This window comes from Symphodus melops (genome assembly GCF_947650265.1).
Source record: "Symphodus melops genome assembly, chromosome: 11".
Taxonomy (NCBI): domain Eukaryota; kingdom Metazoa; phylum Chordata; class Actinopteri; order Labriformes; family Labridae; genus Symphodus; species Symphodus melops.
Genome location: NC_136701.1, coordinates 4,619,504 through 4,691,592, shown reverse-complemented (window position 1 = coordinate 4,691,592; position 72,089 = coordinate 4,619,504). Strand labels below are relative to the sequence as shown.

The 72,089-nt window shown below is 40.5% G+C and overlaps 1 protein-coding gene and 1 long non-coding RNA gene across 3 annotated transcripts; both read left to right on the top strand.

Annotated features, from left to right (window-relative positions):
- The first annotated feature begins 36,143 nt into the window (after nt 1-36,143).
- Nucleotides 36,144-47,048, top strand: LOC306831946. Of its 2 annotated transcripts, XR_013780153.1 has the most exons (4): nt 36,144-36,219; nt 38,276-38,430; nt 46,330-46,479; nt 46,556-47,048. It is a non-coding gene; the product is annotated as an uncharacterized lncRNA (long non-coding RNA). The 2 variants fall into 2 exon arrangements; XR_013780154.1 differs by having other exon boundaries at nt 46,330-47,048.
- A 13,067-nt stretch (nt 47,049-60,115) lies between these two features.
- msantd2 (Myb/SANT DNA binding domain containing 2) lies at nt 60,116-65,345 on the top strand. The gene is made up of 4 exons (XM_079356255.1): nt 60,116-60,689; nt 62,017-62,272; nt 62,356-62,419; nt 63,542-65,345. Exons 1-4 carry the CDS (start codon nt 60,258-60,260, stop codon nt 64,437-64,439), a joined length of 1,650 nt encoding a protein of 549 aa, XP_079212381.1. The 5' UTR covers nt 60,116-60,257; the 3' UTR covers nt 64,440-65,345.
- Nucleotides 65,346-72,089: the final 6,744 nt, after the last annotated feature.

Sequence of the window (72,089 nt, the reverse complement as noted above, 5' to 3'; positions counted from 1 at the left end):
GAAGGCCTAGTTATTAAATGGATAAATCTTTGGGTCTGTGTTTGGGAATCTGAGCACTGCCTACGATGACATCGTCGCCCTTTCTCCACACTTCCAAAGAGGATTTTTAATTAGATGTTTTCCTCTTTTTGTGAAAACCTGATGATTTGCATGACAACAAAGGACCCAGGGTGAACACTGGAGCTGACCCAGCCTCCACACAGCCTCGCTCCACCAGGTGAGCTCTGTGTCTGCGTTCATCTGTTTGTGTCCGGTTTGCCATTCTGTTTCATGTTTGTTTTTTCAGTTCATTAAATATCAAACACCTTGGCAGTCACACATGAGCATTACTTTGTACATAACATAGTTTGTTTTTTTAATCTCTGCTCCAGTCTTACACACATACACACACTGCAGCAGAGGTAATGTTTATTTTAGGTTCATTTCTACTCAAAAGAGAACTATAACTAAGAATCTTTACACAAAATGAAACAAGCTTCCTTAACACCTGATCACTGGGAAAACTGTGGGCTAATTAATTCCAGGGTTTAATAAAAAGATCTAAATAATCCTTTATTTTTCCAATGTCTTTCCAGTGCTATTTATTTTGTTGCTTTGTTTTCATTGACTTCTTAAAAAGCAGCCTATTTCTGTTCAAGTGTAAATGGCTTTAAACAGTTTCATTATACTCAACTCAACTTTAACTTTATTTGTCCCCCGAAGGGCGATTTGTTGTGCGGCAAGACAGTACAAGAAAAACAATCAAGGACAAAAATACATAGCCAACACGGCGACAATGCAAGAGGCACCGAATACAGTATTCCCAGAGGAACAACCAGTCAAGATCATTGACTGAGGCTCACAGCGGCTCACAGCGAAATACAAGTTAATTCCACTTATAGGCTTTAAACAAATACATTTGCCCTGCCTTATGCAGATGTTTGACATCAACATCATACTGAAAATGTCAGGTTTTTTTAAAACAAGATAGATGATGCTAACCAAAGACTTTACCAATCCGCATCAGGAATCCCAGACTTTTCAAAAGCTGGAGATTGAGGATTTATTCTCGAACAAAGGTGACGCCACCTTAATGAGATGTGCCGTGACGACGCACTGACTCACATCTCTTCCCACCTGCAGTCTTTACAAACCTCCTTTGTTGTGAAGGTGAACACAGCTGTTGGAAGAAGGTCAGATGATGTGATACCGGGTGATGACATCACCACCTGTCAGGACGTCAGAGGACAAAACGGTGAAGTCAGCCGCACACGGCTGCTCGTCTTGTTCCAGTCTGTGATTTGAAACATGAGATCACAGACACAGTTTATCAAAGTGTACCATGAAGGAGACATATCTCAGCTGTTAAATTGGTTCAAATATTCAGCAGTGACTCTGCGGTGCAGGTACTGCATTTAGTTCATTTAACAATAATTATAATCAAAGTATACAATCTAAAGGCTTCATAATGAGAAAGAAAGGTTGGTATGGAAAAAAATCATCTAGATCATTGTATTTTACATTTTTTTATATTCAGTGTTTCTTTATGAAGTACGTTATCTGTAAAGCAGGGGTGTCAAACTCCAGTGCTGGAGGGCCGGGTTCCTCACACTGTTAGATGTCTCCCTGCCCCAATGCAGCTGAATCCAATGAGTGACTCGTTATCAGGCTCCTGCAGAGCTTGATGACAACACATTGGTTTAAAGCAGGTGTGTTGGAGCAGGGAGACATCTAAAAGTCTCAGGTATCTGGTCCTCCAGGACTGGAGTTTGACACCCCTGCGGTAAGGGCTCTGTTACTGCTGTGTGTTGGTCCCTGTGCTGATTGTCCCTTCTCCCATCCTTTTGTCTGCAGCTCTACCCAGGTGAAGCGTCTGATTACTTAACGGGCTGCACCTGGCCGCAGAGCTTAAAAGCTGCAGTTCACGAGGAGAGATGCTTTTAGAGTTGGGACTGATGTGTGTATCATTGTGGGTTTTTCTTTAAAACCAGTTTGAGTTTATCTTTCTGTCTTTGTTCAGTTGTTTCATGTCATTTTATTGGGTGAATTTGTGCGCTTTAAGGTCGGACATGACAGGCCAAACTAGAGACAAGAGGTGAAGAATATCAAATAAAATGAGCAATCAAACAAATGTGTGAATTGAAATTTCACCTGAAAATCAAAAGAACACATCACATAGGCAAAATAAATTATATTTATAATAAAGTAAAAAGCAATAACAAACAAAAACCTACAATCAAGTGGTATTTAAAAAAAGTCCAACAAAAGAAATGAAAAGGAAAGTTGTTTTAAGGCTCTTTGGTGAGTTGAATGGGTTGAAAAGGTTACGTTTTGCTCTTTTTTTTAAATCGTGATGGGAAGCCTCCAATACACCAGCAGCAGATGATCACAGGGTCCTTAAAGGCAAACAGTCAGCAAGGAGTCATGTTTGAAAAATGAAAAAAAGTGGTCTTACACCTTTTCCCTCCGCCCATTGATTTTAAAAGTGTGATCTCATTCAAACGTGTGTAAGTCATTGCTGAGTCGATCTGTAGGTCCTTGTTGTTTATTAGTCATTGGGACTGTAATGAGAACGATAGCAGGCCTCGTGGTCTGTGGGTGTACGTTCATTAATACTCACAAATGTCAAATATAAAGGGCTGAGGGTTGATGTTACTTTACATCACTTTTTATTCAGCAGTATTCCTTGTCAAATCTCTAACTGGGAGTGCTATTGGAGAAGTTAACATTAAATAAAGTGTTTGTGTCACAGAGCCTGTTTGTGTCGCTGGATCAGGCTGTACATCTGAACCAGTCCAAAAAAAAGAAAGTACAAACGTGCATTAAAGGTTTTTCACACTTCCAGACACACACATGCCGAGTTCAGACACGACAGCTGCTTCAGCAGCGCACTGAACAGACGGGCAGAAGAGCTATGATTATTATAAATAAGTTATGAGTCTAACAGCCCTCGACAGAGATGCAGAGAGAGATGTAAACAAAGTATCGTGCCTGTTAACCTCGCTCTCTTTGTGTGTGCCGGGTATTAAAGGGTCCATCATTGCTTTGGCCTCTGATTCCATGACCAACCTTTGCATGCACTACGATACTCCTTTTATAAATTTGGGAAAAAATCATCTGGGTCTGCTCTCTTGATGCACAAAAAAAGGTTAGACACAGTAGACTTCCTTATATTCAAATTTACCAAAAGAACAGAAAAATGCAAAACATACTCAAAGGTGAGTTGTTAAGCAGCTGGCGTTTTATCATTTTATCAACATTTGCGGTGAAACCAAAGAAAAAGCAGATAAATAGTTGACCACATCTACACATGGCTACATCTGTGCATAGATGGCAGAAAATGAGAGTAACATTCCTTTAATGAGGAAATCTATCAGCCTGTAATATAACCAAGTTTTCATGAGCAGCGGATGCTACAGGCGGCTTTTAAGTTAAAATGTGCCGACATGTGCCTACGCTGTTTTTTAAGTTTCTACATCATTGAATGAATGAAGGGAATAACGAAGCAGCAATCAGCGGACGACAGAGCAGGTAGTGTCATAGAGGTTATTACTTTTAATCCTCCCTCTCTGTGTGCACGTTTACTGTCCATGCTACTGCATACAGCAATTAGTTGGACTGTAATGGCTGCACTGGAGGGAGTGGATGCAGCAAAGAGCACACACACACACACACTGTGCTCTTTCTGTATTATGTGAGCAGTGTTACAGCCGCACTTAGAGGTGTCAGCGGCTCCTGCTGTGGGCAGCACTGAGACTCTGATTAGTGCTAATGAAGCGCCGCAGGAGGTGTTCATGTGTGTGAGGGGGTGGACACAGATTACCCTGAGCTTGTATGCATGTGAAACTGGTGCAATGAGACTAATTACATGTGAAATATGTGCAAGAAGAGTAAAACAGGGGTTTTTGAACGCTCTGACACTCACCTGAGAGACGACCGACTCCACCACTGATCCACAGTCGTCTTTCTTACAAGCTTTTACACCGGACGTTGCTCATCAATTTACTGTATCAGCTATATTTCCAACTTGCTAACTGGACTGCAGAGCTCAGCAGGTGCGAAACTGACACTTACATCTCGATCATCATATAGAAATAAAGGGCTACTAGCTGCCAGTGCATGAAGTCAAATGTAGGTAGTTTCGTAAAATAAGACATAACTGTACTCGCTGCAGGTAGATATATTTTTACTTTTTACAATAGTAAATTCAGGCCTAATGTTTTTCTTTTTATATCTTGAGATAGTGTGTTTGTCAGGGAAATGTGGCTTATATGTTAGGTGAACCGAGATGTTTTTGACCAAGCTGCTGTATTTGATGAGCTGGAGGTCGACCTGTTTGAATCACAGCATATTAAACTTTCATAGATACCGCCTTGTGCCTTCTTTTATTCTGAAAACTCCCCGTAGCAATTTAAGTCTGCACATCGGGATTGAAATTCATCGGTGACCTCTGACTCCACACTCTGCACCTCTGCATCTCTCCTCCACCTGTAAATGAACGTCCACTATTCCCATCACTCCCCCGCTACACCCGCCCAGTCTGTTTCCATGGCGACTTGCCCTTAACCTTCTGCCAGCCTCCCCTCCTGGTGTCGACCCCCTCGCTGCTCTCCCCGCTCCGTGTTCCTCTCAGCCTGGGAAATCAGCCTAATAAATAGCTTTATGTTAATCAGGCTGGTCGACCTGCCAATCTTAATACTGTTATTAAAGTGTGTGAAAATGTCAGAGAGCCGTGTTCGCCTGTGGACCCTCAGCACGCCCTCGCTGCAGGAAGTCATCTGCACTGCTCTGTCACCACCGTTCCTCCTGATTCTCCTCTGAGTTCACGTCTGCTGTGATGATTTGGACACTTAGTAAAAGTGTAAAAAGTGCCAGAGGTTTGCATTTCATTTCAGGATTAGGTTAACAAATATTTCAACTGCAGCTGCCGGTGATGACTCTGTCCAGCTGTTTGTTCAAACTGCTCAGCTACCGATGAGGTTCTTCTTAACCCGAGCCTTCTTCTGGGGCTCTTTGATCAATAACAACCAAATGTTCTGATTGCACTCTGATTCAATTTGGTCTCTCAGAAACTCTACCTCATTTATTCCTTATATCAGACTGTTGAGTGCTATCAGCTGTAATTTATTCATGTTCGGTTCATGTACACCAAGGTAAGCTCTCAGGTTTCAGGGTCTTGCTTCTCTTTTGGCGACCTTTGTGTCCGCTGATCTCTTGTTGTTGGCATGCGAATGTCATCATCTGAATGATGCTGGAACTGTTTTTGTTTCCTTTTTGTTTGTCTTGATTTCTTTTGCTAAGTCTTGGTAGGAAACTGTGGAACTGATCTGGGATAAATAAAGCCGTCTGAATCTGAATCTTACCTCCACTAAAAGTACTCCACTTTTTTTTCGTCTTCTGGTTTTGATTGATACAGAACTGTATTAAAACATAACAGGAAGGATCTTTCCTTAAAGATTAAGATATATATTTTAACCAGAAACAGCTGTTTCTATGCTCTTTCAGAAGCCATCAGACGTTAAAAAAAACATTTGTTTTAAGATGCAGTTGCTGATCTACTCCTCCCGTCTCTCGTCTCCAGCTGTGAGGCGCATTATGTGGAAGGGGTTGGAGGGAATCTCCAGAGCAGTCCTCCCATAATTATCTCGATATTATCTGGAGAGCGAATTTGAAAACAGCTTCAGTGCTATCCTAAAATATTCCAAAAAGAAGGCCAGAGGACACTGCAGCCTTTTTTATGTCATGTCTCAGTAAAGGCACTCTCATCAGTAAAGACTCAAATCAGCTGGCTGGTTTTGCCCTCACCTTTCTGCTCCCTCTGAACATATTACACTGTCACTTATTTTTGCAGTATACTCAAAATCAGTCTCTGGACTGGTCTCGATACCACTTTTTGAAGGTTTCGGTTTTGTCTCAGAATCAAAAGCCTTTTGACTCGGTCAAAAAACCTCCGACTAGACGGACTCTGGATTTTGTAATCAGGGCCGGTCAAGACCACCACTGATTGGTTATTTTTTCATGTCATTACTTTGATTTGAAGGAAAACGCCCCTTTCCCCAACAACACGTGACTTTAACTCATCCATAATTAGATTGTTATCTGCTGATTACGGCCGTAACCTTCCATCACTGTCTAAGTGAAACACCCGAAACAAGAGGAGGATTTTTGGTGACATTTATGGCCTTGGTCTTCTCTCAGACTGTCCCCGCCTTGGTCTTGGTCTTGACTTGGTCTCTAAATGTCTTGGTGTTGTATCAGTCTCGGAGCGCTCTGGTCATGGGTATGTCTTAGTCTTTGTTAGTGTGGTCTTGACTGCAACACTATTGTCCATTCTTCTGTGTTTTTTGTTGTATTTGTTCAGGACATTTACTTATGGGAATATGTAAAAAAGAGCGGCATGAATAAAGTCGATTATCATCAATATTCAGAAATCATTTTTAAAAAGCATTTGAATGAATTGAATGAAAGTCTGAGTGAATTGTTCATGTTGTTTTCACTAATGAGAATCCTCATTAGAGTTTGAATATCTAATGAATTCTGATAACATTTCAAGGACTTAAAAATCAACTTTTTTTAATCTTCCCAAAGTAATGTAAATAACATAAGAAACGTTATTGTGATGATCATGTCCGTGCATCATATTTTATTGTTAGCCATCTCAGTTTAAAAGATTTCATAAAGTATAAATGAACCGTATGACATGAAAAACAAAGTCTCCTTTTCTTTCCACAGCTGATTTTTAGATCCTCGAATCTACAAGAGAAAAATGTAATCGACAGCTTCGTGTGTTTGCTCTTTTGAAACGTCTTTTAGCATGGCCTGTGAGCCCCCGCAAAGAGTCCCACTGAACTACATTCTTCGGTTTCATTTTAAACAATCTTCAGTTCTTTCCTCAGAGAAATGAAATCTTACTGTTGAAATTGGAGTCATCATAGCTTGCGCTCTTTTAGAGAATTGGTTTTAGGTCCACAAAGAGACGGTGCAGCTGCTCCTCCACCTTTCTCTGTTTTCATATCCTCTGTTTGTATTCTGTGTTTGTTTACTGAACCTTTCTGTTACACATAACCTGCATCAATGTTCAAGAAAATTCCCCACTGTCATCATCCTGCATCATCTGCTTTGTGTTTGTCATTTCAGGCTTCACACGATTCCTAGATTGCCTCCCCACCATCACCTTATCTTATAGACTTTATGATTTCGGTGGGCAGCTGGCGGCCCCCCTCCTCACTTAATAAGGCCCGGGTGTCAATGTCAAGTATCAATTAATTGTAAAGAAAACAAGACAAATGCCATGATAGATTTCAACCTGAGTTGCTATACCATGAACAAAGCCAAAATATATTGAAAAATAGAAATACTTGTATTATAAACTTTGATTACTGGTTCATGGTTTTTTTAGATAAATCACAGAATACAATAGGCTGTACCGTAAATTCCGGACTATAAGCCGCTACTTTTTTCTCACACTTCGAGCACTGCGGCTTCTACTCCGGTGCGGCTAATGCATGGATTTTTTATGGGGGACAATGAGCTTCTGCCGCAAAAACATTTGACTTCGTCACGTCGGATCTTAATATCAGTCATTTTGCGCTTCATGCACGCACCCTCATCATGGCAAACACACAGAGAAATGCATATGATGCAGCTTTCAAGTTAAAGGCGATCGACCTGGCTGTCAAATAAGCTAACAGAGCTGCTGCACGTTAAGATGACACTGACAGCGACAACAGAGACTGAGGAAGTGAGTAATGAAGTCATTCTGAGGCAGTGAATGGATGGACTTTTTCTTGTGAAATATATTACGGTCATCTTTTTCATCAGCCGTGTTACAGACACCGTCGGCTAGGCTTCGTATTGTAACGGTTCATGTTGTAAAGTCAGTAGTTGATAATGTGTTCATAATTCCGATTATGTGGAGAGTCAGTGAATGCACCAGTGAGAACGTGTTGAGTGGCTGTATGAGAGAACGCTGGGGGAGAGAGTTGGATTGTTACGGCAAGTTATGTGTGTTGTTCTCTGCTGTAAACGGCGTGGTCACGGCCGACAGTGATCGGGTTATTAAAAGTTATTATTTGAACGCTCTCGTCGTCCTTTAACGTCCGTACGGACGCTACAGTATTTGCGGATGTTACCGGTAGCCTACGTCTGTGTAAATAGCTCTTGTTATAGCGTGGACACCTGCGGCTTATAATCAAGTGCGGCTTATATATGTACAAATACATTTATTTACTTATTTTTAGCCGGTGCGGCTTATATCCAGGTGCGCTCAATAGTACGGAATTTACGGTAATTGTTTCTGTAAATCTCTTTTATTGAGAATTATTGAATGCATTTAAACATAGAAATGTCAGATAAATATACTTTAAATGTTCTGTTCATTACTTTGTACAAATTGCAACACTTTGACTCTCTGGCTGTGAGGATAAAACTGATGTGGCTCTCTTGTTTTCTTTGGAGCCAGAAGCAGAAGAAGAAGAGACCATATTCGAATTAGAGGTTTGAGCCAAAAAGAAGCTAACTTGGTAAGCAAGGTGCACCAATAATTCAAGGTGAATTTATTATTATAAAAGATGCTTATTTTGGTTTATGTAAAAACTGGTTTGGACAAAATGTTCTTTGTGCGTTTCTTTCTAACTGATCAGACCTCTGCACAAGTACAACACTGTACAATAAAGTGAACAAGGTTGTCATGGTAATAACACAGTGGAAGCAACACAGTTATGCATATCCTACTTTATCTATTTATTTCTTTGAAAAAATAAATGCTGTTTAAAGAAGACTTGAATTCATAGCAATTAAATCCATAAACCCATCAAGAAAGACATGTATAAAATGTACCTTATTTTTTTTTCAACAAGTGGAGTCGTCCCCTGCTGGCCAAAAGAAAGAATACAGTTTAAGGCACTCCCACTCAACTAATAAAACAAAGAGGCTAGACCACTTCTTAAAAGAGTTTATGATTGTCCCCCATGCACCACACTGTAAACACGTTTGTTTCTTCCTTTTGTAGCAACCCATCTCAAAATAGTTTTAAACATTACATTTATTTATTATAGAATTGGGTCAGGTAGCAGCAGCCACAGTTTTACATGGAAAAAATAAGTGTAGGTCCGTCAGTGAGCACAACCTTCAGTATGTAAAGATATGTGAAGGGGGCATAAAGCGTCATTGTGTCATTAGTCTAAAGTAATCAGACAAGGGAAAGCAAAGAAATCCAACATTTAGAGTTGAATGTGTTTAAACTTGTTGATGGCTGACAAGGAACCCAAAGTACCATAAAGACAACTCATGGTGTTCTTTAGTATGCCAATTAAATGTCTTTATTTTTTCGTGCAGCTTAGTTAAATAAAATGTGATTATGATCTACACAGGCATTTTAATTAGACTTCCAAATTTGATTGACTGAACGTGACTTTAAGCGAAATGTCAGAATTTAAATACTCTGCAAACATCACCGTGAGAAACATAATCACATGTATATGACGGCAATTAAAAGTTAACCTCAGTGTGTGTTAGTGATTCAGGGACAGATCGAGGAGAAAGAAAACAGACAAAGAGAATCTTTTGTCAAGTTAATGCATGCACTGGCTTTTGTTAACTGTGTGTGCATATGGTGCATGAGTGTTGTGTGTGTGTGTGTGTGTGTGTCTGAGGGTGAAGGGATGTCTGCGTGGGTCACACACTGACTGTATTGATTAATTAGTGTTTACTCAGTAATTGCCTAGACTGTTACAGATACAGCCCATTGGTGGTATCCTCTTGACACTCACAAACACACACACACACACACACACACACACACACACTCTCACGTTTACAGTCTCTGCTAATGAATCAATATCGGAATGCAGCATGACAGAAACACTGAGGCGTAAATTGAGATCATGCATTTAATGATAATGAACAAATCAGAGCAGGGCGGGTTATTGCTGCTGCTGCCGCATACTGAGCATGTGTTTCTATATTTCTTTATGGATTCTCAGAACAGTACAACAACCATTATCAGAGCAGTCACTCTTCTGGATTGAATTCATTTAGACTTCATTTATTCAGGAAAGTCCCACTGAAATCAGAACTCTCATTTCCAATGTAGATTAAACTGAGAGTGTACAAGAGTCGAAGAGTTAACAATTAGAGGCAATGAGGAGAGAACTGAAGGGGGGGGGGTATAATAGAAAAAAGTCTAAGAATTTGAGAAAACAGTAATTTTATTAGGAGAATAAAGTCATGTTATTAAGAATATGAAATGCTATTTTTTCATCTTTCAAGAGATGTGGCATATGGAGAATAAAATGTTAATACCATCTATGTCTGAGTTGTTTTGAAGCTATATCACAAAGCATGTTGCATTGTTATAGTTCTATATCGGTGTCACACTTTAAGAAAGTACTTAGTGGAGCAGTTGTTAATGCATGTGTTCCTTTTACAGAGCCGATAGTCCTACAAGAGGGCGGCCTGGGTTCAGATCCGACATGTGCCTGATTTCTGACTCCACTCACACTAACTGCTTTTTCTGTTCAGTGGATCAATATGTGTTTGTTTTTACCTGCAGAGCTAAAAAAAAAAAATAAACTTAATCCAGACTGGAGTCCTTTTAAACTGAAACAGTTCTTCAAGAGGACATGTATGATTGTGCTCTGTCTCTTTATTTTTTATTTTTTTGTTGTGCTTGTTTGATTCTGTTTTATGTGGATCTGTTGTTGTGCCGTTTTTATTTTAAAGGGACAGACATTACAAATGAGCTTCAGCTGTCAATGCTGTAATGTGGGACAACAGTTTACTTGCTCCATACGTGTCACTTTACAAAGAAACATGAAATAATAAATAAATGGAGTGTTATTGCCTATTTGTACGCTGTCTATTTTAGACGTGTGTTAGGATTAAAGCTCAAAAGGTTAATTAAAGAACACAGAAGTAATCTGAATGAAAGGCTGGTTGACTGTATGTTTGTGACAAATATATCAACCACAGATGATTCAAAAACACGTTCAGGTGTTTAAAGTTTCTCACTAATGAAGTGGAAAGTGACTCCTTGGTCAATTTAGTTAAATTTGGATGCAAAACAACATGTTGGAAGAGATACACAGAATGTAATGCAGTTTGAAGTGCACTGTTGACTGTTAAGAGACACTTACTTTTGTGTCTAATAAATAATGTGGCTGTGTTTTGATTGGGTTAGTTAGTAGAAATGAGAAACATTTATGCATCTTTGCACTTTGCTAATTTTCTTTCAGTTGTGTAACTTCTTCGAAAGCTTTTTGTTTCTACATTTCTGAATTTTTAAAATGCTTTTTTAGTATCTTCCATTCAGTCTTACTTCAGCTGAAATCATTCATCCTAAAAGTGAGTTTTCAAAAATGTGTTTATGATTGTTCAACCCCATTTAGAAATAATTAGACTAAACACTTGCATGCACACACGTTAATATGCTAAAAAACATCCAAAGTAACAGAAGGAGAACATAATGCATTGTATGGCACAAAGCCCCCATGATTGCTCTTATGACAATGTTTTTATATCTTAGTATTCATAGACATGCATGACCAATCGTGTTGACACTGCAGGGTTGTCAGTGCACGTTTCTGCACCAACAGTGGATTCAGGAAATAATTGGCAGCGGGATTGGGATGTGAAATGGATTTTGGAGACAGCTATATATGACAGTGTGAGCGTTTGAGTAAAGGACAGGAAAACAGAGGAAGAGATTTGTCATGCTTACTCTGAGGCCTTGTGTGATTCCATCATTGTGCATATTTGTGTTTTGACATTGACATGTTGAGGTATTGCCATGCGAGTGTATTTTTGGAGTGTGTTTGTAAGGATTATATAACTGTCCTTCACTCTAGTGTTATTTGTGATGCACCGCAGCACAACAGCAGAGACACATCTGCAGCCCCCATTTAGTGCTAAAATTATAGACTACATAAGAATAGGATATAGCCTCCTTGAAAAAAACAAAACAAAAAGAGTGGTATGAACCTGACGTCCCTACAGCCAGCAGCAGGGGCGACTCCATTGTTTGGGAAATTGTAAAGCAGGCTATAAGAAACATTTCATTCATCACTTTTAATTTAAGACCCAAGTAAACATTTTGCAAATGAGTTTGAGGGATCAATCACTGGCTCAAAGTCTTCTTAAAAACAGCACGTTGTTCCTTTTGTAAGTTATGCTCTTGATAACAATTAAATGGACATTTAATTATAGGATGCTTCATGGTGTGATTACCTTTACAAAGTGAACACTGATCAGTATAAACACTTGAACATTACACTAAGGAGATGACTCTACACCTTTTCTGCAGTTACTGTTTGTTTAATATATGTATTAACTATATCTGATAACATACATAGTCAAAATGTATATATTTGTGGTTTATTTTGACTGGTGCAGACAAGCGTTTGTAGAAGCAGGTGTTAGCATTAGCAAATAGCTTATCCATTACTAACCGAATTTCCCCCTGGGATTAATGTAGTATTTCTGATTCTGACTAATCTCCTCCTCCTCTCTAACTCCACCTCCTTGCCATAATACAAGCAATTCTGCACAAAAAAAATGTGACAACTCAATGCCAAACTAAGCAACCTAAAACCTTAGAAAATGGACATCTTTCATACAGACTATGGTGGGATAGAACTTGTATCCATACCTCGCAATACAAATTGATTCAAATATGGACAATTTGAATTGTTGAGTCAAAAAAAAGTAATCATGTTTTAACTAGCGCTGTGTTCTTTTGGCTTTTCTCGTCTGACGTCAGTAGCTGAACAAGAGATTGAAATTATTGAAATAAGAATAAAGTAATTTATTCATATATTTACTTTGATTATATTTCTCTAAAATCTTTTGATACAATCGTGAGTTAAGCTCTTCCTTACATCCCTGGAACACTTTGAAACATCCAGTCCTGAGGTTTTAAATGAATCCTGCCATCTGATGAAACTCCATTTGTCTGAAACCAGCATAAAGGGATTCCTTGTTAGAGAATAATAACACGCATACAGATTTAGCTCATGGTCCATAATCATGATGCAACATCCGACTGCAGACAGGCAATGTTTTAGTGATGACACAAGCCTTTCATATCCACTACATCAGTGCTTTAACTGTCAGACTAAATGTTTGAATGAAAAGAAAGGGCACATCTACATTGAGTACAATAATATGCCTTGAAGTGGACATCGCTGTCACGTCCTCATAACTGATTGCACTGATTGTAATAACAATGGAGCAGGAGGCAGATGCAACGAGCAAAAGAAGTGTCTGCACAGAATGCTTTCTCACTGAGGATGTTGTAAGGGTTTGGGGGGGTTGCAGGTGGGTTAAGGGTTGTGACCTCGCCATGTGACCCCTGAGTCATCAGCACACTTAACCCCTCATTTTGATTGACCCCTGTTTGTACGTGAGCTCCCCTATGAATGCCGCCGCCGGCCTCTTTAATACACTGAAGCGGGAGTCAATGAGAATAGAGAGTGAGGATAATTTATGGAGGGACTGATTGAAGAAAAAAGCTCAATTCTTTTTGTCTAGTGTGTTTGCAGAATTCAGTCAAGCGTGGTGCTATGGTATTGATTCGATTGATGTTAACATTTGAGAGCCTTTAACACATTAAGACGTTTGTGTATCTGCTGCAAGCAAAAATCCTTTGCACAAATCCTCAGGATTTACGGTGGTCCTTTTAATAACGGTTAATATGGTGGTCCTTTTAATATTGTACCGATAAAGGCTTCCCGATCTCCACTGGGTACTAATGAGTCTTAATAAAGACTTTGATTTAAGTCTGAAATGAATTAATAGAAGGCCCCCCGTCCGACAGTCACACTTCACTGTCGGGCAGATCTTCAAATGTACTGTCGTGATAGTTTTTCCATTTCTGAAAGGGAAAAATCACTTTTCAGATACGTCAAAACTCTTTTTCTATGGCCAAGCCACAACAAAGTGTGGCCATATGCAAATAAGCTCACAAAGACACAAAACCCTCATGGGGCACAAACCCACACTCATACACAACTTTTTATCCCAGGAGTCTTTGGTTCAATAACAGTGTAAAATTAATATTCAACCTAACTGTCTTTGCACACACAGACAACGGAAGCTCTGATCAAGCTTTATTTCTAATTGTCATTGGCAAAGCTTATGTAATGTTCCTTTTTTTGACCTTGGAGTCCTGTGCATGAAAAACAAACTATTTCATTGAGAGACGACATATTCTACTATCTTCTCTCCCTTGGGGCACTGATTAAATCTCAATAAAGAACTCAGGAGATGCAAGTATTTCAGAGCACACCTGGTGGTGTAGCAGGAAAAATGTACATGAAAGAAAACTAAAATCAAAATGGTCATGTGACATGCTCCTTTGATTATCCCTCAGTCCGCTTCAAGATCATCTGAACTATAAAGGCACGATCTCCAACAAGTAAAAGATCATTCTCATTTATTCGAGTAACTCTGTCGAACGCATGCTCACCCAGCAGGACCAAAACTGCATTATCATAAGCTCGTCTCCGTGGATTATCACAACTCTTCCTCCAACAAACAGCCTGAAAATTGAACAACCTGATTTCTGTAATTCCATTATCTTCTCTCCTGTTTTCTTTCAGCAAACACGCGACTAATCCCTGCGCACATACTGCACCTGACGAGTAAATCTAACCACCGTCTTATATCTTCCTCACCATCCTATCTCTCAGCACCTGGAGAAATCCTCGCAGTGATGGAAGAAGTTGTCCAAGCAGCTATTAGCATACGCGGAACTGTCTTCTGCTTACAAAGTAGGATCTGTGCCCTTCTGTCTCTTTCCACCGTCCCCTTTAGAGCTCATCGTCGCCACAGATGCTGCCTAATTTCCATCCCTGCTCGGTTATGTACATAATTCTGCATATTATGTACGACACAGGGGGACTAGCAGGAAAGGGAAAAAATCAGGACAGGGCTGAACAGGTCTAAAGTGTAAATTATATTTTTTTGGTCTTAATACATTTATAGTCGTATATCTCGCTCTGCTTTTTGCAACAGTTTGGAGCATTCAGGAGGTTCATTTTATGAACTACAGTGGTGGGAATGATGAGCCTTGAAACTTAAAGTACAGCACAGTAAAAAAAACAATGGTGCCCCTCTATAAAACATCTGATGAGTTTTATTCAGTTAGTTCTAGTTTAATTTACTGGCTCTGTTTGTTTAAGAATGTCCAGGTTCAATTAGACTTCTGGGAAAAAAAGAAAAAAAACCTTGTGAAGGACACAGAATCTTAAAGAGTTTTAATCCCTTTCTGCTGTTTTTCATGGATGCTGAGTTCAGTTAGAAATCAAAACAAGTGTAGGACACTTAACAGACAAAGAGCAAAAGTGACTCTACATCTATTGTCTGATTATTTAAATTCTCGACTTTTAGTATTCTCATCTCTTGTTTTATCCAATTAGTGACTTCTGTCTGAATGATTGGTGAACATGGCACACCCAAACCTTCAAAAATGCTCTCATCCATTTTATTGGAAAATAACCTGTTGAAGCCTCACACCAAAACATACATTCTTCTTTATTGCCGATAGACAAGGGTAACAGAGGTCCCCGTGCTGGAGCCATGGATTGGAGGTTTTAAACGAAATTGGCTTTGATTATCTGATCGTGGATGCAGCAGGCCAATGTCAGACAAAACTGTGATGAGCAGGCTCAAGGTGATGGTGGCTGAAAATCACTTGGATATGATCTGAAGGTGATTGAGCTCCAAGATGGACCACTGAGTGCTGCCTGATGTTATTCATCCTCCTCCGGAAGGACTGGGGAGGTTTGTTAATGGGGGACATGACGACACAGATGGAGGGATGAGGTGAGGGAGCACAAGATGGGTGGAGATGGAAAAGACACGCAGTGACTCAGATCCTTCATTGTCAAGGTGCTGTCATACAAAAACACATATAAATTCATAAGGCATTCACTTGTTTTTTTTTTAAATATATATTTTCTTTGTATTCACAGAGGGTGGTGAAGCTGTTTATGCAACAGCCCTGCCGATAAATCAAGGAGAAATGAAACAAAATTGAAGTGAGGCAGATAGAGCGAGAGGGCAAATATTGAGTGAGATGCAGGGAGGATAAAGGAATACAAAGGAATAACAGAGAGGCAGGAGATTAAAACAGAGGAGAGGAGAAAGAGCAGCAGGCGGAGAGGAAGATCGCTGAAAGGATTGAATAGAAGCAATCCACCATCAGTTTGTGAAAAAGTCCCGAATACACAATCTGGAAAGGTGTGTATACGTCATAACTTCTTCCTTTCTTTGTGTTGGTATCATCCACGGGATCTATAATCATGTGTCTGCACAGCTTTGAGGGATTTACACCAGGAAGCTCTGATTTTTTTTTTTGCGTGAAGCCATCAATGATGATTTTTTTTCAGGCCAAACAAAATGTACGTTTTGTAACACATCGGAACAACTTGGTTTTGTTCAGAATATAAACCAGTTGTTATTTTTCGAAAACACAATACTTTATGTACAATGAATAGGGACTGTGTAAAGACGAAACGCTGCACACACTAAAAGCCTTGATTTTATACCGTGGAAGAAGAAAAAAGTGTGGTGTGACAGATACACTCGTTTTTAAGAGTAGTAGTCATGTATGCATAGCCATTTAAAGGTCACATATTTCACAAAATGTGCTTCTATAATACACCTCGCCTGTCTACAAACCCCCATTTATGAGAAAAGTCCATCCTCTCCGTCTTCAGCCTGCTCCACTTTTCAGAAAATGTGTGCTCCAACAGGCCGTTTGGAGATTTTCCCTTTATGACATCACAAAGGGCAGTAACCGCTCCCCCAGGTGGGTGACACTCCCACAGCGAGGTGTTTGTTCTGCCCTCTGAGTCTGCCTTCTCTCATTAAACAATAGGACATGGAGCGAGAAAGCCCGAGCCCTTCTAGAGAGGGGCGTGGTCAGACACAGCTCATGTACATTTAAAGCTACAGACACAGAAACAGCCTGTTCTGAGCAGAGCTGAAATAGAGGGGTTTATAGACATGATCAAATACAGGATCAGAGTGGATTTAGAAAGAGAAACTTCACAGACATTTTTTGGGGACCTCTGAGACTTATTTAAACTTTTTCAAAAGGAAGATTTATTTTTTTTACATGGGTGTCATCTTCATTTTATGGATACCATCAGCTGAACATTATTGTGTTTTTAGCTTAGCTGTAACATAAGAGAAAATCTATAGAAAAAAATCTAAAGTTTTTGGAATATGTTCGGACATAAATTGCATAATTTTGCATGTTTTCCTTTGTAACGTATTGATACATTTCATCAATGTGAGCTCCTCAGTGATCACCACCGTGGATTTTTATCAGTAAGTTGATCAAAAATGAAGCGACTGAAACACAGCAGATCCATTATACATCATAGAGAGAGAGAAAAGCATTACCAGGCTGAGTGTGTAAAGAGTCATGACCCTCCCTGAGCAGAGTGATGGGTTTGTTTTGGCTACACGCCCTCAGTGCAAGGGTTCACATCCCTCCACCTCCTGCTCTCCACCACAGTTTGTCTTTCCAGCCTCACTTGAGCGCTCCCCGGTCATCACACATTCTCTTTCTAGACCACAACAAAGTCCCAGCCGCAGACACACACACAGCCAGTTCCAGCTCCACGCTGAGAAAGGTCACATCTAATGATCTAGACGTCACGCTGGAGCTGGAACCAACTCTGACAGGAATTACAGTATCCAGAGGTGAAACACAGAGTCAGTCTGCATGTCTGGTGACTTTGAATTAGTGTATATCTCACAGCTCAACAGCTCCAGAATATGTGATATGTCAGATACTTAGAGAGCCTGCAGTCATGGTGGGTTTGTAGAGACGAGTCAACCTGAGGTTAAAAAACCTGAAGAACAGTCTGCTGGTTTCCAGCGATCTATAACCATTAAAATGTTTTTGGCTTTGCAAATGTTCCTTCCAAATCGATTAATAATTCATTTTTACAAGACAGCCAATCCCAATAAATGCTAAAGGATATGGCTACAAGGATGATGTTAAATGATCCCTCCGAGGGTCATCGAGACTTGGATTTATCAAAATCTCTGCCCTTTTTTAAGCTGAATGTTATTCTGTGTAACAATATCAGACCAGGAGATGAATAAAAACAGTCTTTAATTTTTGTTCACAAAATTGAACGGGAGCAGAAATCTCTGCAGTCGTCTCCCCTTATGAAATGCAAATAGTCCAGGTCACTGATGAGAAACAAACATGTTCAATTTCTGATAGTCTAACAATTCACTCACACACACAATGCTTATCACAATGCTACGATCATGATGTGAATTTATCACGATTGGTTCTGATGTTCTGAAAAATTTAATATATCAAGTAATTTTTTTTTTTTTTGTGGATTTGTGTTTTATAATGATTCTTAAAATAATGCACATTGTTTGTCTCTTAAAAAATGACACTAATATATTACAATATATCTTTAGGTCTGTAAAGTTTTTGTATAAGAACTTTTTTTTTTCTAAAAAAGGAGTATTGCAATTTATATTTGTGAAAAATAAATTTAAAAATGTCCAAATGATTTTCAATTGCATTGCGAAATATCCTTACTTACTTACTCAAAGGCAAGCTGTAACTAAGTTGTAGCTAAATGCAATTAACTAATAACTATCTCTTATTTGTTTAAATGACACTGATGTTCCTACAATATTTAAAAAAGGTGTTTTATGTACGACAGAGGTCGTACTAACTTACTGCTGAGACTCACAAACTGACATAAGAGTTTGATGCAAGGCTGACAGCAGTCAACTTTTCCCCTCTCTTCTCTCTCTCTCTCTCTCTCTCTCTCTCTCTCTCTCTCTCTCTCTCTCTCTCTCTCTCTCTCTGTTAAATGCCTCCCTTATTACAAGAGACCCATTTTAATTTATAGTGTTCATTGTGCAAATAAAACTGTTTTAATTGAATACAATTCTGGTTTGAAGTGACAAGGAGAGTGCATGCATCTCTGCTTCTGTGCAAATCAAATCAGTTTAGATGCGGTTGGGGGGGTTAAACTTTCATGGGATTTACATATTGAAATATTAAGAAGTAATTAACTTGAAAATATGCAAACACACACACACACACACACACATACACACACACACACTCAAAGACGTTAATGACTCCCTGGCAGATTTACGGTGAATAGAGCAAAGGGGAGCCTACTTGACCTCCATGAAGGGACAAATGGACGCATTAGCACCCATAAATTACAATACGTACACACAATTACACAGCAGAGCGGCAGTCTGCCAGCTCCAGCTGCCTCAATAGAAAGATGCTTCTGTGTGTGTATATGTCTGAACGTCTACAAGCACAACTTCACCGCTCTGACTTATAGCATCAGAACCAAAAGTGTAAGTTCTATTAAACGAAAGGATCACTTCAGTACTCTTTGAAATCATGAAAACAGACTGGATCTAAACTTTTATTGATTACCCAGAAGTCTAATGAGGGCCTTTGCATCTTTTTTTGCATCCATATGTCCATGCTTTTTTGTACAGTGCTTTAATCAGCATTTTTCATCATCCTCAAATCTCTGTTTGTGGGAGTGCACCTGTTCCCTAAGGAGCAGGTGTCTTAACACCTATTGATCCATGCGTTTGTGGTCGACCAGTGATTATGAATGTATCTTCACTGTCAGAAGTAGCATCCTGATCACAAATGAGTAGGCGAGAGGAGGATGTGTGGGTAGAACGCTAGAGAGCAGATAATTGGGCTCTCATTTCTACTGTAGGAGAATTCAAACTGCTTTTAAAACAGATGACACCTTCAAGTTTCACAGTTATTATATTTCTACAACCTTCGCTTTTCACACATTCCTTGAGTAAAAGTCTGTTTTTTTCTGTGAAGTAATGATGTCAATTAACTGAGGCACAGTCAGTGTCTATAAATAGGACAATTAGAGCTGCAAAGAGAGGCTGCTCGTCGTCGTGTTTAACAGATGCATTTTATTAATTTCTTCTCTTTTGAAGACTTTAAGAAATATTTTAAGACTCATTTTCTCTTCAGAAAAAAATTACATGGTTAAAGGACTGGAGCTTGTGGAGCACTATCAACCATCATTATTAGTTGATAGTGATTTTTTTTTTTTACCCAGGTCATACCTACCCATTCACACACTGGTGGCTGAGAATATCATACCCCACTGACAAAGCAGCAGGAGCAGCTTGGTGTTAATTGTGTTATCCAAGGACACATCCAAGAATTGAACCCCCAACCTTCCAGCTGAGAGATGACCAACTCTACCAATCAAGTGCCGAGTTAAATTTGCTAGTGATTACTTCCAAATGAAGATCTGGTTCTTGTCAGCTTCCAGACATCATTCTTAAAGCTGAAGTTCATAAAGAAAACGTAAATAGAGAACACAGGAAAGCTATGGCGAATATTGCAAAGTCTGCAGAGGTCACATTTTTTGTCAAAGCTGGCTTTATGATCTGGACAGTTACAAGCCGGTGCTGGAGCAGAATAACGTACAACAGAGCAGTGCAAAGACAATCTCACAGCTCATTAATATTAAACTCAGAGTAATGTGCAGGATATCGTTCATCTCACCTCAACGTATCCAGAAGATGTTCAAAGTTGTTTTAAGAAGGCCAAATCAATAACGTTCTGATATGAAGAGATTTTATCACAGCAAAACATCAATGTCCCCTTTTTCTCTGCACTGTTGAGAATGTTTTTTTGTTTTTTTTAAGTTATACTTCTGGGCCATTTTTGCCTGTGTTGGACAGGACAGGTGAAGAGGGACAGGAGATGTTGGGAGGAGAGAGTGGAGGACAACATGCAGCAAAGGGCCGAGGTTTGATTCACAGCCACTGCGACAAGGATTACATCCTCTGTACATGGGCTGTCCGTGACCCCTCTGTGTTAAGAGATCCACTGATTAGACATCCAGACTAGTCTTTAATGATGATAATGCTTCAACATGCAATTCTCCAAACACTTAAATCCTGAACTGATTAGTTAAGGATTTGGTTTTACAAGCTTTTTACCATTTGAAAAATAAAACCAGCCATCAAAATTGTCTGGCTAACAAATGGAGAGACATCCTCTGTCACCAGTTGAGCATATTAGGACATCTTGAAGTCAATCAGGATGACTTGATTAAAGCCTCTTGACACCTAGTGCAACATTGAGTGCAGTCCACGCACTACTGATATTATCCCACATTGTGACAATGGGAAGGAGGAGGAGATCATCACCATGACTTTGGACGGATTTCTGCTGAACACTCCCAGAGCTCGGAACAAAAGCTGAACCAATCTTTCATAAATAAAATGCCAAAAAAGGGTGCTCTTTGAGGAACATGCTGCCACACCCCTTTTTCAATAGTCATATCTAGTGAGTGTGTTACCAACACAAGAATCTGATCGTGGATAAAAAGCTGTGACACCAAGAGCTAAACTGGTGAGTAAATTAATTAAATGTAAGATTTCAGGTCTTGGTTAAAGAAATGCTGGGTTCATCGTTTGCCAGATTAGTAGCTATAGCTTCAGGAATTATTTATTACCTGCAGACTTTGAAGTTTTAGTTTTGACTTTGTGTTTTAACCTGTGTGATATAGAAGAACAAGATGAGCGAACCTCTTGTAGATCTGATCTGGAGAAACGTGTAAGTCGTCCCCTGTAGTCCACTACAGAGCTGTGTTTGAGTGAATTGTCCATTATTTACCAAATTGGTTATCGGGCAGCATTGATTTTCCCATTGAGTCTCCCTCTGAGCTCCTGGTCGACCCACACAATCTGTCCGCCCACTGCCCCGCTATTGAGCTTCTCGCCCGGATACCCACGGTTTGACCCCCCATGTGGTGATGAGTCAGCGCATAATAGCTCCACATATACATCTCAATTATGTCAGAAAATGTAATGAAAATATGTTAGGTATCAATCTGAATCTGTACAAAGATCCTGAAGGACCTTTTCTTTGGTTTAAAAAGAAGCATTGATTTCTGCAGCGGCTGGAAACAAAGATATAAGTGTTTGCTTTGATTCTCTCTATGTGTGCAATCCATTTCCTTCACAGCAGTATACAATAAAGAAAGCTCATAGCCTTTATCTCATTGATCACTCATTAGCAGAACTACTACATCTCCCCCAGTCTTCATTTATACTCCCCGAATGTATCGACATCCCCTACAGATAGTCAGGTGCAGGATCAGTGTCCCCCCAGGATCAAGAAGCTCTGGGGGAAAAAACTTACAGAATATGAGGGCAGATGTTGAGCGGTCACGTCTGTCTATCAGCAGATCGGTCTATGTATCTCTCCAGCAGACAGATTCTTCTCAATAGATTCATTGTACTGTCTCATCGGGCTGTGCCGTATAGATCGTGCGACTCAATCTGCACTCCATTAGAGGTGGCGAATGAGAGGATGGATGACAATAAGGGAGCGAAATAGAAGTGTGAGGGCAGTGGCAGAGAAGCTATAAAGTCAACGTTATCGACACCGTTTGAAGAAGGTTATCAAGGAGGGGGAGAAAAAAAATCTACCTTTCACGCCCATGTCCTCTCATCAAAAGGCAAACCTGACTCCCCTCTGTGACAAAATGCCCACCAATTACTGTACCTACACACACCCACACAATACAACACCAAGAGGGAACACCGCAACCCGACCGCACACTTTTAACCAGACGTCAATGGACAAAAGCAATGAAGCAGCTCGATTTGTGAAAAACAGACAAGAAAAGAAAGGTACATGAAACGAAGGAAAGACAAAAAGGAGAGACAAATGATAATACAGAAAGGGACTGACAGAAAGAAAGACATAAAGACAGATGGAGATTTGGAGAGATGATATAGAAAGACAGATTGGACAAAGAGTCGAAAAGATAAAAGGTAGGGAGGCAGTAGGACAATAAAGACAAAAGAACATCACGCTACAGAAAGACAGATAGAAAGACTGGAGGAAGGACAAAAAGACAGGCTGAAAAAATGAAGAGAATGCACAAAAGAAAGACAGCAAGAAAAGCGATGGCGGAAGTACAAGAAGGAAGACAGAATGGTAGGCATGAAGATGGACAGAGAAATATAAGATGTAAAGAAAGAAGGTAAAAAGACGGGCTAAAATAGGAAGTCAGAGGACGAAGGCAGAATGAAAGAAATAGAAAAGGGAAACAGACAGAATCATAGTGGAATACAGAGAAAGAGGGTAGGACAGACAGACAGCCAAAAAGTAAGGACAGCAGCACATGAAGAGACAAGACGAGAGAAAGTGTGAATCGAAGAACATGAAAAAGTTTTGAGGAATGAATACATTTGTCATCTTATACAAAGAAGTCCATGAACACATACATGTGCTGTCTGTGTGTTTGAGCATGTGTGTGAATGCAGTATTCATTGGTATGCACTGACATGGAGACAAAGCTAGAGTCCTCATTATAGCGAACATCAAGGTGATCTGCTGACTTAACTTTACCCTACTCACACCTACACACACACACACACACACACACACACACACACACACACACTCGTATGTATGTATATAGAGCCTTGTCGTCGGAGCAGAGCACAGCAGGGACATCTCATTACAGCATGTTAATAACCCTCTGCAGACACAGTAAAAAACTAAATTCCCTCCACAACCATAAAAACCAAACAGAGCAGAGAGCTCCATCCACGAAAAGGAGGAGGAATGAAAAGCCCAGTGGCAAAAGTTAAGGAGATGTGACAGCTTTGGTCTGTGAAGCCTGACAGCAGACAGCTTCATTTAACAAACAGAGCTGCAGAACAGAGCATGTGATTGGGCGATACTGTCTCTGTGACACTTTTTACACACAGACCACAAAACGCTCTGACAGCCTTCTCATCTCACTGGGCTGCACACGCACAGAATATTTTCTGACAGGAATCTTTAGATGGATTTAGACTGACAAGTGTTGATATAGGGATTTTCTCAAGGACACACATCCACGGGAAAAACACAATTAAGAAGTTTGAAATCAAAGGATAGTTCTGAACATTTCCTAAGCGTTCGAATCACTCTTTGTTTCTGTATTTCACTCTGAGGATTTGGGCGAATCAGGAACGTTCAGGATTTTCTACAACCCTTTGGCTTAATCCATAATCATTGTATTAACTATTCCCATCATGCATCTGGTCAAAGAGCGCCAGATGTAACATTTTAAATGACTGCCAGTTGTTACAGATATTGTTAGCTATAATATTATAATACTTGAGTTTTCAGATCTGCAGCTGCGTAATGCAAGTGCAACAAAAGATGGAACTGTACTTTTACTCTCAAAACTTTGGCTTGCACACTGTGCATACCATCCTAATGGTGCTGAAAATGTTGCTGTGTTTTAGATAATATTTCACAATGTTTTTAAAATGTCTTCACTGATGTAAAACAGTAGACAATAGCCCAGCAGCAGTCATATGACATCCATGTTGGAAGAAAATTGCAAATTAAAAAGAAACAATATAGAAAAAAAGGCTTAAGGCTAATACTTATGGAATTGGATAAGTGCATTGATTTTTATGCAAACTTTTGCTGATATAGAATTTAAGGTTTTCAAATACTAGTATCGATATCTGAACAACTCTTACAATAGATCTGTCTTCCAATTTAAATTGTCCAATCATCTCACATCAGATCGACTCACGCGACAATTCCTTCGACTTTCTCTTTCAAACCCCTTGCTCGGCTTGACTCAACATTTCCATCACAAAAGACCTCCGCTTGTAAGTGTTTGCAGTCTTTTTTTTCTTCTTTAAGAAATCCTCCCGCATCACACAGCAGGAAAAGAGAGCAACCCAGGATGGGCTTAAAGGGGGGGGGGGGGGGGGGGTTAAGGATGAGAGGATGCAGAGGCAGATTCCCTGCTCACTTACCGTTGAAGCCGGTGAAGTTCCCCCAGTCGAGCATGGAGCTGTTGAAGGCGGGCAGTGAGCCGTTGAAGAACAGATCGGTGCCGTTAGACGGGTTCCTGATGGTGTCTGTGAACAGGTTCATCTGCAGCAGGGTCTTGATCAGATAGCGCAGCATCTTGCCGCATAGAGAGACCCACACTCCTCTCTTAGAGGTCTCACTGTCACTCACTTTATCTTTCAATCTGTCCTTTCAAAGGCAGGATTCTCTCCAAGGATGTAACCTATCTCCTTTAGGTTTGTTGAGAAGACTTGAGGAAATGTCCCCAAGATCCCAAGTAGATCCAAAGATTTCAAAATATTTTGAGATAAAAGTTCAATGTGACAGAAAAAGTGATTCCAAAGAAATCAAAGTTGAAGTCTTGACTTGGTTGCAGGTGTCAGGCTGGTGTTGTGGGGGCCCCCTCGTTGTGATCCCCTCGCCACCTCCCCAGCATCGGATTGTTCCTTCCTCCTTGTTCCTTTTGTTCTGGGATCACATAACTTCACACGCCGTCTGCCACCACACAAAAACAGCCTCTCGGTGTAAAAGAATCCAGCAATGTGATGATGACCCCTTCGGATTTGCTGCTCTCCTCTCTCCCCTCCCCTCCCTCTGACTCCTCCTGTGTCCCTCCCTCGCTCTCCCCCTCCTCTCTCTCTCTCTCTCTGCCTTCCACTTTCTCTCTCTCGGTGTGATGGGGTCCCTGGGGTCCAGAGGAGAGAGAGAGAGAGCAGGTGCTGTTGGCAATAAATGTTTAATTATTTGATTAATAATCATCCCAGGAGGCTCTGAATTTAGGGGCAGGGGAGAATAGACTCACTGTCACTGTCCGATCCAGAAGCTGCAGATCGCTTCATATGCATAAACGTAAACATACAGTATGTGGAAGATAAACAAGCATGTGACAAGCAAAACTCCTGCTGTGTCATTGTGCAAGCATATAGTTAGTCAGTGCTTTCAGAGATGCTCCTTGTTCACGTTTGTTTTTCCTGCCACACAAGTTGGAGTTCACATTTGTCCATTTGTACAGTATGAATTGTTTGTACAAGTTAACATGGTTGTAGACTGAGTGATATAATAATAATAATAATATAACTGTGAATGGAAACATTTCTATTTCAAGAAAAGCTTGAACTGGTTTGAAGTGGTCAAAATAACTTATTATATGAAGTCATGATATTCATTGTTCTCTGCATTTGAGAAAGAGCAGAAAACAGATAAGTAGCACTATAAGAGGAACACTTTGTAGTTGACCTCTCAGTATGAGTGCCAGGTATCCAAAATAAATTTGAGGAGAGAGACATTTTGTTTTGATTGACTTTGACAAAAAAGTTGCTGTTTTAAAAAATAATAATAATAATCTGTAAGCTAGCTGGGTTTTTTTCTTTAAATTTTTACTTTCACTTTATTTTACACATTTGGAATTAATTCTCATAAGGAAAATACTTTTACAGAGAAAGTCTTTGTATACAACCAAATGATAACTTCAAAATGTAAGGAACAAAGTTGAAATGTAGAGGGTGCATTTTGCCATTTTACTGGGCACTATAGTATCTCTATTTTCTATGGGGGATGCAAACACATTATGAAATGATGGGTTATACCAGCCCGCCTTGACTGGTAAGCTGCTGTGTTATAATGTGTTTTAGTTATTTTGTCACCCCTCCGTTTAATAAGTGGATAACATTACTGTGTCCGTGCCTTTGTGTGCATGCATATGGATGAAACACATTTACTCACATGCCTTTAATCATGCTCAAGCATGTTATAGCCTTCATGCATCGTCCACATATCATCATTGACATGCATGTGCGATCGTAGCAGTATGGTCGCATGTGGTGCTGGGACGCCCCGCTGACAGCCGCAGTGTGACTCCTATTAACAAAGCCCGTCCCCCATCAGGACCCCGTCCTCCTGCTTCATCACCGAGACAAAGGGAGCCATCCCCACTACAAAGTTGCCGTGACGACCCCGTCCCGTGCCCTATTCCTGGGGCCTTTTCCGGTCCCTCCTCATTTCAGAGGGTCTTCCATTCATTGGGAATCTGTGCCAGCTACCGGCGCGAATGGGGAACAATATGGCGGAAGTATGGAAGAAGGATGAGTTTTATAACATTAATAAACAATGACAGACTAAATGTTTCAGTAACTTTTTAAAGATGTGAAACTGTGTATATCTCATATTGACAGACATTTGATCTCTTGTTAAAAACCGAAGGACTGAGGCACTGAAGATCATCTGTTCTTCTCTCACTTGTATGCACACTCACACTCAGTAATTCCTCATCGAACCCCAGAAGAGCAGCTTTCTACCTCCACAGTCGGGTCTCTCGCAGGGAGATTAACAGCCAGAGAGAAGAATCCACTGATCCACACTCCACATTAAAAGTCAGGAGAGTCTATAGAGGTAGACCAAACGTGGAATTCCCCTTCTCTTCTGTGATCAGCATTTCAATGTTTGAAAATCCCTCACCTTGCAACAACAAACTTTGAGCTAAATGTCACCACATGGCAAGTTCTACTCATCGATGTGAAAGTGCTGCAAATTCATATCCTTATGTCATACACTTAATGCTTTATGTGTTGTCTTTCAACTACTTTAAAGGTATTTCAATGCAAAGCTTAAAACTTGAGGAGAACTAGACCTATTGGTGACCAGCCAGAGAGAGGGAGAGGGAGTGAGCGAGGAAGAGACACTCAGTGTGTCAGGTCCCCACTTTACTACAGTCAAGGCCTATAGCAGCATAACTACAGTTTAAGCCTATAGCAGCATAACTATAGTCTAAGCCTATAGCAGCATAACTACAGTCTAAGCCTATAGCAGCATAACTACAGTTTAAGCCTATAGCAGCATAACTATAGTCTAAGCCTATAGCAGCATAACTACAGTCTAAGCCTATAGCAGCATAACTATAGTCTAAGCCTATAGCAGCATAACTAAAGTCTAAGCCTATAGCAGCATAACTATAGTCTAAGCCTATAGCAGCATAACTACAGTCTAAGCCTATAGCAGCATAACTACAGTCTAAGCCTATAGCAGCTGAACTAAAGTCTAAGCCTATAGCAGTATAACTATAGTCTAAGCCTATAGCAGCATAACTACAGTCTAAGCCTATAGCAGCATAACTATAGTCTAAGCCTATAGCAGCATAACTACAGTCTAAGCCTATAGGAGCATAACTACAGTCTAAGCCTATAGCAGCATAACTACAGTCTAAGCCTATAGGAGCATAACTACAGTCTAAGCCTATAGCAGCATAACTACAGTCTAAGCCTATAGCAGCATAACTACAGTCTAAGCCTATAGCAGCATAACTACAGTCTAAGCCTATAGCAGCATAACTATAGTCTAAGCCTATAGCAGCATAACTACAGTCTAAGCCTATAGCAGCATAACTACAGTCTAAGCCTATAGGAGCATAACTACAGTCTAATCCTATAGCAGCATAACTACAGTCTAAGCCTATAGGAGCATAACTACAGTCTAAGCCTATAGCAGCATAACTACAGTCTAAGCCTATAGCAGCATAACTACAGTCTAAGCCTATAGCAGCATACAGTAGCTAGGAGTTGGTTCATACCTGAGCCAGCCTTAAAGCTTTATCAAATTAAGTTTAAAGCCTACTCCTATAAGTATAGAAGGTTTCTGTCCCTCAGACTCTGACTGGTAGATAAATCCAAAAGATATGGGACCTGATGTTGGAAAGCTCTACCTCCCATACTACTCTTGGAGACTATACTTATCATAATTAGGTCAGCATTGTGTAAGCGCATTGTTCTGAAGGTGTTAGACACTTTGGTCAGTTTAAGAAATGGTGGTGTCTAAACGCTGAGAGCTTTCAAATTATTGTACAGATTACACTGGGTTCCAGTTCAAAGACGCTGATATACCTAGGTGCAATGTGATCTATGTTCCTAGTCAGTACTCATGCTGCAGCATTTTGTTACTGCTGAAGAGTCTTCGCAACACCAGTAACCATATTTTCCCAGAAAGAACAGATTATACACAGCACTGTTGTAACCTGATGACAATATGTTGGGAGACACTGAAGAGAAATCATAACTTGAACATGGTGATAATGTTGTTGCAATTATCCTCCACATTAAATTGCCTTTTGTTTTATTTCTGTCATAAACTAGCTATAATGAGGCGACACTGAAGTGCCACTACAGAAATATGTGTATGATTGCACGCTCTCTGGTTTCTCTCCCCAGCCACTCGTAACTCTCAGAAAAGACTCTCCTCCGCCTTGTTATCATGATGACCATGTTTTTTGTGAACACACTGTCAGCTCTGCTGTGTAAACATGGTGCATTTGGAAAATGTGTATGTCAGGGACAAAAAAAAATTACTTTCAATTTGTTTTCACAGAGGCTTTTTTGTAAAGGTCTGTTATGCCTGTGCATCACATTCATAACGATTTCAAAAGTACTAATAATATTTTTCTCTACATAGAAACAGCAATGGTTATGTTTTCATAAAAAGAACACTCGTTTTGAAGTTAAATTCAATTCCAGAAGTAATAATTAGAATGGGACCATATAAAAAGCAGTTGGCTGCATGGTGACCTTTAAGGAGCTTTGTCATAGGCATGGTGACCTCCACTTAAAGCATGAAACCAAATTTCATGCAAATCCATCTAACAGAGTGATGAATGGTGGCCCAATGAGTGTTTGGCGCTTGCATAGAAATGTAAATGCAGCGATGGATGCAGATGGGTCATTAAAGTCAACATCCTGTTGGATGGATGTCTTTGTCTCATCATGACAGTAATGAGTTGTTACCCAGTTTAAATTCCAATACAGGTCTTACAAAAGAAAAATGTTAAAAATGAATATACGGGTAACACCTTGGACAAGTAGCTGTAACTATTCTTGCCCCTGTAGTTTAGTTTATTTTATTTTATTTTTTTTATTTTTTTTTATCAAACCAGCACTTTGGTTTCAAATTATGATGAGACTAATGGATAACACATTTTAACGGTATAAGAATCACATTGACAAATAATGCAGTAGTTGTCTGTCAGTATTAGTGGTCAGTTTAGGTGCACTAGCGGATGCAAAATAAAATATATTACTATATACTATACTATATTATAGCAGTTTTGACTGTACACCATTAATTTAAGACCTGCGGGAAATTTAAATTTATAGATTCAACGACTGTGAATGAACTGGGAAGCTAACCAGCTAACAAATTAGCTTGACAGCTTTAGTAGATAAACAGCTTAACAAGTTTGTCAGTTTTGGTCCCGCTGCTTCGTCAGCAGCATATAAATGTGTGTGATACTTCTTCTTTAAAAAACAACCTCTGCCATCAGTTTGTGAATGGGTGTAAAAAGTGATTTGGGTTGTCAGAAGACAAGAAAAGCATAACACATCTCAAGTCCATTTACCATTTACTCTACTTCACAGACCACTTTTGGGGTTTGCGACCCTCCAGTTGAGAACCTCTGCTTTAGGCAACAATAATCTCTTCCATAATGGAGATATGGGAAACAGAGATTGAAAACTTTTAACAGAACCTTGAATGTTCAAAAGACACCACACAAAAGCATTAGAATGTATCATTTTGTGTGTAGGCTGTGATAACGGCAGATGTCTACTGTATGTTTCAGTGAAGCAGAGAAGGTCCACAACAAGGGGCCACTCCATGTTTCTTTACTTTCTAGATCTAGACCAGTACAGAGTTGACTGACACGAATTAATAAAGGCTAACATTGAGGCTGCCAAACAATTCAAATTTGGACATTCATGAACTTTAAAAGAAGCAATAAAACTGCTGATAAATGGAGACACATTTGATCATTAGTTCTGTGAAAGCACATTTCATTTAGGAAGCACACAGGGACATTAATATTACAGGGATAAAACAGCTTAAAATCTTTGAAACTGCATGTTTAATGAAGGAGCTGAATCACATCATGCAAAAGCTATGGCCGTTTTAGATTCATTAAATTTGAATCAGAGCCTCCCAGGCCATGCATGTTTCATGAATCTTACAGTTTTTTTGTTTTTTGCACATTTCATCAAGAACATTTCCTTTGCTAAAAACATTTTGACACATGACACACATTTTTCCTCTCAGTGTGAAAACAGAGGTGTAAGTTAATGCTGTTGACTGGGCATCTGTGCCTATATTTCCAGGGTAACAGTGTCCTGTTTGTGTCATCCAAAGAAAACGATGGGCTCATTGCAGCAGCTCATTGTCACATCAGCTGCTTTGCCTGTCATAGTAATGACAGGTCGGGGGTCCTATTCCCCCGGATGAGTGTCAGCCGAGCTGAAGTGTGGTTAATGTCTGACTCTTCCTGAGCAGCGAGACGAGATTCCTGCCAGCACCTGCACTCACACAGGCCTTGGAAAAGTAGTGATGGGCTACCAGACGCCACACGGCACCAGGGCGGAACATCTGTGCCTGGGTCTGCTCGTGTGCTCTTCTGGGGTCTGCTGCTGCAGTTTGCCCCCTTGGGAACCTCTGAGCTGGGGCAAAGACAGCCGGATACCTTCCCTGCCCCTCTCTCCCAGCTGGGTGTTGGAGACTTAATGGTGGGCAAACAGCCAGATCCAGCATCCTAACCAGGCTGCAGGTGTACCATACTCCCCCCTCAGTCGGAAACACTCACACACACTGCCATCAGGAGAGGAGCTGGCAGTAATTGGGGTGTGTTTTTTTGTTTTTTGGCAATAAACATCATGTGCCCCTGACCTGGATCGGCCAGCAGTTGGCAGGGTCCGTCATTAGCGCTGGGTGCTCACCACTGCCCATATGCCAAAGTGCCATAATTGGTGCCTCAGTCCTATGCATTTAGCGTGCCGGCCAGAAGGACAGGCTCCCCGAGCAAAATGGCCACTGTCTCCCTCAGGGGTGCTATGTCCAATCACGCCTCTCACAAAACTGGCTCTCCAGGAAACCCTGCAGACAATTTCCTCATTTCCTCCAATTGCCTCATAACTTCAAAGCTGACTTCAAAGCCTTTCGGACTGCCGCGCTATCATGGCTGAAACCTCGACAGCCGTGCCCCCTAGTAGAGCAAAGAGCAATCATAATGTGTTATGTATCTGTTTTTTTGTCATTTAGAGTCATAAAGCCACATTGTTTGATGAGCTTGAAAATAGTACACAAGCTGTCCAAAAAAAGTTTAAAAGAATTGAATGGTCTACAGTGGCATCTATGGCTAAACAACTGATTAAACCTTTAAAAGATTATGTCTCACATGTCACATGCTTTAATATGTTACTTTCAAAATAGAAACATTTTAAATGATATTCTTGCATTGTTGTTGTTTTTTTTTTATTTAAACTGCAATACGATATAGGATATAATAGCTCTGATCTTCTAAGAGGTCTTAAATCTGATTTTTGAAATCCATGGCTTCTGTCTTCACCCTTGTACCTGAAGAAATCCTGTTTTCCATGAAATAGCTGTTACTGAGAGAACTGTGATTATTTTGTCCAAATGTAGCAGCTATACTTCATACATCACCAACAAAAGTTGTTGTTGACCGACGAAGTTGGGGGATTGCAGAAATCATTACAGAAAGTTAAAGTCAATTTAAGCAGAGAGAAATGTGAAGTATATTTGTATGATTGGAGCCCCGGCTCTGTTCCAAAGGAAAATGCTTAGCTGTGATTGCAGGTGGCTCTGGGAGCTCACTGGCAGCAGTAGCCATGCTGGATATCCTGTCTAACCCTTTTAACTTTTAGTCAACCTAACGACCGGCGGAGAACTGCAGCTGAGGTGGGTTTTACGCTTCTTTTCAAACCGTTACATCGCATCTACTCAATAATGTCAGCTACGCGCCTAACTATGGATAACTAATAACTAATTAACTAATCGGACCTATTACATGTTTTCTACCAGGCTGTAAACATGCCGACTTCAGCTGTAAAAACACATTTCTTTAAATTGGTTTGTATGTGACTTCCAGTGTTCCTGCATTCAGCCTCAAGCAGACCCTCTACGAAATGTACGATTTTGCACTTTCGCACCGGCTACATTTTTCAACACTGGAGATTGCCGCTTGGATCACACATTTTTGAGTTCTTAACTGGAAGTGATGGAACCAATATGCTTCAGTCAGGGGATTATCCCATCTCCAGAGGCCTAGGTTACACACGGGGGCCACGAGGGGAGGAAGTTAAACAAAGCAAAGCCGCACCCCTCGGCCTGACTCTTTAAACCCTGTGCAAACTCTGGATAATTGCACAACAAAAGCCCAATTAGCCCCGATTCGACGGATATTAAATAGGCAAAGATGGACCTGTCATTTATCCCATCAGTTATTTACATCTCATGAATTCTACCCACATACCTTTTCATATCAATTTCATTCTGGTCTTATTTTCATATCATTTTATTTTCAGATGAATGCAGATACATGCAAAGCACTCATTTAAATATGCATTAAATATTACACACGGACCCACCTCCTCAAATAGAAGGTGGTAATTTGAGTAAGACCCAGACCACGTCCCTCCCTCGGGTTGCACTCCTTCAGTCCTGAGGCGGAGCGCTGCAGTCTTCAAGAGCTTCTCAGAGACTGACCCGGTGTGCCTCGCTGCAGCCAGACTCTGATGTGACCTGCCTTAAAAAGACCTCACTCCCTTCAATCAGATTGGCTCACGTTCTTATTATCAGTGTGTTTGGACCTTCGTAAGACGGGAGTTCATTCCAATCAGTGTCAGAGAGAGAAAATATCGCAGAGAAAGAGTGAAGAGGACGGCGTCATATTGATTGGAGTCACAAAAGATGAGTTATTTGTCAGCCTCAGAATTTGAAGCAGGAGAAAAACTTTTGAGCTTGATTGCTTTCCCACAGTGATGAGCGCAGCAGACGGCCATCTTCAAAGACACCACACATGCCCAGGAGAAAATCAATGGCAAGAGCCAGTCACAGCTTAATAAGAGCTTTAAGCAGCAGGACTCACCTGGAGGGACTGAGCCACCACTGCTTTCCTCCACTAGGTGTTATCTTCTGGATCTGAAATACAAAGAAGTTGAATTCAGTTGAATTCAAACAGCCACTAAAGTGCTCTCAGCAAAAGACAAAAATTCAAAATAAAAGCCCAAAATGTTTCTTTTAAAAGCAAAATAGTAGAATTTCGAACATGCAATTAAAAATATGATTAATAGTGATAATAGCACGCCCCCATGTACAGAGGATATCATTCTTGTCCCAGCGGTCATAGGTACGAGTCCAAACAGCCAGATTAACACGGTAAAACATGATCTTTTCTCAGTTAACTTGATTTAATCTTTTTTTTAAATCAAGTTAACTGAGAATAGAACTTGGTTACCACACTCAGGCAGCTGGGTTGTTATTTGCGTGAAGCCTTTAAACTGATATAAAACAAAAAAACATGTATCACATCAGATTTTAGGAAACATTTTAAGATTCTCATCTGAAGATTCTCTGTTTATAAAAATGAAAATATTTCAAACACTTGAAAATGAGTTCAGAAAACCTCCTGAGTCTACAGAGAACAGGTTTCCAGGTTCTTGTATTCAGAATCGTTTTGGATCAGTATATTGTAACTGCTCCTTCAGACAGATTTATTGAAAATTGTTTGTATAGGCACATGTTTTATTTCCAGTTTGAGCACTTTTCAGCTCTTTCTAACAAACAGTTCTTATATTGATTGCTTGTCCAGCCATTCTTAAGGGAGTGCCTAATAAGATAAACAAAATAAGCATGCTTTCTACTTCCACACTTATACCCACTGAGGTGTGTCTTTCCTAGAGTGCCCTCCAGGCTGCTAAAACAACTGCATCACGCTTCAGCAGCTCCACCCGCCTCTTCTCTAAGCGGGAGCCAGCTGGGGCCCCTGCCCCCGCCTGCCTCTGTGATGATCCGGACACTGTAACAGGTAGACTCCCCAGGTGCTGAGGCCTCCTCCCTGCTCGCTAAGCTATCACAGCTCGGCTCTACAAAGCTGAGCTTAATTAACCGAGGGGTGGGCTACTACTGGCCAATAACGAGCCACAGTGCGAGTAATGTCAGTGCATGAAAGGATATGAAAGTGGGGGTCTGAGGGCCTTTTTTTGGGAGGGGGGGTAAGTTATGGATTTTAACCATCTGGACGTGCAGGAGGGATGGGGAGAGGAAAATGATATGCCTGACGGATGACTTTAACAAAGATGTGGCGAGATAGAGAGAGAGAGAGGGGCGTGTCCGAGATCACAAGCTGAATTATAGCGAGCGTGACTGAGCCTTTGTGTGCTGTGATGGGCTGCTTATTCACAGCTGGGGCAGCCCAAATTGTTCTTTTATATTCTTTTATTCTGCTTTATTGGAGCCAGAGGGGTTTGGGGAAATGATTAACAGACAGAACAACAAGACAGAGCCATTGTCAACCTTTCCCTCTCAATTTAGTCCCCATCCATTTATATCACCACTGTCTCTGTGATGCAAATGCACACAGGCCTGCTTGGTTAACTGTGCCATCACTGGTGGTCAGAGCGCGGAAAATTGGCTGGAATAACAGTTAGTGTGTAATTATCAAGACGCTTGCTTCTGTTGTGATACAAAAACGTCCTCACGGAATAACTCTGCAGGAAACTTTTTGCGAGGAGTCATGACATCGCTGATTTGAATCAATACAGTAAAGGAAGTTGAACACATTTTTGAGGAGGTCAACATTTGGAAAATATCTGCACAATCACAGGAATCTATTCTGAAATATCTCAATAAAGGGATAAGATTGGACGCCAAAGAATCCTCAATCCCCATTTCTTGCCTTTGAATTACCAAAATGAATTTGATAAAGTTAGCATCTCTGATAAATCAAGTAAACATGTTTTCAATTCTCATGGATATACTGTATGTGTCATTTAGGGGGAATCATCAGATCATGACTAAAATCATGACTAAAAACAAGACAGGAAGTCTTGTTTTTAGTTCTCATTTTTCCTTGTGTGGAAGTGCTTTCTGATTTATATTATAGTCTTCAGTGTTTCCTGTGTTTCTTTGTATCTTTGTGTCCTTCTCTGTTGTCTGTAATATTGTGTCCTGTTTCACTTGTGTGAATGATTCCTGTTTAATTTTTAGTGTTTCCAGTTTTATTTTGTAATGTCTTCTCCCCGTGCTTCTGTGTTTTCTTTCTTCAGTGTTCAATGTTTTATTTTGTAGTTCTCAGTATTGTCTGGTTTCCTGCCTCTCTGTGTTTCCCTCCTGTCTTGATTACCCTGATTGTCCTCACCTGTCTTATTAGTCTCACCTGTATCTGATTACCCCATGTCTATTTAGTCTCTGTGGTCCTTCCCTGTGTTGTCAGTTCATTGTTTTTTTTTCTGTCTGTTGTTGGATGTTGCTGTTGTGTGTTCTCCTTGATTCTTTGTGGCTACCCGTTTTCTCTTCTATTGGATAAGTTTGGAGTAAGTGTGCGTTTTTGCCTTTTTGTTAAACTACATCATCTTTTTGTTAATCTGCAATTGGGTCCTCCTCCCTGTGTTCTACCTGAATATGTGACATTACCATAATATGTGAGTGTGGTATTTTGAAGGGAAAATTACAGATATGATGAACAAATGTAAGAATTAGCATAACATAAATAACCAACTGGATACTCTGTGCACAATCAACATACTTTTTTAGGATCAGGAACATGTAATGAAAAATTAAAAAAGAAAGACATGGCACCTTAAAAAGGGCTCAGATTTCTCTCTATCCTGAACTTCATGGAGATGTGACAGAACTGTAATCTCAAACACAATTTGACATTTCTGAATATGGGCTCCTTATGTACAGTTATAGCAATCAAATGCATTTTTCTGCAGGGTTTGGGAGGTCCTTCTTCTGACTTCTGTGTTAACAATCTTGTAATTAAAATGGGGAAACATGCACGCTGTAAATCAGAGGGTTTTTCCTATTGCATTGCAAAAAACGCCATATTGCAAATAAAACATGTGCAAAAGATATACGTACAAAACTTCAATTAAAAAGTTATAAAGGTTGATATGTGTTGTATGTGGTCAGCCATGTTGCTGCAGAATCATGACATCAGTGTCAGGTACCAGAGTTTCTCAAACTTTGTGATTGGAAATTTAATCAAATAATTGTCCAAACAACTTTTATGATAATTCTAACATGCAAACACAGATGTCCCAATCTTGAACATCCACAGTCGTCTCAGCATGTATTCAGACATATGCCCATACGACATAGATTTACTGCGCTCATTGCAGCCAGCCAAGTCTCCCACCATGTTCACCCTTCCTCCTCCTCCCTGTTATGCTTCTTCCATCTGCTGTCCATTTTGCAGCCCACCTCCTCTGGCCCTTAGGGGGGAGGTTTGAGGGGAAGCCGGGGCCAGCTTAACAAACCCTCTCACAGGGCACCAGTCCCTCCTGCCTCTCTATAAACCAGACTAGATGGAGTTTTCATGGCAATTAGGGTGGAGAGAAGGGTGGCTCTTATCCAGGCACCCAGTGGTCTTCCTCCTCTGCTTGTGCCGACACTCTAACATCTTTCACACTGAAACCATTAGCACGCTGGCCCGCTAGCAGCGACTAATTGTTGGCCTCTCAGGAAATGACAGTGGCTGGGATGGCCGTGGCGTCATTAAGAGGCGGCAGAGATGTGAGTGAGTCGCGTTACTCCAGGAGTTCACAACAGAGTAGACAAACTTTTTTTACAAGACAACTTTAAAATGTCACCGGATGTTTGTGCCTGTAACCTTGCTTTGATCTTCTTTTACTAGTTTAAATGACCAAGTTCTGGACAATAGTAGTACCATCATCATCGTGGAAGCAAATCTAGAGCTTAGTTTCATCTTTCACAGTTGACATTTTCTTCTGGTGCTGAGTCCTTTTTTACATGTTTTATAGGCACTCAACATTTTATTTTCTCTCTGTGAATTTGTACTAGTTAATGGCTGTGGCTCAATAATTGAGTGGGTCATCTCTGAACGGGAAGGTTTGGGTTTATCTCCTGCCGCCACAACTCTGTGTCCTTGAACGTTGCTCCTGTTGCTTTGTTGTCGAGTGTGTGAATGAGATGAGTTCATTCTGATGGTGCACTTTACGTAGCCATCAGTGTGTGAATGGGTAGGTCTGACTTGCAGTGTATAAGTACCTTGAGAAGACTATAAAAGCAATACAAGCTCAAGTCTTTTTTATCACTTACCTTTTAGACTAATTTGTACATCTCAATATGAATTATATATGATGAGAATATTTTTTTCATATCTCACAAATTTAGTTCTCATCTCAGTGTTGTAAACTGGAGGGTTTTTTTTTCATCTTTGCCCCAGTATTAGGTGTCTTAATCAAGCATTCAGATGCTCTACGCACGGGTCTGCTAACTTTTTTTTCTTTCTTTAAAGAAGCATCTCAGTGAAGTTTAAAAAAAATATATTAAATTTTGAAAACTTATTTTCTTGTGGTAAAAAAAAATGATATTACATGTTGTTCTCCCCCCCTGCTCTTCCAGGTTAGTGTTCTCTCTCCTCTCCACTGCAGCTGGAGATTGACTCACTTCATACCAATTTGCAATCAGGGTCTGCAGGATGAAGAGCTGAGAAGAGAGGAGACAGCAGGCCAGGGTCTCATGTGGGGATGTGGTGTGCAGGATCAAGCTTCAAAATGGTGGGTTTTCTCCCTTAGTGTTTGAGGTGCTTCTGGACTCTGCACCTTGTACTTTCTCTTGACAGACAGACAGACACTTGGAGGGAAATTGAAGGCATCCAGTAGCAGTGTACAAGACAAGCAGGACACAATACATTAGTTACAATAAACAACAGCTGTCCCCCCTCCTCCTGTATACTAAACCAGAAACAAGAGTTATAGCCCCCTATATGACTAAGAGTAAACATTACAAATTAAACCTGTGCAATTAAAGATGGACTCACTGGTATCAAGAAATGTACATAACCTGTGCAGGAAAGACAACACATGGTATTTAAAAGAGGCCTCTTAGGAACTTCAGAAACAACGTGCTGACCTTCCAGAAGTACAGTATATGTTTATTCATGTACAGTGGAGGTAGTGCCAGTGGTGTGAGAACAGGGGAAACTTTGTGTTCGAAAACTTTCAACTTTATCGAAGACGATATTTGGAGGTGGTCTTTGTCTGTTTAAAGAAACTGAGTTTGATGTTTTACTTGGCTTATATGAGAGTAATCACCTTCTGGCCTTAGTGCCTTTATTGTAGAGATAGAACAGGAAGTCAGAGAGAGAGAGAGAGAGGGAAATAACATCCAGGCCAATTGGAGAAGGTACAAAAGCTAAATAAATACACTAAACACTTCTTAGTACTTCACCTGAGAATTTTATTGTAATACCATCAGGTTTATTTTTGAGATTCTCACTAAAGAAATGTGCTACAACATGGATTAGAATACAAAGACATCCAGACACCCTGCACCCAATTAAAAAACAAATTAATTCACTGAGAATTTCACTGAGATCATTAGAGAGTCTTGTTAAGATTTGATGCTCGATCAGCTCTCAAGCTGCAGCCTGCAGAATCTCTTTATCTGCATGTTTCAGTTCAAATAGAAATAATGAAATTCTGCTCAAGTACTGACCATGTCTCCACGTAGGTTTGTAGGAAATGAAAAGGCCTTTCTCAACTTTTAAGTCCTAAAAAATTGGACAATTAATATTTTTCTGTTTCAGTTTTCATTGAGATAAGTCTTGGGCTGTTTACCAAACTGCCTAGTATAGACTGGTGGTCAGCTACATGCTACATAGATTGCTGTAGAAGTACATGCATCAAACTAGTGGTATTCAGTAGGAGCTTTCAAAAACAGCGTTGGTGTCTGTTCCCTCTAAAAACTCATCAAACACAGCATCTGTTTCCCAGAGTTTTAATATATGACTCTGTGGATACCCGTCTAGTTGAGGTGTCAACTGGCCAGGTTATAGTTTCATGCTATTGTCATGTTGTGAACGAAGGTTTGTTGCGAAATATATAAGGTGTAAGTTAAGTTTGTAAATTAACTACATGACTAAATATTGTTCCTTATTTGAATTTAAATCATTATTTTTCAAAACTTTGTATTATTGTAATTAGTTTACTACATGAATAAACGTAATCTACACAATAGCCAGCACCTTATTAACTCTTCACTTTTCTAATTAATTATATCTAACAGCTGTATAGGTCCAAAGTGCCATTTGAATGATGTCTAAGCTGAATCTAACCGCTAATAGCCGAGACTGTCACAGACCTGCTGGTCTTGCTCTACTGCCTGAATGGAGCGCCGCACGGTGGACGGATGCAGCTCAGAGGAGGGAAGCCGTTTGGCACTATGTTTATCACAAAATTGTAGTTCGTCAGCAGTGTCAGGTTAAACTGACATTTCGACGAAAGCAATGTGTAACCTCATTTAGCACAGGCATGTGGATGTTCAACCCGGTCTCACAGTCTGCATACAGTAGGGACGTTAACCTGTAAGAGGCTGGTAGTTCTAGCACTGCTAACGTTAGCCACGCTCAGCAAACTATTGTTAACCTGCTAGTTCTGTGATCCTGTGTAAGTGTGAATTCAATGCCTTGATCACAAACCTCACTGATTTTTTCAAAAGTCTATCTTAAATTTACATTTTGTTATATACCTTTCAGCATGGCTCTGCACGGGCAAGACAAACATCATTTAGCGGTATCAAGATTGCTTTATGTTAAAACATTTAGAAAATGGGAGTGAGAGCGTGTTAGAACTACACAGAAATCAAGGTTTTATGTCTTTTGGGACTTTGGAGTCAAGTAGCCCCCCTTTGTCTGCTTAACCTCCACCCACACACACGCACACAATTACTCTTTCTTGCACAATGCACCGGCCTTCTTATTAAGTCAGTGAGCATTTCATTGAGATCATTAGAGAGTCTTGTTAAGATTTGATGCTTGATCAGCTCACAAGCTGCAGCCTCAAACTGTGCACACTTAGGTCTGAACATGTGCAAGTGTCAGGGTTAATGGTGAAGATTGTTGAATCAATTTAAATGGCAAATCAGGTATTGTGGCTTTTATCACATCAGGTTTTCACTAAAGATTGTATTAAATACATTTTTTTTTTTTGTCTTTATGATCATTTTAATTCAGTCGGTCAAATTCTGAGTCTGCAGCAGCAACACAAACATCACTGTATGAGTGAAATGTATTTTATGCCTCCAATCACAGCCAGTCATGTCAAAAAGACAAAACACATACGTTTCAGTATGGGTCATCAACTCATGGGTGAGTATCCAGGCTGACAGGTGCAAGGTGAAGCTGGTTTTCAACATACAGCCGAAAAAAGGTTGATCACAAGGCTAAAAACCCGCCTCAGCTTTGGCTCTCAGTCTGTCGTTAGATTGTCTGAAGTTACTTAGCTTGTCTTAGACTGAGAAAGGATTTCCTGCTTGGACGATGATCCTCCGGTACCCACTGCTGTAACAGATGGGTGACGCCACTCAGGCTTTGTCCAATAACATTTACAGTCTATCGTCGAGACATACCACTTTGTCCAAAGGGGGCGCCAAAATCGACTTCTTTGTTGCAAAGTATTCACTTATTGCGTTCACTTGGCTTTAACACTGTCCCATCTCTTCTTAACAAAAGGGGAAAAATCCTCTAATCCGCTTCTCTTTATTTACGTGCTCTGCTGTGCACTTACATTTGATTTAATACAGTAAATGCAATTAATTAAGGATCAACCTGAATATAAAGGCCACTGTTTCAGTCGGTATCAAACGTACTTCACTTACTTCCCCTAAAATTGATCCCTGAGACAGATGTAGGTAAGAGTTTGATAACAGAAAACGGTTTTGGTTGAACAAGGTTCAAGAGCTTGTCCGCTCTGATATGACTGTGTGTATTATCACGTTAAAGTGGTAACACTACATGCAGCATCACAAAGAAAGCTCATGTGTTTGTCTACCCAGAGATGTGAGTGATTACTGTTCATTGGAAGGGGCAACCCTTTAATTAGTCAGGGGTCTCTGGGGAGCCATTACCAAGGGGGAATCTTGCCCCTCTTTATTAGCCCATTTTAATATTGACTAAGTAAAGAGATACACAGGGAGGGGTGATGTTGTGTCCTCAGATGGGACACCAGCTCATGTGAATATGCATGCTGGGATGTGGGCTGTAGAGGACTTGCGGGGGGGGGCGGTGCAGGGAGGTGTGACAAGGGTGATGGACGATCAGGGTCGGGCATCATCTGGAGTCCCTCACACCAGAACAAAGGGGCTGCAAGTTCCATTGGACTTCATAAAAGGACTGTGGAAATGTGGCCCCAGGATGTTGAGAGCTGAGGAACATTTCTATTTAAAAACAGTAGCTGAGAGGTTTCACGTCTTACATTTTTACCAATGAAATCAAATCATATTAGTTTTTTCGCTGTTGTGGCGTGATCATAAAACTCCTGCCCAAAGAAGCATTTTCTCATCTAAAAATTCCGATCCATGATCAGAAGTTTTAATTTAACATTGTCAGTAACCATTGAGGGGATCTCTTCAGCGATGAAAAGGATGAAACAGTCATTGAGTTGGTGGTCTCTTGCCGTTAGGACATAGAGCTGAACATGTGCTTGTGTCAGGTTGATGGGAACTTTAGGAGTTGGCTGAAAGTCCTAAAAAGTCAAACTGCATGTGACAACACGAAAAAGCTGAGTTTTTGACTCAAGACTTTTATCCGCAGTTTCTCCTGCCAGACTTAATATTCCGACTGCAGAAAGTCAGTGAGCCGACGTGAGAACGCAGCAGGATACTATCTTGTAAAATCACTTTGAGCCTGTGGGAGGGGTTGGTGACGTTTATAACCTGGGAACAGTTCACATTGCTTAGAGAGGGTATAAATGCGAGCGCTATAATCTCCATTCACTGAACTGCTGCATTGTTTTCTGTTCTCAAGTATGTTGTTCTTCACACGTATGCAGCTATTGTTGTTCCATCAAACTACATGTAGAATTGATATGAAGGCAAATATTCTTATATTATTGTTATCCCACCTTGGGGTGCATATGTCAACAGCCAGGTCACAAGAATATCTGGAGCAGTCCTCCAAAAATGATTGATGTTTTTAGGAGTGAGTAAAACAGACAGGCTGGGTGAAAAGATGGTCGATTCAAAAGTGATGCTAAAACATTTGCAAATCTCTGGTGTTACAGCAGCTCCAAAAACCAGTAAAACAGGTAATATAAACAGCATCAATAGCAAAAAAGTTCAAAAGTACAGCTATGAGCAAGTTCACATGTTTAGGTAGAGACACAGTCCATTTTTATAGACAATCAATGAAGGAGATGCTGCTTTAGCTGCCTGCTAGTTTGCGATACTAATCAGGCTGATATCTAGGTCTGAGGTCACGACATAAGACACTATTGCAGACGCTATCTCCATGTTTAACTGAGTGTGACACCACCATTGAATGCTCACTTGATTTGACATGTTTTTACAATAACCCAGCTAACAATATGGTGTCAATCCCTTTGGATAATGCAAACTGCTGTGCACACACAGAGCAGAAGCTTATTATTCTGCTCTAATGCTTCGTTTTTCTCATTGAATTTCCAACAGACGATTTTGGAAATAAGCTCAATTATCCAGAAGAAGGTTTGTACTGTAGATAGTGGCCATGCAACCTAATCTTTGTCAATCTTTTAATTTGTGACTAAAATGTAGAGGTGAGGGGATATTAACATTTTTTGATGTTTTTTAGGCTTTTTAAAGATTCCTGGTCTAGTAAGCAAAAAGCTCTGAAGAGAATTTAGCAAACACTCTTAATACAATGAATTTATTTACCGTAAATTCCGTACTATTGAGCGCACCTGGATATAAGCCGCACCAGCTAAAAATAAGTAAATAAATGTATTTGTACATATATAAGCCGCACTTGATTATAAGCCGCAGGTGTCCACGCTATAACAAGAGCTATTTACACAGACGTAGGCTACCGGTAACATCCGCAAATACTGTAGCGTCCGTACGGACGTTAAAGGACGACGAGAGCGTTCAAATAATAACTTTTAATAACCCGATCACTGTCGGCCGTGACCACGCCGTTTACAGCAGAGAGCAACACATAACTTGCCGTAACAATCCAACTCTCTCCCCCAGCGTTCTCTCATACAGCCACTCAACACGTTCTCGCTGGTGCATTCACTGACTCTCCACATAATCGGAATTATGAACACATTATCAACTACTGACTTTACAACATGAACCGTTACAATACGAAGCCTAGCCGACGGTGTCTGTAACACGGCTGATGAAAAAGATGACCGTAATATATTTCACAAGAAAAAGTCCATCCATTCACTGCCTCAGAATGACTTCATTACTCACTTCCTCAGTCTCTGTTGTCGCTGTCAGTGTCATCTTAACGTGCAGCAGCTCTGTTAGCTTCTTTGACAGCCAGCTCGATCGCCTTTAACTTGAAAGCTGCATCATATGTATTTCTCCGTGTGTTTTCCATCATGAGGGTGCGTGCATGAAGCGCAAAATGACTGATATTAAGATCCGACGTGACGAAGTCAAATGTTTTTGCGGCAGAAGCTCATTGTCCCCCATAAAAAATCCATGCATTAGCCGCACCGGAGTAGAAGCCGCAGTGCTCGAAGTGTGAGAAAAAAGTAGCGGCTTATAGTCCAGAATTTACGGTATTTATTTTTACAGGGACAGTGCATATTAACAAACATTTCTGTAAATATGCCAGAGTTAGCCAAAAGGCTAATTTTCATCTGTTGTCCCTGGCCAGATTTTATAAAGGGCTCCCTAAAAAAAAAAAAAAAAACACAATAAAATTCAAACATTGACTTGAATACGAATAGTTGTATAAAACCTCAGTTTCTTGCCAAAGAGCACCTATAGGTACTGCAAGCCTGAAAAGCCGAATAAGACGATTGAATCAGGGTGTCCTCGCTGAGGCAGGATCTCAGCATTCAGTGCACCACTTTTAATAAAAAATAAAAAACCTGACAAATACATTGGAAATACATTCAAAGAATTTCAAATGACTGTTTTAAATCTAGATGTGGTGGTAACCAAAATTCCTATCAAAGTCACTCTTTTTTTCTCATACCGAAGTCACAAACGTATGAGCCAAAGTGCAGACACTAATTCCTGCCAAGGGCAAAACTGATCTCTTCCAATTTCATCCCCACACCTCTTTGAAAGCTACTTTAATTAAAAGTCAGAGTAGAAAATGAACACATTTCCCTCCAAAACTCTCTGTCTCTCACCTTCTCTCTCACCTTCCCTCTGTCTGTCTGTCTCTCTCTCTCTTTCTTTGAGCACATTTTCACATGTCCTCCATTGTTTTTGGACTCAGCTGCTCATTTCAAATGATGTCAAATGAAGAGGAGCATCACAGGGCCTGACTAATTACCGGCCCTGATGCATGCATTTTAGCCGTGTTGTTTGGGAATAGAGAGATTACTGGATTGGGGGGCCATATGTTGTTAAGCAGCGACCTTGGAGAGACCTGAGACACATCTCTCACTGCTAAAGTGGCTTCAGTGGTGTATCAAGCCTTTCAGAAAGCTCCCGAATGCAATTACAGCGAGGGATTATGTCCCTTACTCTGCACTGGGATAAACTCAAATTGGCCACAGTGTGTGTTTAAGTGTATGTTGTTGTGCATGTGGAAGTGGAAAGGCTTGTTATTGGCAGCTGATCCTCCCTGAAGGCTTCTGATTCATCACGCAGGTCGGCCTTCTGTTTGGTTTCAGCAGACGAGGAAACAGAAACACAGACGTTATTCTGATTTGACTGATGACAGAGTGTTTCTACTGTTTATCACTTAAGTTATGTCTTCAGTGGTTCCAGAGCTGAGATGGAAGGAAGAGATGCCCCGCCCCCCCCGGCGCATTTGGGTGATTATGCATCCGTCATGTATGTGTGCTTTTGGAGAGAGAATATCTAAGATACTTGACTTAAAACAAAAACAGGTCCAGCCAAAGTTAAAGGACAAAGATATCTGATCAGTCAGTAAATATGTGCTCTTATAGTATGAGATGACAGTGTCTTTTATTAGATCATTTTAGCCATATAGCCCACAGTTAGACTTCAATGATGAATTTCCTGCCTTTCACTTCCCAGCTCGAGTTTAGAGAAGGACTTCATGTAAACATCGCTCAAGTGAGGTTCTGGCAGTCGACCATAAGCTGAAGGTTTTAAAGGCAGTAATTCAGATGTGCAGGAGTACTTCCTGAAACTTTCTAACAGATAAAGATTTGTAAAATCAGTTTTTGAGTAAGGTCAGTAAACTTATTATTTGAGTGTGTAAGGGTTGAGTTGTGGACAAGGAGCCTATTGTGATGAAGTCTTGGTCTACTTCTTGTGAATTTGATGTGAAAAGGGCACTGGGTCTTTCTTTATCTAAACAATGTATTCTGTGTTAATAGCATGTCAATTCTCCCGTGTTTCCTCTGTCTTTAAACCAAGGACTTCATTTTCTTGGGTGATGGCTCAGATACAGAGTCCTTGAATAACAACATGGTGTATAATATGATAGTCCTGAATATGCTATATATGTCTCTTATTATCTCTTTGTTGTTTGACAAAAGGTCTGTGACACACGCAGCTGATTTACCTGTGAGAAGAGAAACATCACACCACAACCTCTCTGCTCCCCTGACAAGTCCACGACTGCAGACATCCACACCCCCCAATTTACCCGTAATGACTCATACACAGGAATAATGAGGCAGAAAAAGGTGTGTGACTGTCAGTTTATATGAGAGTGTTCATGCATCTGTGTGTGAGTGATGAGCTGAGTGTGTGTGTTTGCAGCGTCCCTGCTGTGAGCCTAATTAAAAGGCACTGGGTGCAGAGGGGGCCGCTTTGGCGCCCAACCGAGTCCCTTTATATGCTGTCTTTCCTACCTCTCTATCCCCGGCCTTTGATTACCGCCGAGCACTAATGCCCCTCGATCGCTGCCGCACATGTGACCCTCGGAGGCTGAGAGGAGAGAAGAGGAGGATGACGGAGAGCTTCTTCCTCCCGGGTTTACTCTTATGGTTTCAAGGGAGGAACGCCTGTTTCTATCAAATGTTTCTTAAGTTGAAGTAAAACTGCTAATTTTAATAAAACACTGCAAGCAAAACTGAAATGTCACCTGAATATCAATACCTGCAGTCATTCAACTTTAACTCCATTGTCTCACATATCCCTTCAGGTTGCCAAGTTTTCAACATAAATGACATTCTGTCCTCTGCAATTAATTTTTAAGCTTAAACCTTGAGTTCAGTCTATTCATGTGGAAATAAAATGGAAATGGAAAATATTATCAAGTTATTTTCTAAGTATGTAGCTTTGATCTTGCTTGTTTATTCAAGGCACATTTTTTTATCTTTTAATTAATTTCTGGAAAATAGTATAGAATTTGACATTCTTGTCAAACATTTTTCATTAATTATTGGATCAAAAGTGAACTCGCATCAACAAGAATTCCTCATTTTTGTATTAAACACACAAAGGTGGGAGTTCTCCATATTTAACACCAAATGGGGGAATGAACACGTAAATTCTCCTGTGCCAATAAAACTATCACAGCTGTATTATTTAAAGCGTAAACTTTAGTGTCTCAGCTCATTAGATGTATTGATCAATATCGTTAAAACGGTGGCGGCACTGAAACTCAGCTCACCATCTGCCTGATTACCTCGGCCTGCTGACATTTGGTCAAAGACCTTTGACCGTGCTGGAAAATGTCACAACATCAAAAGTCCCCCTGATGAGAAAAAAATTCATGTTCCTCATTTGTGCAAACATTTAAATTGGCAGGCGGAGTGTTGAAGGTATTGGTATTATGAAAAATCCAGTCCTTTGTTTGTGGTCTGTGTAAGTTGTAACAATTGCTTTGTTTCAAATTTTCTCAACTTGTGACATCACAAGTTGGATTCTGGAAAAAGAAATACCCATAGCCTCCTCCGTTTTCTCCTCTCCTGGACTCCACCTTCAGTTTAAGGCAACACTCTAGTGCAGGTCTGCCATTTTTATTTTCGCTACAGAAGAGTCAGGGGGGCTCTTTGCATTTAAAGAGACACACACACCAAAACAGAGCGTTGTGAGAGAGCTGGTTTCTACGGGATCACACACCTCCTCTGGTGCTTGATTCATTTGGACCAAAGCGCCACACAGATGTTTGATTTAGACCACAGGGGACTGATTGAAAAGGTGCCGCCGTGGGGTTGGGCCATCGGTGCATACCTTCTATAAATAAGTGTGACATTAAAGACAAAACATACTCTCTCCAGTGCTCTGAGGTTGAGCTTTTAAGTTCAGCTTCATGTGTTTCTTTGTTGAAAACTTTATGACAGAGGAAGGGAGTTGACTGGAAATGTTTTATTGTGCAACTGACACCAGGTGCTTTTTGAAGATTCATATAATATGGCCCTTAACATGTTGGCTGATGGAGGAGTTGAGTGTGGCATTGCAATTAAAAAAGGAAGAGTATTTCTATTAATACCCTATTAAAACATCCAAATCTGATTTGACTGATAAAATCCAGAGTCAGTCACATCCCTGATAATCAGAGCTGAGAGTCGTCATTGAGATATCAAGGTCAGAATGATACATTTTATCCTTTTCATTTTAGTCCCATTAAAGATGGATTTACTTTAAATACACAGGATATCATAAGAACAGTTCTTTTACATAGACCTAGTTTGAAAAAGTCCTTTAAATGACCTCTGTGAAACGTGAATTTTAAAGTCTGACAACATGTAATTATTCAGTAAAGAAATGAGAATCACTGAAGGCTGTGTCGGTGACTCACAGATTGAACCACCGTACACGCATTGAAGCAGTGGGAGGGGCAGGGTGAGTCTCTGAGCTGCTGAAAGCGGCTGATATATTGATTTTGTGGCATTTTATTGAATCACTCTGAGACTTTATGTCCTTCATCTGTACTCTGTCATCTTTAAAGCTCATTTTAATGATATTAAAGAAACAAGACACACAACTGTAAGCAAGGTAGGAAGTTTACACTGACGGATTCCTGACAACCAATGAACTATTGTTCATTTATGAATGATGCCAAATCCTAATATAATTTCACATCCTTGAATGAAGCACATAAACACATTTAGGGTCTCATGTCATTTGAGATACAACCTGGAAAGTGAAGCGGGCCGTCATCCTCCTTGCAAACAACTAGAACACTCCGGCCTGTCAGTCAGATTAGCCACGCCCCATTTATGCAAATGTATACATAACTCTGAAATAAAAACTGTTTTTTTTTTATTCACTCCCATTGTCTCCAAATCTCCATTGTAACATGCGTCAATGGAGATTTCTATGCTTCTGCAGCCAGCCTCAAGTGGACATTTGAGGAACTGCAGTTTTTTGCATTTTTGCATTTGCTTTGCAACACTTGATGCTGGATTCAATATATATATATATATATAATGTAAATAATAAATACAACTTTATCTCTACTCGCCCCCTGGTGGTCGAACAAACTTCTGAAATCCATTTGATCTGCAGAGTCCGTCTGCACCTTTAAGAACATGCTCAAGACCCAGATCATGAATATCTACAACCATAATAATGTCAGAACGTGTGTCCATTCGGATTCAAAGCTTTTCCTTTGCACTTACTGACATTGTTTCCTCTTTTTTAGATCCTTGCTTGTGTTGTAATTACTCTCTGATGTACGGCTCTTTGGATGAATGACTTGGAGAATTGTAGAAAAAGAAAAGATGCTGAAGAAGCTTCATTTCAAGAAGAGACTTAATGTCTTTTTGGATCTATAGAAGAGAAACTATTCACATATTTGCAATATGAGGTGGCCATATTTTATTCAGAATGGGCAGATTGACTTCTTGAGAAGTACTTTATCTTCTTGTAACATTTAAAAACTTTCTCTCTAACAATTGTGTCATCCACAGTAAACTGTGAGTGGTCTGCAGTGTTGAGGTCAGCTGCAGAGGCTAATGCTGTATTGAGCTGTGGACAGGCTGCAGGTCAAGAGACCTGAGAGGCTCAGCTGCTCCACACCTGGGCTCCGGGGGGGAGAAGGTGGGTGGGTGATTGGATGAGCTCAGCACTCCACTCCAACATGAAGAGACGCAGGCCTACCTTAATGAGTCCATCTCTACGACAACGGTGACCATTATCAGTCCTTCATTCATTCATGTCAGCTGTTTCCTTTGTCTCTTAGTTGACGCCTGATGTTAAGGAAACACGGTCGGTCTCTGTGACTGCAGGAGCACATCATGAAGGACCTGATTTAAGAGTGCATAACCAAAGCTCTTTGTACAATCAGGTGCATCTGTTTGCAATCTGCATAAAATATCAGAAATGTATCTCACCATAAAAGTCAAACAAATGAAAACAAAAGCTCCCCATTTTGATTGTGATTTATGAATAGAATTTGTGATGACAATGCAAACTACATCATCACAGACCAATTATTTGCTTCTGGACTCAACATTCATGAGATGTTAATGAGCTGAGAAATGCTCCTAATTCAAAAAGCTGTCTGATATTTTGATTTAATTGGGTAATGGTGCACAGCTGCTGACCATTTTGTGGCTGCATAAAAACTTTCAGCTGCACCAGTTATGAAAGCATTTCTGTCTTTTGACTGTCATGAAGGGCTACTGCACAGACATTTACAGAGAAAAAGTACTTTTTGGCCACAGAAAAATAAATAAACAGAAATGAAAACCCGAGAATCCTAAATCATCCTGCCACGAACAAACAAAGAGCACAAGACATTAGCTCAAAACAACATCCTTAAAAAGACAAAGAGATTGATTAATTTAGCATCTTAGTTCCTTATTCTAAAAACTATAAACTTGATCAGAAACCTCATCTTTTCCTGTCAGGTAATCCAACTTACTTTATAATCGCGGTGTGTTTTGCAAAGAAACACTTAATTTGATCATCCTAATGCAGATACAACATTTCCAAGATAACCCATACAATGCAATATATTATCATTAGTCGAAACATGTTTTTTTATATCTTTTTAACAAACAAAGGTATTAGTGAACTTTTTAACAGATGCTCATATTGGCTTAATAACTTACTGGAGACGTATCATAGAATAAAGTAATATCATCTTACATAATAAAATACGAATGTGAGTTATCAAGTTGTTTTGAATGAATACCTGAAATGTGTTGTTCTAGAATAAGGATTATCCTGAGTGTTTGGATCAATTATAACCCAGTCATATCTTTTTATACAGATCAAACTTTGTGAAGGTTTGAAAACTGAATCATTTTGTCATTTTCTGAAATCCTTTTATGCTTTTTTTTTAAATTATCATTTTTTAATCTAATCAGATTATAATTGAATATTTTGTCCCTGAAGAAGCTCTCCTTTATTGAGTGCTCTGCATTGGCTCTCCTCTTTGTTTTTCTCAAGTGCTTGAACTTGGATTCCCTCACTCTGCCCCCTCACCGTTCTCCCTTCAGAGACTCGGGGGCCTTGACATGACTTTGGCCCTGACCCCGAGGGCTACCTGGATGTTTTGTTTGGAGCGGGTGGAGATCAGATGTTTTTGGTCATTACACCGCCTCTCATTAGGTGTCCCATCTCGTCCAAACAAACCTAATGAGACAGTCTTTAATGTCCAAAGCCCCCTACCCCTTCCCCCTGATGTAAGCAGGGTGCATGTGTCGGGACGCGTCGAGCCAAATTACCCCAACGTCTCGTTCAGTGAAGGCACCTGGGCCCTCTTGTCGCTCAGGGGGAGGTGAGCTCAGGCAGGAGAATCCACTGGGGGGGTGACTGATGCCGGGCCCAGCTGGAGGACGTTAAAGAGCTAAACGCTGATTGGGGTTTTCTGGATGAGAGGGCGTTTGAGTTTGAAGATCAGAAGTCAGCAGGGATTTCTTTTGTTTGAGTTTATGTGAGAGAATCCAAGTAAACAGGCCGGTGAAAAATTCCAGAGTTAAAGTGATCACATTCATTTAGTGTTTGATGGTAAAGTTTAATGACAGAAAATATTGCACTTCATCTGAGATTTTAATTGTTTTCCATTTACCGACACATCACTTGCAGACATTCAATTTAGAGACCCCAACAATGTTTGCATTCTGAAAGCAATAAACTGTAGGAAGAACTGTGGATGGTTCATGTCAGACTTTTTATGAGCATAAGACGTGTCTCAGTTTAAGAGAAGCATTCTTCAAATGATCAAGCAGTCACAGTGTCACCATCTGACCACGCGTCTTCCTTTTTATTTCTAAGGGCTGCTGCCCCTGTTTCCTAACAACCTAAACAGCTGTACAGAACTATCTAATATAACTACCATCCCATGTCCAGTTATTTTAAAGATAATATAAAGTTTCAAGGCCCCGCTCGTTTTTTAAGGTGATTATACTTGATTCAGCTGAAACCATTTCCTAAATTTTATGGTTTATAGAGATGTTGGACTCACCAGATAGATCCTTTTTTTGGAAAGGGAAAAAAGGACGTATTTGTTGGCTGTATTTAAAGGAGCCTTTGAAATGGGACAGCTTTGAACACCCTGCTGTGACGCAATCAGTCTTCAAATCTGCGCTCCAAAGGATGCAGCCCCAAACTTGGGACACAGCTGATGATAAGAGAAGTGGACGTGGCTTCTCCTTGTTAAAGAGAAGCCAATGTGTGAGTGCTTTAAACAGGCATCCTTTCTTCTTACTTGCAGCGGCTGACTCAGCTGGTTGTAGGAGCCCAACTTTGAAGAAGTCTGTTAGCCTTCTATCTTGAGTTTTCCACTCAGCCGATATTTTCCAAATGACACCTGACACTATTTTACACTACAGAAATGAATGGAGGAAGATGCTACAGTGCTCTAAATTCATTTAGCCCACAAGCCACCAACTTCTGACCAGGGTTGCAACTACAGTATAGCATAGAGCATGTCAACAGCCTGAGACTATAGCATTACAGACTGTAGACATGCTAAGAAACTAATGTAGAAACTCTGAAGTTAAGAACAAGCTGTTGTACTTAACATTGTAAAGTGACATACAGCACAGTAGTTTACATAGATTACTTTCATCAATTAAAAGATCAAAATTACAATACTTATATCAGCCTGTTAATGGCAATTGCTATTTTATACTAGCAACAAGCTAACAAATTACAATGTTTATTCCAATCTATCTGTTTGAAAATGAATTGCACCCCTGCACCAGCTACCACCGGAGGGTCTACCCCATCGACTTGTGAACCCCAGAGGTACACTTAACGTCTAGCTCTGATATGCTTTATTCTGATAAAGATATCAAACACAGAAACTTTGTCAACGGCTTTTATCCAGAAGAATCATGTACCCTTCACACATTAGACAAATGGGGGGAAAATGCCCCCTATTGCTTCTGAAAAAATGAAGAAGAAGCCAAGATATGGTGATGGAATGGGTCAAACAACAAGCAATCTTTACCCAGGAGAATTAAACATTGTGTTGTTTACCACAACATGTAAGACATAAACCATACACTGCCTCACGGTCTAATTAATAGTCCAAAGGGATGAGATGAAGTGTATTCAGTGACCTAGGATGAGATCATGTTGGGTCCCTCGGGAGGAGATTCCAGTTCCTCCAGGAGGATCAGGAGGTGCTCCCAGGCCAGATGAGATATGTAATCCTTCTACCCAATGGAAGTGCCCTTAAACCCTACAAAGTAAAGCACCCAGGAGGCACCCTAATGAGACGCACAAACCCCTTCAGCTGCTTCTATTTAAATGAATGAAGGAGAAGCATCCCTACTCTAAGATCCCTTTCAGATGTCTGTGCTGCATCTCTGAAACTGAGCCTATCCATCCTGTGAAGTAAACTTATCTTGGCCTCTATTATCCAAACAAGGAGCTTTTGTGATCTCCACTAAAGACCATGACAGTAGATAAAGTTGCAACACAGAGCAATTGATATTACCAACAATAAATAGCTTTGTGTTTTAGCAGATTAAAATAGCAAAAACTAGTACAAAAGATAAGTAAGTTCGAGGGATAGTTACATTTTAAGTGAGGTTGTGTTAGCCACAGGAGACGCCGATCGACCAGGCTGCTTCCCTGAGAAAGTGAGAATGCTGCAGGCAGAGGAAGATGTACGCATGTTGTGTGCAGACGTAGTGCTAAAATAAAAAAATCTCGCTGACAGCAAAGTAATGCACAGACATTTTTCTGAATATAGGCCATTCCTTTGCAATAGACTTTTAGTTTTGTACCTGGGAAAACTAATTCAAATACTTGGTAGAAATGGCCCCGTCTGCTTCCATGCTGAAACTCTGACCGATCCCAAACCACTCATGTCAGTGTATTAATCTTTACACAAGCAGCGCACTTATTAAGTGAAACAATGCAAATATGTTAGCATGGTTACATATTAAAAGAGAGGGGCAACCTGCAGCGTATTTAAATGAAGCTATTGCAGAAGTGCTAAAACACTGAAATTTCTTGAGTGTTCACTTGAGGATGGCTGCAAAAGCCAAGTTGGTCCCATCAACACCCATATTAAAATGTCCATTTAAGCAGCAGAAAAAAAAAACATGTTTGCAGACTGGAACGACAAACTGTTCCAGGTTGAAAAGCTCCTGTTTTTATTGGTTCACACTTTACATGGATAATTTTTAAATATTTTTTTGCAACTCATCCGTTTTGAGTTATTCATAAATTTACATAATTGGGTTTTTTTGGCTGATCTGACAGACAAGCACTCTTAACTGGTTCCCAGGAGACTTAAGGCCCACCCACAGTAGCTGTTTGTTTTCCGGTTTCTTTACTGGTCGAAAGTTCGTTTGAGTCAGCATTTCCAACTGTGGCCACCATCGCTTGATTTCACAACATATCTATATAACCAATAGGTAGTGTTACTGAAGCTACAGTATGCGCATGTTTTATCTATGGTAAAACACCTTTGAAAAACAAAGACTGCTTGACGGCTTTTTAAAATGATTTCTTAATTGACTTTCTCCCGCTCTAATGTCTCTTGGTGATTCCCAACCTGTTAAAAAAGCAGAGAGCACAGGGCATCATTTCTACCCTGACTGCTCTCTTACAGCTGGGTATGCTCAAGATGACTGTCTACTGCAATCACTATCAAAGAAGCAGCCCATGTCATGGTCATTTCACAGCTCTCTGGTAATGATCTGGTCAGAGCACGGAGATGATGGAATTGAGACGACATCCAAACTGATGGAGGATGTGATGGAAAAGCTTTCTTTCTAACTGGTGGCGAGTTCCCACAGACTTTATAAAGAAGAGAGTGGGAAACATCTGTAAAACACAATGATTAGGAATTGTGTTATTCTACTGTGTATATTTAAATGATGGTTGAACTCGTAATGTATACAGTATGTGAAAGCATGTGTGGCTGTAGACCAGAAAAAGGTTTATTTAAGTGGCTTATTTCAGACTAAATCCTGCAACACATTGGCTCCATAATTGAATTAGTGCCTGACATATCTGTTTAAAAGGAGTCGGTCCTGGCTATCTGGAAACTATTTGATAACATATAACTTTTTAAACTTTAATTATGCATGCAAAGAGACACATTGAAATGCAATGAGGCTGAGTTGAACAGCTGAAAATTGAATCTGACATGGGTCTGTGTTTCCTAATTCCAGATACATGAATATTACATTCCTGTAGAGCATTATTAAGGCCGTGTTGGGCAGCTTCAGCTTAGAAATCATTACTCAAGACTTTGGAGCACGGGTGAGAATAAGCGGCTTTATTTAATTAACTTTCAAACACTATTAGACCCTTTAAGATAAAAAGTGAGGGATAATGTGCAGCGAGCGAGGGTTATTGTAGCAGTAAAATGTCAGTGTGACGTAGGACAATCTCACCCTGAGAGGGTTCTTTTCTTCCATAGCCTGAAACTGCATCTGCATACATTATCCTGCTTATCACACAGCTAAAGAAATCAATGGCCATTTACATTGCTGACTCAGCTGCTATGATTATCATTTTTGTTGATGTATTTTGTTGTCCAGCTCTTTGTCTGGCCTCTGTTGCTTCATCTGCTTCATCCGTATATCGTTCAAATCTTTACCTATTGATTTGAGTCTCCAAACAGATTTGGATTTTCTGAGCTCAGTCTTCTATTCAAAGAAAGGCTTTGCGTTCAGAATTAACATTAAGGGTCAAGTCTATCTGAAGAAGAGTATGTTAAGTCAATATATCACTAAATAAACTGAATAAGTCAGGAGTTCCCTGGTCCCCTTGCTTCTTTATACACAAATTACAAACCTTTAAGCTATAAACAAATCAGAAACAAGCATGTAAAAGTTGTTTTAATGCATCTGTCAAAACATTGTGTACTTACATTGAACCAGGTGCTTTAGTGGTCATTCGTCAGGTGAAAAGACATCATAAAATAAATGGTGACGTGACGTGTTTCAACTTCATAACCACGGTTTCACTTCACACTGATGAGTTTGGAGGACTGATAGACTCAGACACGCCTAAATGAAAACACTTGAGGGCATCTCAGGCTCTGTCATTAATACTGAGGATCATCTGCAGCAGATGTGACCCAATCAAAGACGGGCATGGAGATAGGGATACATCCATCACCCCGCTGAGGGAAGGGATTAATCATTCAGCCTTCAGGAATACAAAGGTTGAATTTTAAACTTCCTTTCATGAATTTTGGAAGATTTTTTTGTTTTTATCTGTAACCCAATAGCAATTATTTGAAAAGTCCTGTTGTTAACAAACATCTTTGCTGTATTAAATCAATCAGAAAAAAAAAACATATTGAGTGTACTCCACAGGAAGACAAACTCAGTATTAAGTGGAAATTAACTTCCCGACTTTTACACCGCAATAATTCATTAATCTCTGTCAAATCCAATCTCTCAGCAATCAATTACATCTTCACATCATCCCTCTGATGTTAAAACCAGGATTATAGTCACAACCGTCCTCTAATTACAAAAAGTCTCTTTTCAAACTTCACATTCGCGAGACGACCACAGAGCTGAAAGGTGAACTAAGTGTCCTGAACATGTGCAAATAAAGTCTGAACTCATTACCTTTAAGTTATGTCCGTACATGTCCCCAGAATATCACGGCCATCTCCTGATGGTACGCAGATTAACACAGAGCCTCACTATTTTGTCCCGACGTGCTTTCAGGAATATTAAAGCACAAATGAGGCCACAGAAGACCTGACCTCAGAGATTGTGAATGTGCCAGCAGTAAATCCAGCAGGCTGACTTTTTCTAACATCCTCAGTCTTTTCATTGAGCTCCTTGATATCTCAGCTGATAGAAGCATTAAGAGCATGCTATTCTGGCAAAAAAAAAGGAGTTTATTTTAAAAGGTCAGGTCTTCAGTCAGAAACATGACTTGACAGTCTTTTTTAAACACAGTCACGTTTAAAATAGAATAGAATTGAATAGGTGCTCTGCAGATATCAATCATCATAATATGAATCATGTTCGATTGTTAGGCAAACGTTTGCCATCTCAGTCTGCCTCCGATCCACATTTGGCATCTGTCGGAAATTATGCTCTAGCATACGTTCAGTCAGGAAGGCTATATTTGCCTTCACAATCAGGTCTATCTCTAATTCATCGCTCTCGTGCACGCTCGCGCACGCTCACATTTCCAATGTTATTTTTGAGCTGTGATTTCAGATCTGCGATTTTCTGGCTCTGTCATTGGGTAATCAGCTGTTTTGTCATCTGACCAGTCGCATGGCGTTTCATGTAAGACTATCCTCATTCTTCTCCCCCTTTTAAATATAATTCATCCTCTGCATTTAGTCCCTTGATGCAGATGTTTAGTGAGTATATGAATGTGATTAGTTAATACTGATGGACACTGATGGCATAGAACCGCGCTATCCAAGCTCAGGTCCAAGTCCACAGAAATATCATGAGATTGGCCAATAAGAAACAGCACTACCTGCAAATAGGTGAACTGTTTCTGCTTAATGCCTTTTTATATTCTACTTAGTTTGCACACTGTAGTGGTCGAAGTCCATTCCTCTTAGTTAGCGGTGCTTTTGAGAATCCGAGACAGTAAGTTAGCCAAAAGTGCACAACCACACGTCCAGGGTTTCCACAAGGTCCGTCATTTATTACAAACTACACATCGACCTTACAAAGTCTGGATGCATGAGAAATGCATGCAGGCTGTCCCAATGCAACGTGAGAAAAATAGTGTCCAAACAAACCTTCACATCGCTGTTGACTTGAGAGGCAACAGGAAAGTAGGAGCTCGGTTAGAGGCCTTCATCCACGGCAGCAGCACCACTCTGACCATCTTCAAGTGTAAAAACAAGGGCGCCAGGGACGCCGCTTCCCTTGTATCTTAGCAACACGGTACGTCTTAAAGCAACATTCCACAATTTCAACCCATTTATGAGTAAACTCGTATCCTCCTCCATGTTCATTGATAGCAGGTTCTAGTAATTTTTCAACAAAAGCAGGGAGCAGGACATGTTCAAGTTGTGTTCTTGTGACATAAAACTTGACAGTTACGCTATGATGTGAAACATTTAGAACATAATGAGTTATCAAAGTTATAATGTAACTAATATCCTGCTGTAACAATAAACATTTCTCATTGTAAACTGATACTAATCTTTTTTTACTCACTTCTTTTACTTTGCATAGAAGTTGAATTATTTCAGTACAAACATGCACCACACTTTTAGAGAGTTGATTCAGTCCAAATGAAATCAGTTATAAATGTTTAAAGTAACTTCAGTCATGAGTCATCTCATCCTGACAGCAGACCTGACACCTGACTGACAGCTGCAGATTGACACCAAAAGGTTAGACTGTCTGCGGTTTCCTGTCTTTGACCTTTATCGGACAGCTAGAGTGTAGCTCTCCTCCAGAAAAGAGCTCACTATCCCTTTGGCCAGGTCAGGACCTTCTGACCAAACATTCACACACACACACACACACACACACACACACAGTCACACACAGCAGACAGATGGCAGAGCTGACTCGGAGGGCCTGTCGTCCCAGAGGGAGACCGATCAAACATTGTCATGGAGAGGATGAAGTATGACACAATCCATCAATCGGACCATCAAATGAGCAATTATACACTCCAGATCAATAAGAGGTCTCACTCAGCATGCAGAGATGACTGTTTGACTTGTTAGACAACAGAGAGATTCAGAGGGGGACATCTGTGTTGTTGAGATTTTCACATGTGGTTTTATTTTGTGTAAGTGTTTACGATTTTGGTTGGCTAATAATGCCATAATAAAGTAATGTAATGTGTAATATAAAGTCCTGAAAATACACTTTGTCAACACACACAATCAATTAATTGAACTTTACTGATGCAGCACGATTCTGCATGCTAAATATAGAAAACATAAAGTTAAAATATTTCGTGCTTGCTTATAGAAATTATTTGAAGTTTTCACGTCATTTCCCAAAACAATGAACAGGCCTACAGTACGTGCAGAAAACAGACTTTCACACATGCACAAAATTCAAGCTGCATGTGTGAATGTAATCCGCTGATGTTTTCACTCTGACTTTGGACTTTCTCCTCAGCGCAATAGCAAATGTTCTACATGAAGTCCGGCTGAGTCGGATGTCATGTTGAAGGGAGCACACAGAAGGATATATTCCAGAAAATTCACAGCAGGACTTGAGTACTAATGGGTGGGGATGTCAGAGACTGACCACAACCAGCTCCATGTATGGAACTAAACTGCTCCATTATGTTTCTAGTCGCTAGTAAATTCTCCTCCTCCTCTTTTGTTGATATTGTATATTTAACAAAACTTCAGGTAACAGTGGTAGAAAGTCAGAAATGTTCAGTGTCAGTTCTGGTGCTTTAACCGTCACTTCCCCTCGCCTCCCCTCCCCTCCCATCTCACAGGGATTATTTTAAGCCAGTACCAACCATTTGGTAAACTTTGGCTATTTTGAATAAGATATTTACAGTCAATAAACTTTGATTTGAAGAAAACTTGCAAAATCAAACACACCTGAAACATAGGCTATTTCTGTTAAAGATTTTTCTCTAATCAGAGTGGACTGCTAAATTCAGTCTAAAGCTTTCTACTTTATTGTATTACTGCTCTTTCATGAATTGATTTCCCAAACTCTCATGCGGAATGCTTTTGACATCAGAAATGATGTGTCGGGTTTAAGTCAGATAACAAAGTTGTTGGCCTATTGAATTTTGATCTCAAAATATTTGATTTAGGCTGTTAATTTGTCCTAGGCTACAAAAGGGTTAGCTGGTCACAACATTTCAATTCATGCTTCTCTTTATTAGGCTGTTCCCCTCTCTCTGGGTTATTACTCTAAGTGGGGTGGGCAGTCTCTGGGAGGTCTGCATGCCGTTTACGCCCCTGTCTCTTTGACATGAGGCAGCAGCCTGATAATAACGAGAGACGCGCACTATTATTTTTTTGTTTATTTTGTCTTCACCTCAAAGTCTCATCGCATCCACCTCAGCATCACCCCTCTGATCCACGCCGTATTTTTCTCCATGCCTCCCGTTTAAAGCCCCGCACGTCACCCTCCATCCCCCTCCCCTTAGCAACAGAGCCAACATGGCGGCGTCCAGCACCGCGGATCATTCTCCAGAGATAACGACGCCGTTAAAGATCCCCAAAACCGAGGTGCCATCCCCCGAGTCCGAGGATTTGAGTGACAGCAATCAATACCACTCCAATCCCTCAACCCCGAACCGCTTCTCGCCTCTGAACGTCACCTCGGGATCCGCGGGCCGGACGGCGGCCTCATCCTCCTCCAACAGCTTCACGGCGTGCCGGGGGATGTCGTGGACCCCGTCCGAGACTAACGCCCTCATCGCGGTGTGGGGCAACGAGCGGCTGACGGAGGCGCGGATGCAGCAGCTGGAGGTGGCGGGCACCGTGTTCTCCGGTAAGGCCCCCGGTCCTGCCATGTACGAGCGGGTGTCCAGAGCCCTGTCTGAGCTGGGGTACGAGAGGACCCCGTCCCAGTGCCGGGAGAGGATGAAGGTAAATCAGGACACGTCTGAAGGCTCCTGTTACATGCATGAGACATGTTCATCATACACCTGACCGCAGCATCTCCAACTCTTCATCAGACACTGACACTAAGCTGGAGAGGTTTAAATGAAGGTTACAGACATGTCCCGAAACCAACACAGGTGTCTGTCTGTTGACTTGACAACTGTGAGTTTGGCATACCAAGAAGGGTAGCACATCACTTTTGTGGCTCTGTAGGCCTAAATACCTTTGTGGACCCTCCTCACATTCTTCATTTTAAGCATCTTTGTCATTGTCACTTCAGAAACATGCACTCAATCCCCCTTTATTGACCCAGTGTGACATCCCCGGGCAAACCTAACAGAATCCTCATCTCTTGTCATCTTATGTCATTATATCATTATACCATGTTTGGGTTAATACTTTGATTGTGATTGGCTAAAGAAGAAGAATGAGATTTACTTTATTGAGGAGAAATTCTGTTTTTACACTCTGTTAGTCATGCAACACATACATATACATATACAAATATACATTAAAATACACATGCACAAACAGGATCCTGTGGACATGCACTAATGGAGAGATGTCAGAGTGAGGGAGCGGCCCTCGGCAGGCGCTCCGAAAATGGTTTCACAACACTTAGAGTATGTAGTAAATGCTGCATTTCAGAATTAATGTTTTGGTGAAAAAAGTGTATAGCCTATGTAAGTCAAAGCCTTTATTTATATTGTATTCAATTACTTCACAAGCTCCCATTTTAATCACAATAATGATCGATGGTAACTTTTTCAAATACATGTAATGCAAGATTTCCATTTCCACTAAAAGTGAGAAAGCAAAAAAGTGAAGAGTGAGAAACATTTGTGGTTTTTCTTGGGAGAGTGTAGCTATCATGTCTCTGACAATGATATGGTGGAAATTGGTGTGAAAGCTGCAGAGATTCCAGTTAACTTCCACATTCAAGATTCAAGATTTTTATTTGTCACGTGCTCATACAGATGTGCAGTGAAATGTCAGGACTGTTCCGCAGGCCATGCAAAAACAATAAACACTCAGTTTGCAATAATAATAATTCCTGAGCACTGCCAAGACACCAAGCCCCCAGCAGCTCAGGAGTGCTCGCTGACATCTGGATTTTAGTGCATTTTGTTTGTGCATGTGTGTATTTCAGCCTTTGTGTGTGTGTGTAGAATTTCTCAACAACAGTGTATATTTGAATTTCCCCTCGTGGGACTAATAAAGGATATCTTACACACTACTGTAGAACATGCAGAAATGTGGTCAGAAATCTTCCCTTTGGTGATGTTACTAAAGATCTGTCTGTCACATCCAGACTCTGCGGCGCTGCTACAGCCGGGTGAAGGAGCACGGCATCGGGAAGAGGAAGAGCAGCTACACCATCGAGCAGCTGGAGAAGGTGTTTGGTCAGGGAGGCTGGGACTCTCAGAGCTGTGCCCCTGTGCTGATCAACAGCAGCGGCCTCTATCAGGAGATGGAGTCTGACGGCAGCACGCTGGGGGACTTCTCCCAGGAAGACTGGTGCAACCAGGTGCTGGACTCGGCCTTCCATGAGGGAGACATGGAGACGGGTAAGTGTGTAAGCCAGTGTTTAAGGCAAATTAATGAATGGAGTGTGAACTAATGTGTGTGTGTGTGTGTTTTTTCTCTCCAGAGGAAATTCAGATGCCTAAACACAGAGCTCTGCAGATCCAAGCGGAGCTGTCAGAACAAACACAGTGAGTCCAACCTGGCCAAACTACCTTTGTGTCTTTGTTCGTCAAATAACTTTGACAAATTGTTTTCTCGTGTGAATCAGCCTCATCATTACACATTAATGCCGACTCGGTCATGTGTGTGACTTACTGAATTGTTAAGTGCAAAAAACATCATCTCTTTGTTTAAAAATGTGAAAGCCGTATCGTTCATGTCCTCCGGGTTACATCGTCTTAGATTCAGAGACGCCCCCCGTCCTCTCCTGCCTCGGACGTGTCGGCTTTCTCAGCACTCACTGGCTATGCTTACGGTTCAAAGAGCGTTAGATTGCTGTGATTCTCCATTTCAAACAAAGTTTATGTTGCAAAAATTATGATGTTATGATACAATGGAGTCAGTGGGCGTGTCCTCTGTTTAAGCTGACATGAGTTTGTCATTTGCATAGATAGTAATGCTAAAATATTACCTGATAATAGTACGTATTTTTATGGATCGCTTCATCTTGATAAATTCGCGGATATATCTTTTAATTGTGTCAACCATGTGTGTTCTTTTAGGTTTGAGAAGATGTCATACATACACGTGTGAGAGATCTTATTACAGGAGCAGCAGAGTTATATTTGGTTTGGAGCCAAGTGTCTGTTGTTGTCTGAGAGATTTGAGTCAAGGAGATGAGTTCTTCATGCCTTATACACAGTCAAGTATTTGTGGGCCAGTGACTGCAGAGTCCTGGTCCAGCATGTCAACTATTGTGAGATCCTGAGCAGCTTGCCAGTAACTGCAAGGTTCTGAAGCATGTATGAGCTATTGTCTGTTATGTTATTATGTTACTGGACCATGGCTAAATAAATCTAAGATGATCCACAAGTCTGTTTGATAATGTCCTCCTCATTCATTCAACACAGATTTAGAAACCCCCACCGTACACCTGAAGTGCCTCTACTTATAAAAACGCACTTCTCGTAATTATCTGGTGGCATTTCAGACAAAACCAATCAATGTGAAACTGGTAAAGAGTATTTAAAGCAATTGTTTTTCCCAAAACTAGCTAAACAAGTAGCTCGTCTTTGCTAATGAATCCGTCTCTAACATGTTGAACGTGTTGTATTGTTACGTCATTGGTATGCATCCTGTGTTCTCTGCAGAAAAAGGGACATGATGCAGACTGTGATGCGTATCCTGGAGTCGGTGCAGCTCAAATGGGAGCACTTCCAGACGTGGACCGAGTTCTCGCGGCTTCACCTCTCCAACAAACTGGCCATCTTCGGCGTGGGCTACAACACGCGCTGGCGCGAAGACGTGCGCTACCACTACGCTGAAATCAGCTCGCAGGTTCCACTGGGGAAAAGACTCCGTGAGTACTTCAATCCCGAGAAACCTGAGGGGCGAATCATCATGACTAAAGTCCAGAAGATGAACTGGAAGAATGTTTACTACAAGTTTCTGGACATCACGATCAGCGAGGCGCGGTGTCTGGAGCTGCACATGGAGGTGGACTGGATCCCTGTGTCCCATTCCAGGGCAGCAAGCAGCAGCAAGGGCTCCTACCACTACCTCCTGCCTGGGGACATCCCCAAGACGTATGGACTCTATGCTATCGGCTATGAGGAGGAGGAAGAGTACCCCGCTCTGACCTCTCTTCAGAGCAACAGTGAAGATGTTAGCTTACCTCATTGCAAGTCAGAGAACGGAGTGCAGAGTCAGGCTGATGGAGAAGGCGCGGGGAGAGGGGACAGGACTGGAGCTAAAGTCACGTACTGCTACCTGGGGATAGCCGAGGACAGGACCATGCAGCAGTGTCTCTTCCAGCACTTTCAGGGTTCAGTGAAACACTACGTCCACGGGGAACCTTCAGCTGTGACCTGCTTCCTGCAGGAGAACTGCAGCACGAGTCATGAGGGTGAAAACTCATCTCAACGTTTCGCGATTTACATCAAATTCATCGAGGTGGAGTTGGACTTCCTCTCTGCAGGCTCCCTGGTGGAATGCCTGGAAACTGCTGTAGGCTATTCTTTGAAATACAACAACAAAGAAACACTGTAAACTGTGCCCAGTGTTTCTGATTTATCTTCTCTGAAATCATAAGTAAGTTTTACAGCCAGCGAGGCAACATTCAAGGCTGAAAGTACTGTCTGCTGCATGGATGTGTGGCAGATAGTGCAGCTTTTTTCAGCTGTGTTAAACTGATTCATCATTACATCCTTAATGAGACTTCAATGAATGACAATACGGTAAATGTATTTTGCAAAAAAATGGGAACAGAAGCTAAGTATAACAGAGCTGCAACCTCCAGGAAGTATATACGTATTATTTTGGGCTAATGTGCACTACAAAGGAATTTGCTGCTTTTTTAGTTTCGATCAATGTTGCCTCATCAGGGAATGTTAGGGTTGGTAAGGTGACTACTGCAGTATGCGTCTGTCTACCTCAGGAGGATGTAGCAAACACGGCAGCGAGGGGGGACCATAGTGTGTATTTAATTCTGAAACTGCCTTTTACTTTTGACTGTTGAGGTCTGGACCTGAGTTCACGAATCTTCAAGGAGGAGCAGCTGATTTATGCCTTACGGTTTGCACATGTAACTGGACTGCAGCTAGAGATGCTTCCAAGCAAACAAGGGAGATAAAGAGGTCACTGTTTGCCAAAGTTAGGCAGATCTTATTGGCCAGCATTGATGCTGGTTAATCCAGCGGTGTCAAATGCATTTTTTTGCGAATGTCTAGACATGACATTTTTAGTCGTGCCATTGCACACAGAATTCCCTCCCTCAGAAATTACCTCTCTATCTCAAACACACCTTCTCATCCACTCCAGGGGGGAAAAAAAAACTGAACAAAGCAGTTTCAAATGAAAGATTACATATTCAACAGCACTTGATGTCAAAAGGGGCTGCGAGCTGAGCTGCAGCTAGCTTATTCTTAGGAGCTAATCTTGTTTTTAACTTACAATTCCTTCAGGGTGTTTTTTTTTCTTTTAAAAAAACAGAGCCTGTGATGAACAAGTAAAAACACTGACTGAAGCAGATTTAGGTTAAAAATACTCCTTGGCGAGGCAGGGGCTGCCAGCTGAGTTGCTGCTAGCATATTTGAAGGTGCTCATCTTGCATTTTAAATTTGATTTCCCCTCCTTTCCCCAAAAAAGGAACCCTGTGATGGGAAATAATTAAATGCATGGGATAAAATAGAGTCAAGTTAAAAAACAATGTGTCTGTGATGCCCCTGGGCGAGGCCTCAGGGCTACAAGCTGAGCTGCAGTTAACTAAAGCTCAGTGCTTTTCTAAAATCCCTTTTCTGAAATTAAAACCCGTCAGTTAAAGAGAAGGGAAATGTGACTTACTCAATCTGTCCATGGAGAACTCTAAGAAACATGCTTCTTGACTGTGACTCTTGCAGACTTATTTAAGACTTTAATGTAGCGCTGAACTGGAAAAAAGGAGTGAAAAGTTGAATAGGACAGCCTTTAATGAACCGACTAACAGAGTCTGATACATCTTTTACTGCTGGATCGTTACAGATATTTAATGCTTTGGTTTTCATATTGTGCCATGGTATCAACATGTGCAGCTACTGATTTAATGGCGCTTCCTCAAAAGGCCTCTCCTTCCAGGAGAAAGTTCCTGCAGTTAAAAAGGGGCTACAGTGTGTGGATGTTGACCCCTTTGAAGCATCTCAAGCTGCAGCTGTGGGATTATGGGTAGTCTGACATCCCAGAAACAGTATTGAAGATTTAGCAGCTCCTCACAAAAAAAAAGATATATATTTTAATGCAGCAGTATTGTAGATAGCACATCATCGTGCCACTAACCTAGAGTACATGCTAACAGATGTAACAATGAGCACTGGTGTACGCTGCAGAGGTGACCTCATCACTGACCAACAATCATACTCTTCAACATGAACCCTGAGGTTATGTGCAATGTGCCAGGAAAGGACCGCACAGTGGCGAATTACATGATGGATGAGTCCATATTGAATCTATGTATATGAAATCTACCTTAGAAGTATAAAATATATTTAGAATATAAATGTTCTCGAGCATTCCGGCTTTTGCAGACTTGCGATGTTTATTTGTTTGGGTAAACAGTATATACAGATGAATATGAAATATTTTATATTTTATTGGTTGGCACTTTGTCTTGTTTGTGATTGTTTGGAAGTCACTGTCTCGTATGTTTACATGTTTGAAAAACAATAAATGGGAAACTCACTGACATTTGCCAAGCGGTGAAAATGTGTTAGCGTGTTTGTTTGTTCTGTGCTCAGATTTCTTATCACAAAGTCTAATCAAAGACCTTTGTGCACCATAGAGCCGTGGTTCTCAACCTTTTTTGAGTCACGACCCAAAATAATAAAAACTTTGTTACCCGCCCCGCGCCATATGAAGTTGATTCTCATGACATTTATAAAGCCCAGAAAAGTTTATAATCTATAGTTAATGGCTTTATTTCTGGCATGACTGAAAAAGGAAAGGCCGGGCTGTCAGCAGTCCGTCTCGCAGCAGTTATGCAGTAACAAGTGAGGGGTCACAGCCAGCCTATCACAGCCTCCATCAAAAACACATGAATACATATTTTAAAGTGTAATGTTTTCTCTTTTCCACAATCTTCTGGCGACCCCCATTAAAGATCTGCTGACCCGCATGGGGTCTGGACCCAGAAGTTGGGAATCATTGCTATAGAGGAGGAATCAGACTTTGTGGAGCTGCTGACTTTCTGGTAGCTCCAGCAGGGGATTACTCTGGGTTTGACACAAATTACATAACAAAAAAAGGAGTTTAGATGGTTGGACGTTTGATAGATTTCCATGGTTGCTGTCAGATATTCACGCCGAGCTCATAATGACCTGTCATAACTTAAGTGATCCTCTTTATTTTCATGCAGAAAAATACAAATGTTAAGATGCAAACATGTAAAAAAACATACTGCAAAATGTTATCTATAACTGATTAATGTACACCATCAAAACATGCCGTATAACTTCTAATACTAGCCCAGGCTTTTATTTACTTCCGCCTCTGAATTGACTTGTCAAACTTGTTGTGAACTGAGCCACTGAGAGAGCACACACTGATGTGCTTCTGACTGTGACAGATTAAGTAAAGTATCAATCACTCGTGAGGGAACCTGCAGTTTTTAAAAGCACAGTAAGCGATTTGGAACACAGGAATAATGTTGTTGTTTTTTTTTTTTAATCCAAGATATTGTTGTTATTACTCATGTTTATGAACGCAATGTCTCAGAAAAATCTTAGCAGTCATATCTTTGATGTCAAATTGACCCAAACCTCCACTTGGAAATGAGAAACTGATTAGTTTTTGTTGTTCAAAGTTCAATGTCAATGTGACATTGTGTCTACATCTGATATGTGAGTGCAGGTGTAATTACGCCGCCATTGATTTCTATTGAATTGAAAATCTCGGCTCCATATGCAAATAAAGACAAACTTCATTTTCATTTGAATAACTATCAAATGAAAAAGTCAGACTTAAAAAAAAGAGAGAGACAGAATGGCAGAGAGAAAGATGTAAAAGCTTGTGTTCTGACCTCTGATGTTTAATGTAGGGGGGTGTATCATGATGAAATTGGAAATAAGGGAACATCCTTTCAACAATATATAAAGGTTTGATTGATTGATTGAAGTTGAAGGAGGAAAACTACAATAATTATACTTAAAACTTACTTTATGTGTTTGTTTGCTCAATAGGGGGGCTGTGGCTCAGTTGGTTGAGTCGGTCGTCTCTCGAACAGGAAGGTTGAGGGTTCGAACCCATCTCCTGCAGCCACATGTCCGATTATTATTTGGGCAAGACACTTAACCCTTAAGTTGTTCCTGCTGCTTTGTCAGCAGTGTTTGAATGTGTATGAATGGGGATTAGTTACCTTTGATGGTCTCACTACACAGCAACCTCTGCTGTCAGGGTGGCTGTGACATGCAGTGTAAAAGCACTTTCAGAAGTATAGAAAAGCGCCTTACAAGTTCAAGTCAGTTTACCATTTAATAGGCGGAGAGCACCAATCTGAACAACAACACAGGGGCACATCTGTGGGGGTGTTTTAACTCTGTGTAGAATAAAATGGATCATTTAAAAGGGTGGAACTCTGTATGATGCCGAGATGTAGTTGCATTATCTGAAAGAGTGTTTATTTACACTTTGAAGACATAATTCCTCGATTTGGCCACAAGATGGCCCCAGAGAGCTTTGACTGAAAAATCCCCAAACGATAAGGGGTAGAAATGCTTCCATTGCCTTTCACTTTGGAATTAAATATGTGTATTCAAAAAGCTTTAATATATATAAAATAAATCAAAATAACATTGGATGTGAAGCTGAGTAATAATTCAAAGGAGCCTCTGAGGGAGTAAAAGCCACTCATGACACTGTTCATGTCTGTGATGTTCTGAAGAGACAGAATCACTGACCTTTCAGAGAGCAGTCCTTTGGAACAAAAACAAATGTACTGTTTTTTTCTTCTAAATCTTAAAACAGTATCATAACAGATAGAGTAAAAACAAACATGTAACACCATATATAAAAAAAGGTTTATGATAAACAGATGTGTTTGTTCACCACCTTATTTGCCTCTATGAAGGTTTATTCTCTGATGGGCCCACTGCCCAACAGAAATGTAGTTTTGCTTATGTAAATTATGTAATCTGAATTACCTTTCAAACAATACACCGACAGGAACGTTTACATACTGCTCTTGTGTTACGTTTAAAGCAGTTCAAGATTCATTCAACATTTTGCTTCTCTCTATTTTATTAACATAGCAGGAGCTGAATATTCCTGACTCGATAGCTGACCTTCCACATAACAATGTAAATGAATATTTCATCATGTCTCTGCTTTTGTATATTTGATAAGCGTGCTTGCTTTGGTTCACAGTGAATGTTTAAATCATACCATTGAATTTCAGTTTTTACACACATTGGTTTTTTTCCACCTCTATTAAATAGCATTTATGTTGTAAATGTTATTCAATTTGGGATTGGATAATATGTGGGCTACACATGGGTGCTGTCACAGTACCGGTTAACTCCTTCTTTCCTCCCACTTTCATTAACCAATGAGGGATGTCTCGCTGTGAGTAGGAGTGTATTACACGTTTTCTCTAACTGTACTCTTTGACTCTGAGGTGCATCTTAACGTTAGTCCTGTACACCTAAACACATTTTCCTGAAGTGACTTGTGAGCTCCAGTACTTTCTTTACTGCCTGAGAGAAGGAGTCCACTGAATTAAATCTGTGTTATTTTCATTATACAGATTTTCCTGAGGTGCAGATGTATAAATTAAAACGAAAAAAAATAAACATCTAGTGAAAACTAGAGCCAGAAATCCTACAAGACATATATAAATGTGATAAATCCAGATTTTAAAACGTACTAGGATAAATATCTAGGACACTGATGATGACAACCATAAGCCAATAATACTATGAAGGTTATGTCGACATACCCCACAGGCGATAATCTGAGATAATCTGATCAGGAAAACAATAGATTCTCACATTTTGGTCCTCTTTATTCTTATCATTTATCAAAGGATTCATTCACCCCACGTTGTTTATGAGCAGTGACAGTCCAAAGACATGTATTTGTTCAATCAGAGAAAATACAGCAATGCCGTCACTCAGGTGGAGCATGAAAATGAGTCTTTATTCAGCTCCAGCTGCACAGTATAGAGCGTCTGATGAATAACAAAGCATTCACAGAAATCCTCAGCACATTCAAACTTCTCTGCAGTCTGCAGGGAGAGCCGGTCTTAAGTTGTCTCCAATTGAAAAAGCAAACACTGTGAAATACATATTCATGTGTTCCTGCACCATAAACCTTTCTTATAAGTTCACCACGAATGGGAATGCAGCACTGTTCATCAGTGTAGAACTTTCTATGAAAACAAGAAAACCAGCCGCAAAAAAACCCCCAAAAAACCTTTAAATGTTGATAACTCGGGTGAGTGTCTCACAGCACAGCAATAACGATGACGGGAAACGATGGAAAACGTATGCACAATGTGAGTTCAGTGTTGGAACAGATGTCTCTCTGTCTGCAGAGCATTTTGTACATTTCTCTATCCTGCACACTTGTTAAAGAACAAGAAAGCCAACTTGCAGAGGCTCTCAAGTATAATGATGCTCTGAATAATACTTAAGCAACCTTGATGGTTGAGTGCAAGAGAAATCATTAAGACTGCAGCAGTCAACACTTTCCAATCAGTTTTACTTATAAATGCAGGAATTGGCTGGTATGATGAATCTGAAATGATTAATCTTGTTTTTTGAAGAATAGATTTAGTGATACCAATCTCAGCTCAGGACAAAGCTGTTGAAGTTGTCTCTTTGTGATGAAGATATTCTAGTTTATCTCTCTTTTTTTTTGCTTGTGTTTTCAAACATGCACAAAGTTGTTCGAGACGGCCTGCACGAGTGAACACAAACGTAAACACTCTTCACCCTCATGTAGTTTTTCTCTGTCAGCCCCTTTCCACATGAAGTAAAGGTGACCTGATGTGTGAACGCACCAAGCGAAAGTCCAAAACAATCATGTAGCGTGGGTAATGAAGCTTTTATCCCGTGACTTAGGTGACATCTCTGTGCGTGCATCTTTCTGCTGATCTTTCTGCGCGCATTCAAGTTGTTTCAAACCCTTTCATGCTCACTGTTTGTTCATAGATTCTTTGATTACGTGTGGCATTGATAAAAAGACAAAAAGAAAAACGGTCTTTACCATGATGGACTCTGGCACATCGTCTGCCATCTTGGATCCCACAAGCATCTTTTTGACATCATGTCTTGCCCCCTGAGAACCCCTTCTTGTCTGACAATACTTCATGCTGTAAGAGCGTGATGTTTTATATAAGGAGATGAAATTGCTTGTGTGATACACTTTTGTCACGTAGATTCAGCATTATTCTCACTATAACAGGATATCCACATGTGGGTATGACAAGTTGGTTTTTGTTCAATATTGAATGTTCCTAATTTTACTCCTTTTAATTTTTCATGTCATTTTCTTGCTTCTTTCCTGGGCTCATGCTAATGTAGCTGCCATCCTAAATACTCAAGCTACTGACACGTGGCAGGATTAGAGGGAAACATGGCACACACACTTTTTTCTGTTGAATTTCCTCTTTTCTTTTGATTTTTTTTTTTTTTTTATTAGAAAAGAAGACAAAAATCCTGAATGTGTAATGAGATGTAAGGAATTAGCAGGAGTGGTCTGTTTGTCCTCCAGGTGTCAGGTTTGCTCATCATTTTTTGCAGACTTTGTTTTGGTCTGTTTGGATTAGCCATCTCGTCCAAAATCCAGTATTAGCCTCTGTGCCCTGCTCAAATTATTCCTGCACAAACTAAAAACAGGCCTGTTTTGACAGCTTCCCCCTGCATGCTGCTGCTTCCAGCTGGAGGGCCAGATGCAATTTCAAACAACACAACAAAATCCCATCCCCATAAGGCTGGAACCCTGCTTCTTTAGATTTAATCACAGGCATAACCCTTGTTCACCTCTCATAATTGAGCAGTCCTCCTGCATTAGCCTCACCCCTGTTGCTTTGGAAACTGGGCAACCTTAGAAAGTGAAACAAAGGGGTCTGAGCACCTCAGAGCACAGGTCAGTCCATATTTCTACATCAGGGGGGTGAGCTCACCTGGGGAATTCATGTCAAGCTGAGTCCAGTCTGCTTCTGCTTTCAGA

Coding starts and splice junctions, on each gene's coding strand:
- msantd2 (XM_079356255.1), top strand. CDS start 60,258: ATGGCGGCGTCCAGCACCGCGGATCATTCTCCAGAGATAACGACGCCG. Junction 60,690..62,016: donor AGTGCCGGGAGAGGATGAAG/GTAAATCAGGAC, acceptor TGTCACATCCAG/ACTCTGCGGCGCTGCTACAG. Junction 62,420..63,541: donor GAGCTGTCAGAACAAACACA/GTGAGTCCAACC, acceptor TGTTCTCTGCAG/AAAAAGGGACATGATGCAGA.